We start from the raw sequence: 71,277 nt of genomic DNA, 5'->3' as shown, positions 1-71,277 counted from the left end.
AACCGAGGCTTGGAGAGCTTAATCAGCTTGTCCATGATTTCCCTCTAACGGGACAGCCGGTGGCGGGGGACGGTGCAGAGTAGCTGGGCCAGGACAGAGCCCTTCCCTGGGGCTGGAGGCCTTTGCTTTCCCAGCCTCCCTCGGCCTCTTCTCAGTGCCGCTGGTGTGGGACAGTGACCGGGGCTGTGAGTCCCCTGAGGTTGGGTTTGCACCTGGGTCACAGATGTGTCTCTTGGCACCTAGAGCAGTGCCTGGTCCACTGTGGGGCCACAGGAAATATAATGGGATGAACTTATTGTCACCCACTATGTGCATGTCACTGTGCCATGGGCAGCCTGGCTCCTGGCCAGACCTAGAGCTTCTTTTCTCTACATTTTGTGAAGGGCTTTCTGGTCTCTTGGCGGTGGGGACCACGCCCTCCCTCTGTAGCAGTGCCTCGCGTCATGCCCGTGGGCACAGAGAGGCGCTCCCTGAGTGTTCACAGGGAAGCTGGGACCTCCCTCCATCAAGTCCCACTCTTGTTCCCGACCCCCTGCCCAGTCCATGCAGACACGGGCCGTGTCCATGGCATCCTGGATGAGCTCCGAGGCCTAACGCTGGGGGTTTTCTGAGAGGGCGGCCAGTGCCTGCTCTGGGTGGTGGAAACAGGGAGAGACTTACAGCTGACTTCGCCCAAGCAGGGCCTGGCGGAAGAGAAGGATTCCACAGCCCTGCCTGCAGGCCTCACTGTTTCTGCTGCTCCTGGGGAAGCCTCACTTCAAAGTGGGGGGAGCTCAGGGGCTTCCCTGGTGGCGCAGGGGTTAAGAATCCGCCTGCCGATGCAGGGGACACGGGTTCGAGCCCTGGTCTGGGAAGATCCCACAGACCGCAGAGCAACTAAGCCCGTGCGTCACGACTGCTGAGCCTGCGCTCTAGAGCCCGTGAGCCACAACTGCTGGGCCCGTGCTCCGCAACAAGAGAAGCCACCGCAATGAGAAGCCCGGGCACCGCCCCGCTCGCCGCAACTAGAGAGAGCCTGCGTGCAGCAAGGAGGACCAAACGCAGCCAAAAATAAATAAATAAATAAAAATTAAAAAAAAGAAATCGAGGACCCATTTTTCATGTGTATTAAGAGTAACTTTGCTTTGTGTGTGTGTGTGTTTTGCTTTCTCTTGCCTTTCTGCCCTGTGTTTGAAGACTTCCTTGGTTTTACTGTCTATATCATTGATTTGGTGTTCGGCTATGCCCGTTTTATCACTCTTCTAGTTGTCTGATTTTTTCGCAGTTATCACTGAATTTCCAAGAAATCTTTCTTTCCTGATTGCTCCTGTTCAACACCTGTTCATGGGCCCAGCTGACTCCTTGTGTGCATAAGTTCAGGAAGCAGAAGTCAATAATATTTTTGTAAAGCCTGAACCCGAAGGACCACAGTGGATAAGTGTGGGATCTTTTCAGTGTCTGAGACAGAGTCTGCATGGAAAGGGCGGGGCTTTGGGCCCGGAGACAACAGCTCAGACTCCCCCCCAGCACCGACCAGCGGTATGAGCTTAACTCTGACAGCGTGCGCTCCCATCCGTAAGTGGGGAAAGCACTTCCTACCTTGCAGGCTTGCAGCGCAGATGAAAGGCCTTCCTGTGGGCCCCCGGCTCTGCACCTTGGTTGTGAATGAGTCTTCATCAATCAATGCAACACGAGGCCTGTACTCTACCCACACCCTTTCACCAGAGTGGAAAATTGCCTTTTGTTACTCTTCACCCCAGAGCTGTTTGGCTTTTTGACTACATATACGTATGCATGTATTTTAGTCATTTCTGGGCAGCTTCTCATGCATATTCAAATCCAAGCAGTTAGGGTTCTGGGAATGATTCAAATGTTTGCTGCTCAGTGTAACTCATCTTAATATAGCAGCATCACCCCGGTCTGCAGTTGTCTCCGGCCTCCTCCGCTCCCGCACAACCTGTTTAGGCCAAAGGAGATCAACAGGCGGATGCACTTCCGCCCTCCAGCCGCACTTCCGCCCTCCAGCCTCACGGGGACTGAGTGGCTGGGTTGTGGGAGCCCTTTCCATCGTCCGGGTTTCTGTTTTTCTTTTAACCCAGTGTCTGGTCCTTGCTAATCATCCTCTCTATAGATGACGGAACATCAGGAGAGGAATATTGGGGAGGCCGGGCGTGTCTCAGATCACGCGTCGTGGGCCACGTGGCTGCCCAGAGCCTGTGCTCCGCAGCATTTGGGGAATGAATGAGCCCGAACTGGAGCCTGGAATGCAGATCGCTGCTCTAGAGAGGCAGAATCCGAAACTGAGAAACAACCTTGTAATTGTAGGGCTGGCGGGGCCTTCGCCGGCATGGGGTCCCACATGCCAAAACGTCATCCTAATTAAAGGCACAGAGTGGGACTCAGACTCAGGAATGGCCTCTGCTGCAGGGGGAGGGGGGGGGGTGCCTACGGAAGTGGGAGGGGCTTGACCGGAAGGCTCCACCCCCTCCACCATTCACCGCCCCCCAGTCCCCCGTCCCTTCCCTCCTCCTCCCACCTCTTCTCCCAGCGGAGCCCCACCCCCACCAAGACTCTCTGGACAGCGGAGCCCCCTCTGGTTTGGGCTGCGCCCTTCTCAGCTCCACAGCCTGGGGATCTGCGTCCAGCCTGTGACACCAGAGCCCAGCAGAGGCAAGTCCGCGGAGAAGGAGCTTTTGCACTTGGACATCGAAGCTCATCCTTCCAGAGGCTCCAAGGAGAGCAAACAACAGATACCCAGCGTGGGGTCTGGGGGACTCCTGTCTGGGAAGGAGCTGAATTGCAAAGGTGCTGTCAGAACACCTGTCTCCCCTGACCTCCGGGGAAAAGCTCTGACCCTTGTCCTGGGGGGACATCCTCTGTTTCCTCCCCCATATCCACAGGCTCCTCATTCACATCCTTCAGGGATCGGCCCAGATCCCACCTTCAGAACCCTGAGTCCCTCTCGCTCTGGGCCCCCAGCCCCCGGGTTCACACTCTCCACAGCACCCGGCACCCAGCTTGGATGAGGGTGGTCCCCTCAGCATCTCTGGGGACAGAGACTGTGCTCTGGCCAGTGTGTAAAGGGGCAGCGCAGGGCAGCGTCCTCACATGTGAGCCTGGATCGCAATCCCCTGAGGGTGTGTTAAAACACAGGCCACTGGTCCCACCCAGAGCTTCTGATTCAGTGGTGTGCGGTGGAGCCTGAGAATCTGCATTTTGAATAGTTTTCCAGGTGATGCTGACACTGCTTTTGGGGGCCACGCTTTCAGAACAACTGGCCTGGGGCGATGGGAGCCTGGACCAGGGCCAGGACTGGGCTCCTGGCCACTCGGCTGTGGGACCCATCAATCCACCGGCCCTGCTGGTCAGCAAACAGTGACTTATAGAACTAAGCCTGGAGGCCAGAGAGCAGCCACTTAGCCCTGTGGACTCTCCTTGAGACGACAGGGCCTCCAAGGAGGACGGAGACTGTGACAAACTAAGAAATGTGTATTGGGTCTCTGCCCTCAGTTTCCGACACAGCGCTCCTAAAACCCTTGTAATTTCTGGAGTGAGGGGGGCTTGGTTTATGCTAATGAAGCACACCTTGGTCAACCCTGCCCTGTTCTGGGGGTTTTGAGGTGAATGAGGCCAGAGCCCCGCCCTTAGGAAGGCGGGAGAGAAACGTCACAGGGGGTGGGGTGCCACTTCATCCCAAGGGAGGATGTCAAAAAAGACCCCTGGGGCTTCCCTGGTGGCGCAGTGGTTGAGAGTCCGCCTGCCGATGCAGGGGACGCGGGTTCGCGCCCCGGTCCGGGAGGATCCCACGTGCCGCGGAGCGGCTGGGCCCGTGAGCCGTGGCCGCTGAGCCTGCACGTCCGGAGCCTGTGCTCCGCAGCGGGAGAGGCCACAGCAGTGAGAGGCCCGCGTACCACAAAAAAAAAAAAAAAAAAGATCCCTGATTCTGATCCCTGCTCAGAGCCCTAAGCTAAAGGGTGGGGCCCTGGGCTGGGGATAAACCTCTGACTTATAAGTGCAGAAGGGAACCCAGAAGCCGTCTGAGCACACAAAGACTGGGATTTCCAAGACACCCTCACAGATTATGAGGACAACGAGACAGATCGTTTGAAATAACGACGGTCCTGGGAGTTGCCAGCTGTCTGATCTGTGTACCCACAAAGCTTCCTGCTAGGAAACAAAGCCGTGCCCTGAGGCCGAGTACCCGGCTCTTCGAGCCAGCATTCTCTGGGTTACTGGATGGAACGCAGTTTGGAGGAAAGCACAAGGCCACCAGAGTCAGCCGGCCTCGGTTCCCACTGTGATTGGTTCTGTTCGGCTGGAGGGATTGCGTGATCTCCCGGATCCGGGAAGTAACACCCCTCTCCCAGTGCTGGTGCGAATTAGAGCTAACAAGGCCTCACGTCCGAGGCAGGGGAGGCGGCCACTCCGTAGACGGTCACTTCGCGCCTGCCTTCTGGCCCCTTCCCTGCCCGCTCCCCTCCTGCACTACGTTGCAGGCCCGATAGAAATGTCTGCGGACTCCGCTTACCCCTGACGAATGAGTCGCTGGTGGAACGGGAGGCCACCCAGCCTCAGGCAGGAAGCTAAGGGCGCTTCGTGGAGCCGAAGACCAGAAGCCAGCGGTGGGAAGAAGCAGAGCTCCAGGCTGGACCTGCAGTGAGACAGAGCAGGGCCACGCAGGGGCCTGGGCCTGGGGCTCTGGTTCTGAGCCGGCGGGGAGGGCACCAGAGACTGAGGTTGCGCGGGTCCCGAGTGGTGCCGAGGGGAAGAAGCCAGGGAGAGCTACCCTCTCTCAGCACATCCTCCGGAGGCGCTGCCTTTCCAGCGTCTTGAAAGGTGAAGTGTTGAGGCGGATCTTAAGCCTCTGATGCAAAGACATTGTGAACAGGACAGGACAGGCAGAGGTGATGCGGAGGTGGGCCTCCTGCAGCCCCGCCCCTGCCCCAGGCCCCTCCCCGGAGGCTAACAGCTAACACCAGTGAGCTCCAGACGGGAGTGTACGTGCATCAAGCCCCCGCCCCCCCGCACCTCCCTCTCCAGCCCCCATCCCTCCTGGTCCTACAACAACCCCCGAGGCAGTGTTATTTTGACCCCCTCCTTGCTTTGCAGATGGGAACCTGGACGCACAATGTGGTCCTATAGCTTATTAGAGGCCAGCAGTTCTCCAACCTTATAGGTCTGTACCTGGAGCCACACGGAAACCATCACGCCCCTACCTTCCCTGCTTAGGGTCCGTGCGTGTCTGCCCACCAGGTCTCTCGGCTGACCAGGGCTGACCAGTGACTTTCCCCACAGCCGTGGTTGCTCGGGCTCCGGGCAAGGGGTGGGCAGAGAGCTCTTTCTGCTCACTGCTTTTCTTGCATCTGGGGACACTGAGGTCCAGAGGACAAGGGACCCTCCCAGGCCACCCAGAGCAGAGGGCGCATGGCCCCAGAGTCTGGCCCGTCTGCAGCTCTGAGCCCCGTGGGAGACAAAGCTGGACAGGAAGACGGTTGACCTTTCTTCTGTCAGGGGAGCTTTGGGGACATAGAAATATTTCCAAGTCTTTGAAAAAAAACCCTTAAATACATATTTACGATTTGCACTAGCAACTAAAAAAGAATATTTACACCAACTGTTTGAAACAGATCAATGGAACTGATTTGGGGGAAGAAATAGGAACATATTACAAAAAGTAAGTCATCTCCATTTGGTTCTGAGCATTTGACAAGAAAAACATGATGGCTGCACCAACTGCCGGTGACCAACGATGCAGAAGGCACAACCCATCAGCCCGACGTTCAGTTCTGAATACTCTTATGTACCAAGGAGAGCAGAACGTGTTTTAATAAAAATGATAGAAGCTGGTTGCCCACAGGCAGCTGGGAAACATCACCTTCTGGACACCTGCACGTGTGTCTTTTTTCTCCACCTCTTGAGCTGTCGGGTGGAGCGCCAGCCTACCCTGGTGACTTTCTCCAGCCCAGGGTAGACTGTGACGGGCCCCTCGGCACAAAAAAGCAGGGGCGCTGGGAGAAGGCTCTGGGTAGCTCACTCAAAAAGAAATTTCTGAGCTTTTCTTTTATTATAAATATGATATATGCTTATTATAAAAACTTAAAATAATTCATAAAGGTACAAGGTAAAAGTATAAAGTCCAACCACACAGAGACAGTTAGCTGTGGTTCACGTTGCAGTGAACTACCTTCCAGACCCTTCTTCAGGCACGTACAGTTTTACACACAGGGGAGCATACAGTTCTCTCCACCTGTGAGCTGAGAAAAGAAGCGGGCACAGCTGAGCTGCTGTCTCCCAAATGAAGGGGGATGGGGGGAGTTGTATTAGTCAGCTAGAGCTTCCACAACAACATAACATAGACTGAGTGGCTTAAACAACAAATTTAGTTTTCTCCCAGCTCTAGAGGCTGGAAGTCTGAGATAAGGTGCCAGCAGGCTTGGTGTCTGGTGTCAGGCTCTTTTCATGGGTTGTAGATGGCCACCTTCCCACCATGTGCTCTCATGGTCTTTCCTGCATGTGTGCAAGTGGGGAAAGAGAGAGTGGGCTCTCTCATGTCTCTTCTGATAAGGGCACTAACCCCATCATGAGGGCCCCACCCTCATGACCTCATCTAACCCTAATTACCTCCCAAAGGCCCCTGTCTCCACATACCATCACTTTGGGGTTAGGGTTTCAACACAGGAAGTAGCAGGGGTGGGATGCAAATATTCAGTCCATGACAGGGGGAAACCCTTATTGGGAGCCTACTGTGTGCCCAGCACGGTGCCAACTACTTTGCATCCACAGGCTTATTTGTTCTCACACAGCCTCAAAGGCATGGATTACTGTCCTCATCTTACCTATCAAGAAGTTAAGGTTTGTGGCAGATGCGGGAATTAAACCAGGATGCCTCTTTTGCTACTAGGTGAAGGGTTCATGAAAAAGAAAATTCAGAAACAGCCCCAAAGGGAGGAAAACTGCCCTGTTAGAGGTGATGGTGGTGGCTCTGGCCACTTTCATGCCCCCCCTCAGCCCTCTCTGGCCATGTAGGCCCCCCAGGGAGGAATGGACCGCAGGAGGCTGCTTGACAGGCGCAAAGAGGCTTGCCCAGCCCAGGAGGCACCCTGCACTGACCCTCTGCATCTCAGAATGGTTTTCTCAGAACGCTAGCTTGTGACATCAAGCCGCAAATTGGGCAGAATAAGTCCCTAAAGACAGTTCTCTCTAGCGATTACCCTAGCCGTTGAGCAAACCTTATTAGTAATTAGTTTTCCAAAGACAGCAGCCCCTCAGAGAGCAGAAGAAATGGTAATTACTGGAGCCAGCGCTTCCAGCTATTTTCTGCAAAAAGAGACACCAGCCCCCTGGCATTTCTCTGGACGCTGTAAATCCTGGAGCCGATGGCGCAGGGCTCCGCTGCTCACCAAGGACGTCAGTCTCTCTCTTTGAGACTCGTCTTCCTCATCCATCAGGTAGCAATCCCATTTGCACCTTGGTCACCCCACTTCCTGTCCAGCTGTGCATGGTTGCACCCTTGCCAGTAGCTGGGGGTGGGGGAGGGGATATCGGAGTGCTTCACGGATAAGGGATGGTTGAGATGAACAGCGAGGGCTCTGCAAGCAGAAGACAGCCCGGACACGGGGAGCATGTGTGGGGAAGGCGCCTGAGATGGGGCTGCACCAGCAGGGACCGTGTCGTGAAGGACCTGGGGTCTCCTGCCAGGATGAACTCCATCCCCAAGGCCATAGGGAGTGACTGGGGAGTCTAAACCAAGGATGTGGCAAGATTGGATTGTTGGTTAGAAGAAGAATTTTCGAGATAGGGTGACAATGCCCTGGAAAGTGGCAGAGATGCAGGTAGGGAGACCATTTAGGAGGCCATGCCAGTGATGGGGGGGAGGGACTGTCCGAGGTCTGCCAGGGGGACAGACAAGTCACGGACCTCTGCTGACCTTCCCGGTGGTGCTCAGCAGAACAATGGATGACGGAGAGCTGTTTGGGTTTAGTTTCCATGTGATTTGGGGTGACCTGACATCTCTGTCCCCCACCCCCCAGAACTCACTCCATCTTGCGGGGACCGGGGATGGTAAGTGGAGCCCCAGCGATGGATGGCCTTCCCGGAAAGAGTTGGGAGACTGAGCAGAGGGGATTCCTGGGACCGGAAGGAGAGGGGCACAGGCCACGGAGACCAGGAGGAGCCATCAGAGCTGTGTGAGCAGGACCAGGAGGGCCAGGTCATGGGAAGTGTCAAGTGCAGAAGGGACACGAGATACACGAAGACTTTGAGGACTTCTTGGGGTGCCTGTGGCGGGGCTGGGGATGGGGATTGAGTGGAGGGTTGAAAAGTGGAGGCAGGTAACCGGAGGGAATGCACCCTCCCCGGGGTTGGGGGGCTTCTCGTGCGTTGTCAAAGGAGGGAGGGCCCTGGGCAAGGGGGGCTGTGGGGAAGAGGCAGTCCTGACCACACAGCAGGTGGGGAGAGGTGGTGGGGTCCGTCCTGGCCGGAGGAGTCGGGAGGGCCGGAGAAGTGATGCGGGACCTTGTCTCAGGTGAACCTGGACAGAGGCAGGGAGGAGGGAGACGCAGGGAGCACACGGTCTGCTCCCCGTCCTGGCATCAACTCACTATTGGACTTCGGGCGACTTGCATCTGCTCCCTGGGCCCCAGCTTCCAGGGCTGGCTTCCCATGACTCCACGGTCTACAACCCACCCTCAGTGGAATGGTGTCTGAATGCAGAGGGCCTGGGGCAGAGGGGTCCTTGTTGCATCTCATCTAGGAAGGCATAACTGTCCACAGTTCGTAAGTGAGTAAAGTGGGGCTCGGGGAAAACCTGCCCAAGGCCACGCAGTAGTAAGTGGCCATGCCAGGCTTCTAGCCGCACCTGACTGGCCCCAGCCTTGGCTCTTTCCTCTATACACGAGCATCGCTGCAACAGGTGTACCGTGGTCAGAGGGCCACTGGTGGCTGGTTGGCTGGCTCACTGGGCGGATGGATGGATAACTGGATGGGCGGATGGGTACATGGGATACCCTCTGTCTCTTCTTTCTGTCATCTAACTCCATCATCTAATTCTCAGAGGTGCTGCCTCTTCCAGGAAGCCCTTCCTCACTCTCCTGTCCCACAAAAATGTCTCCGCATAGGACGACCCTCTCTTCTACGGCACAGTCCTCTCACAGCAGAGCGGTAGCTGCTCTCATGACACCCCGGCCCAGCTGGAGTCTTCCTTCCCATCAGCACTGTGAGCTCCTGGGGGATGGGTGGGGGAGGTTCCGTCTCCTACCCCTTTGTCCCTGACGGCTCCTGGCAGGCTCTCCTGTGGTGGCTGCTGGGTAAGTGGGGTGTGAAAGGTAGGCCCTGCTGGCAACTGGACTGAACCGGAGAAAGGCCACAGCAGTGAGGGGAGACCTGGGGGACTGGGGAGTGCAGATTGTACAGCACTCAAGCCACCCGCTGTGATCGAACCTTCCTCCTCAGGATCCCCGCCCTGAGGGCAGCAGGAGAAAGAAACTGGAATTTGCCAATAAACAGTTCTCACCTCTTCCAGCCTGACTTCTTCATTTGTTCTCTTTGGGTGAATTCTCAGATTTCCAGTTATCCTCTCTCAGCCTGCTCCTCCTCTGAGACGTGGGGGCACAGGTGCAATTGTGTGTGTGTGAGTCTGCGAGTGTGTGAGTTGCGAGTATGTGCCTGTGTTTGGGTGTGTGTGTGTGTGTGTGTGTGTGTATGTCTTCAAGTGTGTGTCTGCAAGTTTGTGTCTGTGAGTGAGGGGTGTGTGTCTGAGAGTGTGTGTGCCTGAGAGTGTGTGTGTCTGCGAGTGTGTGCCTGTGTTTGGGGGGGTGTGTTGTGTGTCTGCAAGTGTGAGTGTGTGTGTGTGCGAGCGAGCATGCGAGTGTGTGTCTGCCTGTGTTTGGGTGTGTGTGTTGTGTGTCTGCAAGTGTGTGTGTGTGTGTGTGTGCAAGTGAGCGTGTGAGTGTGTGCCTGTGTTTGGGTGCGTGTGTGTCTGCGAGCGAGTGCCTGTGAGTGGGGGGTGAGCGTGCGCAGGCTCGCGTGGCCTCGTGGGGGTGGGGACGGCTCCCTTGCTCCTCCGGGTGTTGGTGCCCCGGGAGCTCTTGCTAGGCCCTGGCTTTGTGTCGGACCGCTTGACCTTGCAGTGTGGCCGATGCTGACCTCTGGATTCTGGCCACACAGTCTTGCCCCAGCAGCCTCTCCATTCTGGCCTTCTCTGATCCACCGGCCTCCTTGGCGCCGGGGTGTCCCCTCCCCAGGGAGCCCGGGAGCTTCCAGATCGTCTGCAGAGCTCACGGTGTCAGTCAGCTCCATCGTCGTTAACCTGGACCCCTCCGTCCCCAGGTCACTCTCGAGCTCCTGCACACCAAGAGGAAGGTGGCTCCTCTCCCAGGCCAGGGCTGTGGGCCAGGGGACTCTGCTGGGCACAGGTTTCCCCAGGGCTTCCTGCGTGTCTGCATACCTCCCTCACTTGAGCTACGTGTGGGGGGAGGGCCGGGGGGCATACCTCACCCCTCTCCCTCCTCCCTCCTCTAGCGCACGATGCTCCAGGCCGGAGGGGAACGTGTCTGTTCCCAGGACCCCAGCACAGTAACTTCCTAGTTACCACTTCTCTTCCCACATCATCGGCCAGGTCTAGCTCTTGATGTGTTTGTTGGTAAGAGCCTTGGGTTGAGAAAGTCTTTCTTTCTGGACAAATCCAGGGTTTCGGGGGTGCTGTCTCGCTGCTGACTCAGAATCCTACACTGGGTATCAGAGCTGGATATTGCCTTCCTGCCTCTGCGTTTCCGTCTCAATAACCCAAAATCTTCCCAAAGGAAAAGCGTGGGATCCCACTGTCACACACAGAAAGTGGAAAGAGAAAAACCACTGCTTCAGGAAGTCCTTCTCACAGCTATGTGAGTTTAGGGATGGCAGGGTCACAGATGCCTGCTTCAGAGCTAGAGGTTTGAAGGAAAAAGGCGGGGAGAATCGCTCTTAATCAACAGCCCCGGGGGCAGGTGCATTCCCGCCACCTCCTGAGCTGCCCAGCCCCTCTGCAGGGTGGGGATTTTACACACAGGGAAATGAGGAGGAGGCTCAGGGGTGGAAGGTAGCTTAGCCCAGACCAGAGCGAGTGAAAGAAGCCCGGCGGGACCCCAGGACACGTGATTCCAGCCCTGGGCTCTTGCTAAGAGCTGGCAGCTGCCGGGAGCTGGCCACCAACACAGAGCATATGGGTTGGCAGCACGGGGCACGGGCGCCACAGCCCGACAAGCCCACTTGCCTGCTGTTTGGAAGGGAGTTGGGGACACACCCTCCAGTCCCCACCCTCCAAGGTACAGAATCTGGTTCAGAGGAGCAAGCAACATACGCAAGAGAAGGAGACCCGGGTGGGGAGAGAAGGGAGGGTGGAGGACGTCTCCAGGGTGGGGTCCACCTCCGGAAAGTGAGGGCACACAAACAAGGTAGAATTGCAGCTGGCTTCTGTGCTGGGAAAGTCCCCAGGTCCTGTGCCTCCCCCTGGTCCCTGCTCTAGGCCTCCTAGCTGCCCTGCAGCCCCGGGAGGAGGTGAGCGCTCTGTCCGCTCCAGCCCTCCCCTTTCGGAGCACCTCCAGGCAGGAGGTGGGCGACCATGCTGAGAAGGTGCCTGGAGCCCGCGGCTCACTGGGCTGGGGGCTTTCTCTCTCTACAGCGGCGCAGGCAGCAGAGAAAGGTTTGCACGGCAGAGCGGCAGACCAGTCTGTACTTTCATGGACAGTCAGGAAATGTCTGTCTGGTGCATATACATGTGATTATATGTGTGTTGGGTGGATATAAATCCAGATGGTCACTGACTATTGCTCAGTTATGTAAAGACTCCTCCAGGCATGGTATAGATGGGCCACCCACGTTGCTGGAAGGACTTAGGGACCCTCTCAGCGGGGGGCCCCTCCTTTCCTGGAGTCTTGACAAGGGAGTTCACACATGCGCCCTGACTCCGGTCTCCTGCTCCCAGCCTGGCCCTCTCCCGTCTCCCGGCCCTGCCCCTGTGTGCCATCTGGAGAACCACCGAGAAAATATATTTTTAAAACCTATTTTTCTGATTATAAAAGTAATTCACATTTAATAAAAGAAAAATACAAGGAAGAAAAGTAGGGCCAACTAGACAATTGCTGTTCACATGTGGCTTTGAACCTTATCAATATCGATACAATATTCTTGTATATATTTTGCATAAACACAGAATATGTATATAATATATCCCTATGCATAAAAACATCCGTAAATGACATATTAGAGGCCTTATTTTGAACTCTGTATTTTCCTGGGTCATATAGAAAATTCCTCAGGAGCATTACTTTTAGTGATGGCCTGACAATAGTCTATCATATGACATAACCATTCTGCACCTCAGGGTTCTAGAAACCAAGTCAGCGGTCCTTCTGATACCCACGATGGCTGGCCACTCGGTGCTGGTCGGGACACACAGCTTTCGGCAGCAGCGTAGCCTCCAGAAAGGGTCGGGGGGAACTGCGTGGGTGTGGTGTGCCAGGGGCCGAAGGAGAAGCCACAGGCAGGAGGACGCAAGTTCCATCTCAGTCGCCTTGGACTTGAGATATTGGTGGTACATCTGGGCTGCGCCTCCTACAGCCCTGGAGCACAGGAGAGAGGGAGAAGCCGGAGACAGAGGTGTGGGAGTATCTGCTGAATGTTCATGAAGTTCCCACCCAGTGCCCAGCACTACAAACTCTAGGGGTGGCGAGAAGGAAGTCTAAGGAAGCAAGACGGGTGGTCCTCACCCCACAGGAGTCTCCTATTGAGGAAGACAAAACACGTGAGGATGTACGTGTGTGCGTGTTCCACGTGCCACGCGACGCTTAGGGCTTCACCTACATCACCTGTCATCCTTGCAACAATCATGCAAATCGGGTAAGATTGTCCCCATTTCACAGGAGAGGAAACTGAGACTCTAAGTGGATGAGTAACTTAATTGAGCAGCTAAAAGGGGGTGGAGCCAGTATTCATAACTAAAGCTGGTTGACTGGCTGCCTATACTCTCTCTCTTGCTCCTCCATGTCTTTAAAAAAAAAATAAGTTTATTTATTTATTATTTATTTATCTAGGCTGCGTTGGGCGTGCAGGCTTCACAGCGCGCGGGCTCTAGACTGTGCGGGCTCAGTAGTTGCAGCACGCGGGCTTAGTTGAGGTATGTGGGATCTTAGTTCCCCGACCAGGGATCGAACCCAGGCCCCCTGCATCTGGAGCGTGGAGTCTTAACCACTGGACCACCAGGGAAGTCCCTCAATGTCTGTCTTTTAATTAAATAACAAGACAAAACAGGTTACAAAAAGTACTATGTCAGTTCAAAGGCAGGACAGATTATAGTGGGTTTCCTGGGGGTGAGGGTAGTTGGATCTGGTCCAGAGGGAGGGGGACCACTCAGCGGGAACCGGGGCTTGTCGACAGAAATATCACCCCACAGCCCGTGAGTGGCGCCTCTTCTTGGCGCTCCCCCCACGTCTCCCCCGTAGGCTTCGGGGCTCAGGTGCCCAAGGCACCCTGCCAACACCTGCCCCTCTTGGCCTCGGGCTCTCTCTGCCCGTCGGGGTGCACTTACCCCTCAGAGGGAAGGTCGCAGCTTCCAGGAATTAACCCTCCGTTCCTGGGTGTACTTGTGCCTCAGCTCCCTTGCCCTTGGACCAGAGGCCTCTGCTGCTTGAGGGTTTTCCCAGGGGGCTTAGGGTCCAGCCTCTCCCCTCCCTCCCCGTCTCACCCCACTTTCTTACGAGTGTTCCCTTCGCCGTCCCAATAGGCTACTGCATTTTAGTCCGTGTTTCTGGGCCTGCTGGGGGGACCCGGATTAAGACAGAGGGCCTGGAACGCCTAATGACTCTTATTTGAGGTCGAATAAGAGAGTCCCTGAAGGATTTGCACAGCAGGAGCGACATCGCCAAAACAGCATTTCCTGAGCCGCAGCAGCCAGGGCTCGGCAGTCAACGGGTGACCTCGGAACCCTGACTCTCTTTGAGGTCAAGCAGCCAGGGGTGGTGGAGAGAAGGCCTGGGCAGATGGGTCCTGAGGCTGCACTCAGGTGGCAGAAAAGCCCTACTCCGCATCCTGCACCCTCACGATACCCCCGTCACCCGCCTCTGCCACCTGCCAATCAGAGCTCTGCTAAGCTACTCTCTGCTTGTTGCCCAGGGAGCAGCCTCCGTGGGCTTATCTCAGAGCCGGCAGGGCAGAGATGGCTGTGGTTGTCCTTCCTCTCCTGCCACCTGTAATTTCCAAAAGGATCCCTGTTGCACGACACATTCTCCCTCCCACCGACAGGCAGGGATGTACTGTCATCCTAGCTCTAACCGCCAGACTTCTTGTCTCCTCCCATCTGTGCTCAGAATCTCCCCGGAAAATCTGTTAGCAAGAGAGCTCTAGTCCTGTTCGCAGCCCCCCTGCACCTCCGCCTTCAGCGGCTCACCTGGGGAGAACAGGTAGCCAGGGTCTCCGGCCCTGCCCAGTGGGACCGCCGTCTCTTAGCCCCTCCCAACCTCCACCAGCCACGGACCATGAAAACGTTACGTTCTGGGCTTCAGTCTCCCCAGGGCGAATCCCTACCTGTCCTCTCAGCTGTGGAGCCATTGCCAACAGGTTGGCAAGCAAGGCTGCCCAGGACCTGCCCCCTCGCCGGCTGGCTGGCTGCCCCTCAGGTCCTGGACGTGGGCTCAGAGGACACCCTCTGATCCCCAGCTCGCCGGGTTCCCGTGCGCCTCTAGGTCTGCAGCTTCTCCTGCCTGGGCTGCCTGCCACTCCTCTTTTTCACCAGGGAAATTCTAATTCATTATTTAAGGCCCTGGCTAAGTGTCTTCTGAAAGATGAGTGATCAGCTCCCCGCGAATGGCTCCTGCACCGACTCCAACCCGCCACTTCCTCCGCTGACCCGGGTGCGTTCCGTAGAGTCCTCCACGGTGCCACGGACACGTGCGCTTCTCTGCCTCCACGTTTAGGCCAGGAACTTCCCAAGCGCACAGCCTGTGTCTGTTTTACTGCCGGTGTCAAGCTCTTGCGGGTGTTTACTCAACAATAGTCAAGTAAGTGACTTGGAGAGCGTCGAGGGGACATGGGAGGTGATACCTCTCCCTCCTCTGCATATGTGATCTTTCTAAAGGTGTGAAAAGCCTGCTTACCACCCTTGAACTAGCAGAGCTTTGGGGGGTGGGGAGGAGGGGCCGCCCCACATGGAGGGAGCAGGGAGGGTGCAGACAGGGTTACAGGAAAGGCCTGGTGAGCAGGATGGCTAGGGATTCAGGCCGAGGAGTCACCCTGAGACCCTCCAAGCCTCCTGGGAGTCCGAGGACGTCCTTGCGGAGACACCCACTGCCCTGGGATGGAGGCGGGGCCCATTTCATCGGGGTGCTGGGGAAAAGGCAGGGGGAGTGGTGGGGCCGGCCACTGTCACTAGGGTTATCATCTGGGCTCTCTCAATGTCCCCACGGCCACCTCCTTCCCTCAGGAGCTGGCCAGACCTGCTTCTTGCTGTCAGGCATCCTCCCACCCCCCCAGCCCCTCCCAAGGCCCTCTCTCCGCTGGGCACCTTCGATTTTCCCCACTGTGCTCCGATGCACGTGGCCTCAGTCCCGTCTGAGGGTCGCCCCCAGGGACCAGACGAGCCTCGCCTCCACCGCTCCCTCTCTTGGCCCCGGGCTCCGGCCCCACGGATCCAGGCTGCTCTCGGGCTCACCACACCCTCGCCACTGGCCTCCTCGCTCCTATGCACAGGGCTCTCCGCCCACCCTGCCCACCCTTCCTCCTCTTTCTGGGCCTTTCCTTGGTCGGGCCCAATGCACAGTTACTGGGGGGACCCCTATAGGCCACCTCTTGAGAAAGCCTTCCCTGATCGCTGGCCATCTCCCCAGGCTGGCTCGGGTGCCCTCTGCCACCCACCCCTAGTCCCCCCTGCTTACCTGTCCCCTGGCCTTTGGCAGCACCTCTGTGTACACGAGTAACCGGCCTGTGAGCTCCTTGAGGACAAAAGTCATGTTTATTTGTCTCTGGCCACAGCCGGGTCCAGAGTAGAGGTTGATAGGTGTTTGTTGACTGACTGAATGACCCACAAGCCCCCTTTTGTTTTGAGAAGGACATTTCTTTATTCATAGGGATTCTCGGTCATCTTCACTGTGGAAACATGGAAACGTGCAGCGGTGCTGCACAGACGGCTCTGAGGGCAACCTTTCACGAACGGTTAGGATGCTCCTGCATCTCACCTGTTTCCATCCCCTCTGCTCACCCTCCCAGTGCAAGGGGACACTGTGGTGTGCTCCACTTCGGGGACAAGGAAGGACCACTGTGAAATCAGAGATAATCAAAGCAGCTAATCGCCGGGTCCACGGAGATGTGCAGACACTTCACATTAGGAATGTGTCCTTGGTAGGATTCGCCAAGAAGATTGCAAAGTGAATGTAGAAACTTTCTGACTCCGGGAGAATGAAACAGATACAAAATCACCAAGCAGATGGCCTCCCCGATCCTTTCTCACTTCCCTGCTGGAGTGCCATTTCTCGCTGTCACCTTGCAATGATACAGAATTTATAGACATCTTCCTTTCCTGCAGAGGAAAATCAGGTCTGAGGAACAAACTGCATCCTTCGTATGACATTTCCTTCTTCTGCGGGGCCGTCTCTGTCTTGAGGAGCACTCAGCCCATGTCAGTTTCTGGGGTCAGATGGGCCCCTTCTTCCTGGCAGGAAGGAGCCTTCCGGGGGTCTCCCCTCCAGGTGAAGACTCTGCCTGCTCCCCTCCCCCTGAGGGCACTGGGTGGGCTGTGAAGTGGTGGGTTTCAGAGCGAGGAGGACTGGATTTGAACTTCAGTTCTGCCCTTTACATGAAGTGCTGTGGTGAGTTATGGGATCTTGCAGAGTCCAATGCTTCCTCTTCACAAAATGGAATAATAACAATTTTCTGGGCTGTCTGAGGATTGAAACCCCAAAATGACCCAAAGCACTGGGGCTAACCCATAGATGGTATGCAATAAACCGTGCAGTTTCTCCCCTTTCGTGCCCATCTGGGTGTAGCTCCAAACATGGGCCGTGGTTCACATCAGGACTGGAGCAGGGGCCAGGAGGTTGCTGAGGAAGGGGCTTCAGCTGCATAAACCACAGTTGATTTTCAAACAATAACAGAAAATTGGATATGCAGTCAGAGCAGAAGATACCTGACAGCCAGGGGGTGAAAAAGACACATAACCCCAAATACGCTATTTTTGTTTCAAATAAGTGGTAGAACAAAGTAAACTCATACCATAGAGCTAAATAAATTCAAGTTGGGTTAAACATTAAGTGTTAAAAAAAGCACTTAAAGTACTAGGAGAAAGCATCGTTTATGATCTATATATCGTGAAGGTGAAAAAAGACCTTTAAAACATGAAGCCAATGTAGAAACTATCACAAGTAAAAAGAAAGTGGCCAAGATGGCAGAGTAAAAAGACCCTGAGCTTACCTCCTCTCACGAGCACACCAAAATCACGACTATCTTCAAAACAACCATCGATGAAAAGGACTGGAACCTACCAAAGTAGAAACTATCAAAATTAAATAAATAATTGATAGATAAAATTGATGTATTCGATCATAAATTAAAATATAAATTGATAGATTTGACCATAAAAAGAGAACAACTCTACTTCCCAAACCAAAGGCAATCGACAACCTTGGAAAATATGTCCTATATATGCCTGGTAAGAGTTTCAACAACCATAATATGTAAGTAGCTGTTAAAAATCAATAGAAAAGAGAAAAATACTCCAGTAAAAAATGGTAAAAGAACATGGAAAGTTATCACAAAAAAGAAAGGTAACTGGTCAATATGTGAATAAATGTTCAGTTGCATATTAGTCAGATATATGCTAAATGAAGCCTTATTTTGCCTTATTCTTCAGTTGGTAATAATTGACGAGCAAAGGTGCAGATAAACCGGCATTCTCATATACTACTCTTGAGTCTATAAATGGGTATAACTTTTATGGAAGCATTTTGGTGACACATTTCAAAAACCTTAATTTTTTCATACTCTTTGACCCAGTAATTCCATCTTCAGGAATTTATTCCAAGGAAATAATCATGAATATATACAGAGACTTAGTTACATGGACATTCATAGCAGCATTGTTCATCAAAGCGAAAAAGTAGATAACATAGAGGATTGCTTTAATACTATCTTGAATATTGTATGATTATTAAAAAGTATAGTAGAGAGATAATATATAGGAGAATACATGTATATCTATATGAGTCATATAGCTGTATTTATTCTATATGAGTCATATAGCTGAATAAATATATATTCATACATTCATAATATGTGAATAATATATAGGTGAATATTCAGTGACATAGAAGTTATTGTATATTGTTAGCTTAAAAAGCAGGTTACAAATTAGCAATGAATTCATTATAAGCCTTGATTCATTTTTTTTTTTTAGTACATATATGCATAGAAAGAAACACCATATGTATGTTGAGAGCAGTAATCTCAAGTGGATCATTTTTATTTTCTACTGTTTGGTTCTCAGCATTTTCTATTTTTTTCTCTGAAATGAATATTTATTACTTTGCAACAAGACAAAATTTCTATTTTAAGAAATGTTTATTTAAAGAAAAGAATGCTCCACTTTGACAACTGCTGATTCTACCGCCCTAAGGTTATCTCCAAAATGTTGGTTCATAAAGGTGATAGATACAAAGGGAATGCCACTTTATGGATGAAAGTACCTCCTACGGAAGTTACTAAAGCAAAGCATCAGTAACAAAATCTCCACTCTGGAAAAAATGAGTGAAACAGGGGGACATATTTCATAGTAAAGGGCCGGATGGTCTTCAAAGTCTCATTGAGGTGTAAAATCTCAGGTTCTCTGCCTTCTCCCAAGCTGTGGCTTGGTTGGCTGTGGTCAACGTCCAGATGGGCAGTCACAGAGTGCAAGTGTCTGGTGGCCACGGTCCAGGCTTGGTGGGTCGGGTGGGAGCTGACAGGGGGGCAGCAATGGCGAAGAAAGGGAAGCCAGCCCAGGAAGAGCTACTGGTCTCAGAGGAAAGGGAAGAGTCACAGGGAGGGCCTGGGCTCTGTTCACTGCATCCTGCAGCCTCTTCAGGGAAGGCGGATGGCTTGGCTTCCTCCCCAGGGCCCCCAGAGATCACTTAATCCTGCTGGATCCCCTCGGAGAGACCATAGACTCAGCCCCACAGCAACACCGAGAGAGAGCTGGATGGGAGAAGAGATGCTTTGCACTGGAGATGGAAAAGGGTTGGGGAGCTGGTCATTGAGCACCAGGTCCAGGGAGGGAGCAGCTCTGATGGCGATTCTCCTGCCATCCACTGGGGAGATGACTGGATTTCCAGACTGAACCACAGCAAAGAGCTGCTTGGAATACAAGAGAAGGGGGGGTCTTTTCTTAGGGGGCTAAAACTAAACATGAGAGTGCTGACTTGGGAACAGCAGACATTTCCAATGGAGTCCCTGTCTCACCCGTGGGATATGGTCCCACTCCACCCTCTGCTGCAGGCGCCTCAGGCTTTGGACCGTACCATCCCCATGTCAGCCACAGGTGAGAAAGGTAGGAGCGACGTATGACACAGTCCCTGGGAACATTGCCACACACAGGTGAGCTGGCCCATTAGATCCCTCTCTTAGGAATGTGCATGTGGTCGTGTAAAGAGAGTCCGCAGTTAGCAGTGGGAAGTGATGGTGAAGGGAACCAAGGGGAGACACGCCCTGGGACAGAGCTGGGGTCATAACAGCAGCAGGAGGGGCCCCCAGAAGGGCAGACCTGCACCACCCGGTAGCCGTGTCCTGAGGAGCTGGGATCCTGGCTCCCGTGCAGAGGCCCCAGGGGGACCCAGGACGGGTGCCCGCTCCTGCCTCTGCAGGCGTGACCTGTGTAGTCACACGGGGCCCCACGCTCGGATTCCCGCTCTGCTGCGGCCATCTTGAAATCCGTCCTCGTTTTTTCATTTTGCACTGGGCCCTATAAATGATAAATCATGAAGACAGTCCCTGTTTTTCAATTATTATTATTGAGGTAAAATTCTTATAACATAACATTCACTGTTTCAACTGTTTTAAAGTATACAATTCTGTGGCTTTTAGTACAATCACCATATTATGCCACCGTGATTACTATCCAATTCCAGAACATCTTCTTCACCTCAGAAAGAAACCCGCTCCATTAAGTATTTGCTCCATATTCCTCCCTCCCCTGAGGCCCTCGTCTATTTTCTGGATTTGCCTATTCTGAGCATTTCGTATACATGGCATCATACGATATGTGGTCTTTTGTGTGGCTTTTTTCAATTTGTTTTCTTTTTCTTTTTTTTCGGACTCAGTAACAATTACTTTTTTGCATTTACTATTCATTTTTTTCACTTTTGTTTTCAAGATTCATCCTTGTTGTAGCTTATGTCAGGACTTTATTCCTTTTTACAGCTGAATAATATTCCGCCGCATGGATCCACCACATTTTGTTAATTCATGCATCTGCTGATGTACGTTTTGATTGCTTTTACTTTTTGGCTATTATGAAGAACACGGCTACAAACCTTTGTATACAAGTTTTTGTCTGGACATATGTTTTCATTTCTCTTAAGTTTATGCCAATGAGTGGAATTGCTGGGTCACATGGAAACTGTGTGCTTAACTTTTTGTGGACCCTCTATGCTGTTTTCTGCACCGTTTTAATTCCCACCGGCAATACACGAGGGTTCCCATTTCTCCACATCCTCACCAACACTTATTTTCCATTGTTTTGATTACAGCACACATCCTAGTGCTTTGCTTTACATTTCCCCGATGACTAATGACGTTAAGCATTTTTTCACGTGCTTATTGGCCATTTGTAGATCTTCTTTGGAGAAACATCTATCAGACTCTTTGTCCATTTGTTAACTGACTGTCTGTCTTTTTTGGTTGAGTTGTACCCCCGACTTTGGATGTCTGCAAGGTTTCGTCCCCCTTATTCCCTCATCCAGAACCTCCACAGGCTGCCCCTCAGCCAGCATGAGCAAGTCTTCTTGTCTTTCACCCCCAAAAGGACACAGATATTAAGCCTTTTACCATTTCCATCTCTTTCTTTCTAACCCTCTCCAAAGGTGCTAGTTTCTGCTTTGGGCTTTTATTTTGGGTAACATCACCCCATCCACATACTTCCCTTTAGGAAGCACTGTTCTGGCTCATTTGATATTTGAGACTATTTTTTAATTTATCCGTTAAACCTTAGACAGCATAATTCTGAGACTTCCTCCCCATTCGGGAGGAAAGCAAGCCATTTGCCTCACTCAGCCATGGATTCATTAAGAACCTCATCAGTGAGGGGCCGTTGATGGGGCGGCCCTTCCTGTCTGAGGCAAAGTCACAGAAGAAAACAGGACACTAGACCCGAAGAAGTAAGTCCCTTTCTTCCTAAGCCTAACACAGTGAATTTTTGCACTTTGGCGGCTTTCAGCATCTCAAAAAAACAAAGCAAAACAAAAAACACAACATTCAGATTGTGGTCCAGACAACATTGTGTTTCTGGCAAACATGGAGAACACGTGATTTCTTCTGACAAAATATTGCAAAGAAGGCTTTTCAGCACGACCCCCCAAGATCCTGCAGGTGCTGCAAGACCACCAACCCTCTCCCTCTGCTGGGGCCGGCAGCATCTTCCAGTGAAATGGAATGCAACAAATTGCTTATTAACTCATTCGTTCTGTCTTTTTGCTGGTGTAAAAATAAATAAAAACATGAGTGTATCTCCCAGCTATGGTAGATTTGGGAAAAGAAGAAATAAAATCTAGAAGCTTCCATGGCAGTTCAGATCAGGACTAAGCCCCAAAGTCCTGAGATGGTGGGAATATGCCACATGACTGGTTTGTCCTGGATTTCCATCGGGCTCAGCTTCTGCTTCCTCTGCCTGGAGGGCCCGACATGGAGCCCAGAGGAAGGGGAAACTTACAGGTGCTGTGGCTTGACTATCAGAGATGAGCACATGGGAGTTGAGGCTCTACAGGTGGACATGCTGTGTGACTTTGGGCTGGTCACTCAGCCTCTTGTGCCTGAGTGTCCTCAACCGTGAAAATGGGGCAATTTTTGTACCCACCTCATAGAGCTGTATGTGCTGATATTTGCTATATTCTTATTCTTATTAGAAGAGGATACCCAACAGCAGGAATGGTGTCTAAACGTGCAAGAAGGGATAAAAAGAGGGCAGAGGAGGACGATCACATCCGGGGAGTGGATGTTGGGGAATGGAGGCGGGGCTTACCTTACTCTTGAGAGTCAGAATGTACCTGTCTGGCTCCCCTGGTGGCGCAGTGGTTGAGAGCCCGCCTGCCGATGCAGGGGACGCGGGTTCGTGCCCCGGCCCGGGAGGATCCCACGTGCCGCGGAGCGGCTGGGCCCGTGAGCCGTGGCCGCTGAGCCTGCGCGTCCGGAGCCTGTGCTCCGCGGCGGGAGGGGCCACAACAGTGAGAGAGGCCCGCGTACCGCAAAAAAAAAAAAAAAAAAAAAAAAAAAAAAGAATGTACCTGTCTTGAGAATCAGGACGGGAGAGACCCGGACACCTCCACAAAGCCTGCTGTAGCGGGAACAGTTCTAGCCCCTGGGAGCTCACTCCCTCACAGCCACCCTAAGGGCTTCGACAGTCCTATTCACAGAGGACCCGGAGCAGATGCTAGCGGTCTCCGGTCCCGTCCCCGGCCCGCAGGTCTTACCAGGGGACTGCACTCTGCGGACTCCCATGGCTAGCTTCCAGGAATGCAGGCAAATTAACACCCCAGTCCCCCTGGGCCCCAACCAATGACTGATAGGAGTGGGATAAATACCCCCACTCCCTCCCCGGATGGGAGAGCTCAGACGTGTGTTCTGCAAGGCTCGGGGGTCCAGGATGCCCATCGCCACCCACAGTGGTGCTGCACCGGGTAACACGCCTCCCTTCTCCAGTCCACGCTGGCTTTCCGTTTCCTTGGATCGCTTCCCTAACGAGTCACTCAAATTGAGCCTTGTCTCAGGGTCACTTCTGAAGATTCCAGACAAGGACAAAAGCCCAAACCTGCCCGAGACTTCTTCCCACTGGGCCTGGCCGCCCCTCCAACATCCAGGAATAGAAAGCCTTCAAGTGTTGGGGGAAAGGCCTCTTGGATCCCCTGCAGTCTAGGCCTTGGAAGCCCCTTCAGTTGCCCCCTTTGGGGATTGGCTTCCTTAGACGAACTCCAGCCCCCATCACTCTCCTGAGACATTGCCCAGGAGCCAACTCAGAGTCCTGAGATACATCGTGCTTGACACTGAATTTGGTTAAAAAAAAAAATGTAAGGAGGTAAAAGCTGCAAATCTCATGGCTGTTTTACGGGAGAGAGGAAGAGAAGAAGGAAACAGCCGTCATGCCTCACTGAACATCAGGCGCTGTGCTTAGCGGTCCCGTATAGCGATTTCACTAGACCCTAGAGACACGGACACCTTCTTTATGTGTCAGGTACTCAGACACCTAACTCCTTGGAGCCCAGATGTCTGCAGCTGCAATCTGCCCTGTCCGGTTCAGCCTGGCTCGTTTCTACCCTCTGGGCTGCCCGCTGGGGCTGCCCGCTCTGTGCCAGGCACTGGGGGATAAGCTTTGGTCCAGCCTTCAGGAAGCTCTGTCTGAGGGTGTCAGATTCACCAAAATAACCGAGGACCAGCCAGATGGTGATGAGGCAAAAATAGAGGCTCACAGACCGTGGGATCCAAGAGAGGGAGACAAACCATGGTCGGGAGCCTGGCCAGGGCATCTGTAAAGGTGTTTTGGAGGAGGTGGGATTCGGGCTGATCCTTGAAGAAGAAGAACCATGGTAACAGTTGTCGAGACTAATAGCAACAGCAATAGCTCACGTTTGGGCCCAGAACTGTTCCAAGCACGTAACACTTTTTACGTCATTTAACCCCCATCACCCTATTAGGTGGATGCTGATATTAGCTATCATTTGACAGATGAGGAACTGGGGCACAGAATGTGACACCATGTGACAAAGGTCACATGACCTGGAAGTGGAAAAACAGGGTTTTGATTCCGGCCCCCTCGTTCCAGAATGAGCGGAAGGGCCTCCTAAACCAGAGGGACGGTCAGAGCCGAGGGGAGGGGCCTGCAGACCACGCAGAAGACCCTAGGATGCAGGAGGATGTGCTGTGAGCTGACACCAGCCAGACAGAGAAGGGCCTGGAACACTCAGGTGAACGATTCGGACAATATCACGTGGCGGGATGGGGCACCCCAGAGACGTCCTGCTCAGATTTGAGGTTTCTGAAGATCACCGCAGGTTGGGGAGACTGCGAGATAGACACGACGTGAGAGAGGGAAAGAGGCCGGCTCACCAAGTCACAGAGTCCAGGAGTGTTGTCTGAGGTGTGGCGTGTCTAGACATGGAAAATCAACAGACGCGTAAACATGACACAGCCGCCCTCGGAGCACATTTCACTGGACGCCCAGAGTTAACCACTGCGTGACCACAGCCCAGCTGTCTGCCCACACTCAGACGCCCTCAAGCCCGGGAGCTGCCTGGGGCAGCTCTTCCCAAAAGACAGCTCTCATGATGATTATTTTAGTTTTACTCTGATCTCGATCGGAGTTTTCAGGAGGAAGGTCCTGTGGCCACAGCAGGGTGTGATGACACTACCCACAGGTCTCCCAGGGCGGTACCCCTGATTGGTCAGCAGGGATCTGGCAGTTGGCGGCAGGGAGAGAGCTAAGTTCAATCCAGGTAAAACGCAGGAGAAAGCCAGATTCTGACCATAGCCAGACAGGTTCTGACCTCAGCCTGGGCCAAAATCTCCTTCGGTCCTTCAATGGTCAATTAATATCCACGAACGTGGGGATAGAAAGCGGAGGTGTGGAGGGCTTCTTCTTAGGACAGCTGCATGAGAAAAGGAAGACAGGACCCCAGACAGGTGAGTTTGCCCTGACTTCCCATCCGGCTGTCCGCACTATGACGTAGTGGGGGCCCTCCTCCGGGCCACCCCGACCCAGGCTTGAGGATGTCACCTCCTGACATTTCTGCTCGGTCCGCAAGAGCCTGACGCACACCCTGGCCTCCGTTTGATCTGATGTCCTCAGTTGACAGTGAGGTCCCGAGGCCAGGAGAGCTGTGGCCTGCCGCGGTCAGCGAGGACCCTCTCCGCTCTGGTGGACCTTTGGCTGCTGAGATGACCTGCCCACTGTCACCCGACACGCTGCCTACAGGGAGGGGCCTGAGACGGTGGGGGAAAGGGAGCCACCGGGAGAAGGAGGCCGTGACCTCCTCATGGGAGTCGTGGCCCTGACGCCACGTGCGCCCATAATACTATCATCCTCAGAAGCAGAAGGTGCGAGTGGAGGCGGCGGCGCGAGCGGAAGCGTGAGGGTGCCCGGGTTACACGCGCCACGCGCGTCGCTGCACCTTTTCCCGCAGCATCTGATTGAAGCCTCACGAGAGCACAGGTAGGTACTGTCCTACTCAATTCTACACAGAAACCGAGGCGCAGAGAGACTGAACGCTTGCTCTAAGCGGTGTTGCTCATCGGTGAAGGGCCCGGGTCGGACCGGGATGAGCGGGAAGCCGGAGCCCCGTCCACCTCTGTGCGGCGCGGGCTCCCTGCTGTTCCCCATTGGTCCACGTGTATCATCCCTCAGTCACATGGGTGGCTAGTAGGCATCTGTTACTTTGGTGGAGAGAGAGAGAAAGAGAGAGAGAGAGAGAGGGAGGGAGGGAGAGAAGAGAGAAGGAAGGATGGAGGAAAGAAAAGATAGAGACAGGTGTGTGGGGCGCTTGCTCTGTACCTGCCCTTTCTCAGCACGTGACCTGTGTGAGCCTGGGGTCTGTCTGCCTAGAGCTCACGGCCTGGAGGGGGGCAGACAGGGGAGGACATGCTTGGGTCTTTTTTGTTTGTTTGTTTGCTTTTGTTTTTTGCGGTACGCGAGCCTCTCACCGCTGCGGCCTCTCCCGTTGCGGAGCACAGGCCCCGGACGCGCAGGCTCAGCGGCCACGGCTCACGGGCCCAGCCGCTCCGCGGCACGTGGGATCTTCCCGGACCGGGGCACGAACCCGCGCCCCCGGCATCGGCAGGCGGACTCTCGACCACTGCGCCACCAGGGAAGCCCCTCAGCCTGCTTTTTGAGTCATTCAAACCCACACAGCTCAGTTCCTGGGAGGGGTGGCCGGGCTCGGTGAACGAGGTGCCATAGCAGCAGCTGGAACTTGGGGGGGTGGTTTCTGGGGAGGAAGATCACTTGGGCTCACCAGGGGGAAGTGGGCACCTCCTCACAGGGCTTGTGCCATGGCTGCCCCCCACCCCAAGGCTCACTGGCAGGTGACAAACACCAGGCTGGGACCCCCCGACGAGGGACACCTAAGCCAGAGGGCCCACGGAATGCCAGGTGCCGTGTTCTAGCCTTTCTCCCTATGCACGGTGTTCTTGTCCTCTGCCCCCGTCTCTCTGGTTCAGTCAGGTAAACAGCACCTAAATAATAATAATAGAAACAACGACAGGGCAGGCGTTTACGTGCAGTGTCTCACTGAACCCTCACAGCAACTGTTTCTTCCTTCTGTGGCTGAGGCTTGCCCTCGGCCCGGAGCTGCTGGGTGAAGCCGGCACCCTCTCCCTGGATGTCTGGCTCTAAAGCTCCTGCTGTTCCTGAAATGAATCGATTCCGAGCTGTAATTGATCGCTGCAGCTTCAGGTGAGTCCTTGTCCCTGGCTGGGGTGGGGACGGAGCGGGCTTAGAACCGAGGGTTGAAGCAGGAAGGTGGAATTTCTGGAAGCAGGAGTGGGGCAGGGGCAGCCTTCCCAAGGCGCCTCTGAAACCACCTCGCATGGGCTGTTTCCTGTTCACAGCTGCGTGGGACCAGCCCTTGGAATAGATTTCCAGCTGGTCCTGTTCTAGACTGAAGTCAATTTACACTGAGTTAAAATATCAAGGAGGATATGTCTGAAGAATTGCATCCTCCTTCCTGCCCCCCAGGATTTGAAGTTTGAAGTGAGAGGGGACAATCAGGAAAAGACTGAGTATTCAGAGGCCCCTGTTTCCTTGCAGAGACCCCAGTATGCTTCCTCTACTTTCCGTGGAGACCCTCGTCCCCACCGGGCCCTGGCGTGATTCATCATAACTGCATGGCATCCCATCTTCTGGATGAAGAAACTGAGGCTCAGGGAGATTACAGGACTCAGCTAAGGTCACTTGGCTGATTAATGGCAGAATCAGGGTTCAAATCCAAGTTTCTTGGACTTGGGGTCCACTGGCTGTTACACTGCAGGTTTCCATTATGGCGGCATTAGGGGCAGCATGTTTAAGCACAAAAAAAAAGTGTTTTAAAAAGTAACTTGGGGGCTTCCCTGGCGGCGCAGTGGTTGGGAGTCCGCCTGCCGATGCGGGGGACGCGGGTTCGCGCCCCGGTCCGGGAAGATCCCACGTGCCGCGGAGCGGCTGGGCCCGTGAGCCGTGGCCGCTGCGCCTGCGCGTCCGGAGCCTGTGCTCCGCAACGGGAGGGGCCACAACGGTGAGAGGCCCGCGTACCGCAAAAAAAAAAAAAAAAAGTAACTTGGACGGGACTTCCCTGGCTGTCCAGCTCCACACTTCCACTTCAGGGGGCACGGGTTCCATCCCTGGTTGGGGAACTAAGATCCCCGCATGCCACGTGGCCAAAAAAAGAAAAAAAAGGTAACTTGGAAACATGAACCACTTGGTGTCTTTATAAGGGGAAAAGATGAACCTTCTTAAAGATTCACAATTGCTCTAAGAATAACAGGATGGTAAGAGCCTGGCAGTGTTCCTCTTGTTTTCCTCATAGTAGCTTTCATTCTTTAATTTTATATGTAAACGCTGGTATAAATGATCAGTTGTCAATAAAACCCCCCGTGGTTACATCCAGGGCAGGGCAGTTGTGCTGGCTGTGGTCTGTCCCGGCTGGGAATTCCTCTCACCCAGGAATTCTGGTCCTCAGGAGAGGGGTCTGTCCTTCAGGCACAGCTAGAGGATGGACTTCATCGTGCTTCTGCAGAGCTGCTGGGGGTGCACTTCTGAGACCTTTGCCCTCAGGACATCAGTGACCACCTTGCCCTTGGCTGTGAGCTCCCTCCTCAAACTTGTCAGTCACCAGGTTATGAATTCCCAGACTCTGAGTGAGTTTTGCCCCTTCAATGCCAGCGGAAGCACCCCTTCTCCTCGTCCTTTCCTTATGTGGCGGGACCTGGGTTTGCTTCCTTTGCCTATTACTTTCAAGCAGCTCAAGGTGGATTTTTAAAACACCACCTGGCTGCTTAAATCAGCCTCTCGGTGTGAGAGCGATATCAACAAGCCCCCTTTTGTGCAGTGGATTGAAACCCAACTGTAAGTCAGTTAGATGAGAATCGAGTTGATGGTGAGACTCAGGCAGTCAGCGAAGTGGGGCTACAGCCAGAGCTCCCAGATGCCAGGAGCCTCCAAAATTTTCTCTCTCTCATCTCTGACTCTCCTGAAATGCCGGTTTTATCTCCTTCTAACTGCAGATTGACTTCTGCCTCAGCGCAATATGGGAACCAACATTCCCAAATTCCAGTTGGTCCTGCTTGGTTTTGTCAAAGGATTAGTATTTTTTAAGAGTAAAATTGTGACTCTCCTAGAAACATGAAATCAATACAGGCCAAATATTTTATTTAACTAATTAATTAATGAAAGATCAGTAAGATGAAAAAAAAACCCCAAATTTTGAAAAGAATCCAAGGCTTCCTGGTGGCACAGTGGTTAAGAATCCGCCTGCCAATGCGGGGACACGGGTTCGAGCCCTGGTCCAGGAAGATCCCACATGTCGCGGAGCAACTAAGCCTGTGCGCCACAACTACTGAGCCTGCGCTCTAGAGCCCGCGAGCCACAACTACTGAAGCCCGTGTGCCTAGAGCCCGTGCTCCTCAACAAGAGAAGCTGCCGCCATGAGAAGCCCACACACCGCAACAAAGAGTAGCCCCCACTCGACACAACTAAAGAAAGCCTGCGCGCAGCAACGAAGACCCAACGCAGCCAAACATAAATAAATAAATTTTTAAAAAAATCCAAAGAAGATATATCTGTGTATATGTGTGTGTGTATGCAATCAGGAAGGCAGAAATGAATTTGCTAATAGATGTAAAACTGTCTTCTTCCACGGGGGGTGGTAATCAATTGCAACTTGACAGAACAAAATTACTTGCATTTCTATGAACAGAAATAACAGGCATCAACGTTATCTCTCCACAGTGAGCTTTACTCTTTAAAAAGCTGAATAATAATCAAAGACAGTGAGAGACACAGACCCGTGTAGAATGAGATAACCCCAAAAATGTTCCCCAGGCCACATCGAGCAGCCCACTGAAAGGATATCCAATCGGTTTTTGCCCATTTCAGAGTTTCACAATTTTCTTGGTGGGCCACATGCCCCGGGACCAATGAATTACCCGTGGCCTAGGGGCAGGTGCTGTGAGTGGTCCAGCTTGGGACAGGTGTACATCCCTGGGCCTGCCGTTCTGTCTGGAAGGCGGGGGCGTACACCTTCACCATATCGCTACCGGGAGCCCATCTGAGGATGCTGGGGTCTTTCTCAGAGAAGGTGAAATAGTGGTCATTGGGATGCCACCCCCTTCTTGTCCTCAGGTTGTGCATCATGCAATGAATGAATGAATGCAATGAATGAGAAGTGCAATGAAATGTTCTTTTTCCCACACTCCTTATTTTGAGTGTGAGAATAAAACCTGTTTTAAGCGGTTTACATTTGCCTGTAAGTTTCTCATGTTTTTATCTGGACTCGTCTTCCGTGTACCTAGCAATGTCTAAGGTCTTTGTACCACTGACTGTATGTCATTCATTCATTCATTTGTTCAACACATGTTTACAAGTACTAGCCAGGCCCCGTCTTTGCTGCTGGGTGTTCAGCTCCCAGTCCATGTTCCTTGCTCTTTCCTTCTAGTGGAGAAGGCAGACAGCAAACAGCTAAACAAACACATACATGATTATTATTTCCAACAGTTCTAAGAAGAAAAGAAGTGAGGTCACTGGACCAAAGATGATGGGGTGAGGTAGGGTGGGCTGATCAGGGTGAGGCCTCAAGATGAGGGGGACCTAGCCCAGAAAAGACCACGAGACAGAATCGCAGGCAGAGGGCCGAGCATGTATGCGGGGCTCCAGGGAGAATGGGTTCTCACCGCATCAACAGCCAGACACACAGAATATTAAATTCTGACATCTTCCTGTTGTATCAAATTCCAGGTGTGTAAGCTGTACACCTATTTTTTCATTTTGATAGTATAAAGGTATTGGTCAAGGTAATGGAATGGGGTGTATTTTATCTAAGAATTTGTTAGCTCGGTAATATTTAGACACATGGTAAGAGGGCCCCCCCAATCTGAAGGGTGGACCTGCACCACAGACACGTTTGGCAGTGCTGCGTGGGCCCCCCCGGCTGCCCCCGTCCCGGCTCCTCTGTGACTTTGGATTGAGAGTGAGAAGCTGAGGGAGGTGAGCGCCCGATGACAGGGCCAGGCTCCCAGGCAGCCAGAGCAGTTCTGACCGTTCTTTCCGGACCCCAGCGGCACAGGAGTCCGGCCCAGCGGCCCTCGCGCGCCCAGCTCTGCTCCCGTCCACGTGAGCTCCTCTGGCCCACGGAGGCTTTGCCCCAGTTGGAATCCCCAGGCCCAGACGAGCCAGCCTTATTCCTTATCCTTCTTGTTGCTCAAGGCTGTGCCTATGCTTTTCTGCATGGGGAGCGGAAGGGGAGGCCCCATCTCAAGTGGTGAGTCCAGAGGGCCAAGACAACCTGTCCAGAAGGCTTCAAATCCACTGGGAGGGCTCGGCAATGGGAAGAAAGCACGCTCTCCCTCCATCCCTCTCCCTCAGACTCCAGGGTGGGCTTCCTGGGATGCCGGTGGGACTGGGTACTGGAGGCTGCAGGGGCAACCCTGGTGACTGAGCCAAGCAGCTTGTACAGAGACTCTGAAAGTCACGTAAAAGACACAGCGAGAGTCCCTCACCTCCCGCAGGGGGACCTCAGTAATGAGCCACTATCAGTTGCTTCAAATTCGCATGTAATTTGATACAACTGCTATTCCCTGGACAATTCGCTGTCCAGCTGTTCCTTAATAATACTTAGATCATCCAAACCCGATTCAGTCTGGGTGGGTGTTCTTTCCCTGCATCTCCACGTCTCTAATTAGCACCTTCTCCTGGAAGCAGACGAGGTCATTACCTGCAGCGCACGGGCCCGGGCCCCACGGTTCCTGCTTCAGACGTGAGCTGACCGCCCGCTGCGCTCAGAGCGCTAGGCCAGGCAGGGGAGGGCAGCTCACGCCCTCCACGGGGAGAAACACACGCACGAAAGGGTCAGTGCTTCATAAGGCGATGACCGTGCCGCGTGCCGTGGTCGCGGGCGACACTGGAGCTCGGGATGCGAGGTCGCCTCCGGCTGGGCCATCAAGGGGACCTCAGGGGAGGTGGACGGGGTGCTTTTAGGTTGAAGGATCAGTGTTCTCCTGGTTGACCCTCATCTCTGTGTTCAGTCACCGTGCTCTGAGGTACCGGCCACCCGTATCTGTGAACTGGCTCCTGCCTGGGGTGGGACCCTGGCTTCCCAGCTCCCAGTGTGGTCCAGGAGGCCCAGCGCTGAGCAGACGCCGGGCACCGGTCTTGCCTCCACGCTCCCAGGGTGCGATCGTGGGACAAAGCTTCCCTGAGATCCACAGGAGTACTTGCTGACTCTCTGCTCAGCTTAGCTATCAGGAGGGGCTAAAGGTACAAGGGCAACAGTAAGGTTAATGGCACAGAATTCAGACTTGTCCTCAGGTGACTAGGTTCCCCTTTCTAGCACAGCACTGCTGCATAGCTCTGTTTTTTTGAAAACGACTTATATTCTTTTAAAATTGTTTTGGAATATTCTGCTGCACTAGATCACAAATTCCCAACACGAGTGATATGACCCCCAAGAGGGCCAAAATTGGCTCTCAGGGTGAACATTTTTTACTCTTTTTATGTATAAAGCACAGAGTGAAGCCATACAGAGCATAAACAGATATGCGGTATATCTGTGGTATTAAGGTTTCATGGCGGTTGGTGCAAATAGGAAAATCTAAAAAGTCTAAAAAGCCCTTGGGGGACGATAACGAAGATGATTCTAAGAAATGCTGGGCTCAAGAGAGAGGGGCCTGATGACCACACCTTCCCCCTCCTTTCTTCTTAAAGAAAAAAGATTGGGGGGCTTCCCTGGTGGCACAGTGGTCGAGAGTCCGCCTGCCGATGCAGGGGACGCGGGTTCGTGCCCCGGTCCGGGAGGATCCCACGTGCCGCGGAGCGGCTGGGCCCGTGAGCCGTGGCCGCTGAGCCTGCGCGTCCGGAGCCTGTGCTCCGCAACGGGAGAGGCCACGACAGTGAGAGGCCCGCGTACCGCAAATAAATAAATAAATAGTAAAATTGCAAGGAGGAGTTGAGGTAAGGAGGTGGAGGGTAGTGAAAGTAATCCAGACTTATTAGCCTTTGTGTATGCGAGTCAATTAATATTGCTTCAAACTAGTATAGCAAAAGAGCAGCCTAAATGTATTATTAAGATAAAACAAAACAAAAACAGGCAATTTTTTGTTTTTACTTCTGAAATGTATACTATTATGTACTGCTTGAAACTGCATTTCCTTGTACATTTATTGCTTTTTAAAATGATAGGTATTTTATCATCTCTCTCTGGCTTTAGAAAGCCAGAATTTGAAGAATCTGAGCTAGAGTTAAAAGACACGGAGAAAAAAGTCCAGTTCTCCCAGTGCATAGAGGGACTGAGAATTTAGGCTGAATGTTATGATCTGATGGATAATATTCATAATAGCAGATACCTCATCGGATTATTGTGCAAATTAAATACAATATTTAATGTAAAGCATTAAACAGTGTCTGACACACAGTAAGCACCGAATAAATGTTCATTGTTGATCTCACTATTGTTAGAATTATAGTACTATTAAAACAATTAATAAGATATTGTTAGAGTGGGAAAGGATATTGAGCCGTATTGAAGTAACAAATTTGTATGTATTCATTTATTAGTTCAAGAAACATACTGCCTCGAAACCAACAGCTATACCTGCACCAATGGAATGCTATGAGGCCATTAAAAATGATTTTGAAAGAGGTTGTTTACTCTTATGGAAGGATGTTAAGTGAAAATATTATGTTTCACAACACTATGTTCCATGCAGGTTTTGTTAATAGGTTAAGCATATGATAAATGTGTCCTAATAAATACTTATCAAATGAATAGATGACCTAATGGCTAATATGTGTATATTCACAGACACACAGACACACACACACACACACACACACACAAAGCATCCACCAAAATATTAATACCACTTATCCGTAGGTAGAAAGATTTGCAGCTATTTCTATTTTCTTCCTTTTTAAATTTGCATTTGCTAAACAATCCTTAAAACATGATATTACCTTTGTAGTACAAAGCAAACAAACAGAGAAAGAAACAATAGGAAGTTATTTAAAGATATATCAGAAACTCTAAAAATTGTTCATGGTATGACTTGTCATTTTAGTGCAAAGAGTATTTGGGTAGAAAGTACATGATTGTCAGAGAAAGTTAGCTGTGTGCTAAATGACCATTAGAAAGCTGGTTTGGGGCCAGAAGCCCCATCTTTTTCCATCATCCCCAAGTGACAAGGACAAGAATTGTTGACGTGGTGCCCGCAAGCAAATAAGCAAAGCTTTGAAGGGTTTTGGCCCTAAACCTAAAACTGATGGCGAAACAAAACATACCCAGAGGAGGAGAATCCAACACTGCCTTTCCTCCCCACGGAAGGAAGCCAAGAGCCACCATCCATATCAAGTGACAGAAAACAAAAAATCTCTCCTGCTCACTGACGGGCCTGATCTTTCTATCGTTCTGGACCTAATTCATCCATTTAGGCAAATCTGATCCTCACTCAAGGTTGAGAGAAATTCCTTAAAATATTCAATGTGGGCTAAAGTATTCTTTTCCTGTGATTCACTGAAAAGCTTGAAGTTTAACTTCATGATTATGTTCACAAATGACAACTATTCCCAAACCGATCCCTTGTTTGCTGAAAACAGCCAATGCTTTCACAACAGGCGATTACCGTCTATCTTTTGAAAATCGGAGGTTTCCACTTTTGCTCTTTGCATGGTATTAAGTGCAGGTCATTTCAAAAGAGAATCTGCTATTCCAAGGGCTTTAGAACATTCCTAAGAAGGAGACATGCTATTTTAATATTATGTTTTCCCTAAAAGAGAAAGAAAGGGGTTCTCAGTTGTCCCCAAAGGTAGACGAGAAGGGGAAAGCAAGCCGCGTTTCTGGGCATTTCTCTGTCTTTCAGGCTCTTCTGCCTGCCCTCCCCCACCCAAGCCTATTCCAGCCAGATAGGAAATCTCTTTTGAATGTGAATCAGAGCTGCGCCCCATTACCTGCCAATTTTCTATAATTTTCAAATAACATTTCTTCTTTTTAATTTTCTTGAGATATTACATGGCTGCCAAGGTTGCATTCGCTTGTGTGAAATTCTTTGAAAGGAAGAGACACAGTAGCAATAACAGGAAATGACTTTTTTTTCTAATTCAATTGAATTCAAAGCAAAAATCTTGAAAGTGGCTTTTTCCAAGAGAAAAGCTGGGAAGTAGAAAGCCCTAGGGGACTTTTCTCAGCACTCGTGGAGATGAGAAAGTTAAATGGCAGGAAGGATGATGAAGTGAATAACAGTCTCCACTGAGAACTAGCATGTTCCAGAGCTTTCCACGTGTCATCGCATAGCGCATGCAACAACTCAAGGACACGATTATTAGGTCCATTTGACAAATGAGGGATGGAGAGAACATCTGTGTCTGTCAGAAAGAAAATCCCAAATAGAAAAATAAGATTCATCTTGCTTTGCTCGGCCTCAGATCTCCGGATTTCCGTTCTCAAAAGGCTGCCCTCCTGCATCCTCACTCGATGCAGAGCCGGCGCAGAACATGTGCTAAGGTCAGTTTAATGCTCTCTTCACTGCTCTCCCCTCAGACCCTGGAACGTTTCTTTTCTGGAGGGAAAAGCCAGCGAAAGCCGTGTGCTCCAGACATATTCTGATTCCCGGGAAGACGTTCTGGCCACCCCTCAGCTTGATGGGACTTCACTCATGGAGGGTCAGAGCCAAAAGGGACCAGAGCGACTCCATAGTTTCTTGGGAAAAAACAGAAGTTGAAGGAAAGGAAGTGACTTGTTGGAGTTGCCCAGAGCACTGGCAGAGCCAAGATGGGAGCCCAGGCCCCTCCTCCCAGTTCCGTGTTCTCACTTCATCCCTTGCCATGCCCTCCCCTCTAGAGCGGCCGTCCGCTTGTCTTCCTCCATCCCCCTCCCTCATCTCTTCCCTCCGACCGCAGGATGAGCCCTGGAGACGGGCTGGGGCTCTACCCTCTTTAGAACGGGCTGGGGTTGTATCCTCTTTGGAACCCACGAGAGCATCTTGTCTATGGCAGGTATTCAATCCACCCTCACAATCGACCGCTGTCTCGAGCGGTCAGTGCTCTGTCTTTGCTCATCCTGTGTCACCATTAACACCATTAACCTGGGGCTTCCCTGGTGGCGCAGTGGTTAAGAATCCACCTGCCGATGCGGGGGACACGGGTTCGAGCCCTGGTCCTGGAAGATCCCACATGCCGCGGAGCAACTGAGCCCGTGCGCCACAACTACTGAGCCTGAGCTCTAGAGCCTGCGAGGCACAACTACTGAGCCCACGTGCCACAGCTACTGAAGTCCATGCGCTTAGAGCCCGTGCTCCACAACAAGAGAAGCCACCGCAATGAGAAGCCTGTGCACCGCAACGGAGAACAGCCCCCGCTCGCCGCAACTAGAGAAAGCCTGTGTGCAGCAATGAAGACCCAACGCAGCCAAAAATAAATAATTTTTAAAAACCGAGAAACACCATGAACCCACCCGTGTGGCACTGTTTCCTTCCCAGATGTACTCAAGCAGACTGGGAAGACACACTGGTGAATTATCCCAGACCATACAGCAAACATCGGCAGAGACAAAAGAACTCTTCAATTCTGCCCTGGGGTCCACTTACTATGGAAAGGGAAATGCTTCTCCACACATATTTACCAGCACGTGCTCTATGCCAGGCACTGGACTAGGCTGAGCGAGTTCCCCGGGGTGGGCAACACAGACCCCTGCTACCTTGTCATCTTTCACCCAGGAGAAGAGGAGAGAGAGCTGGACAGAGTGTGCCCCGTGGACACCAGCCTGTACCGTGTGGGAGTTTTCCACTAGAAGGGAGGTGGTTAGAATGACCCAGGGGACAAGGGAGTTGAGAGTCTTGGCAAGAATTTGGGTGAGCGCTGTTCCATGGAGCCATGCTAGTGAGGGAAGGAAGTCAAGATGAGGGTGGAGAGTACAGAAGGGAGAGAGGGGCGAGGTCTCCAAAAGGTCCATGTGCAGGTGGGACAGCAGTGAGAAGGAAGGATCAGGGAGTTAGAGACTGTGGTCCGAGTGGACCCCCAGGCTTCAGGATTTCGGGGGAGGTATGCCTCTGGGTGGTGGTAAGTTCCAGCACTGACCAGACTCCATAACTAGTGACGTTTCCCTGCTGGGGCACTTGGAATCCCAAGAGGGGACACAGGAGAGAGGAAGATAACACAGCAGTCCTACAGCTGGTCCTGAGTCAATCAGAGGTTTCATTATTCATCACTGGATCTTTTCCTGACTCCACTGATTTCTTTAAAGAGCCTCCTTTTTCTTTAAAAGTTCTTCTCTAAGTAACCTGCTTCGGTTTTTCCCTTCCCTCAGCCTTTGGAATACCTGGAGGATGTTCACTCCTTTTTTGGGCAAAACAATTACTGTGCAAACCGACTCATTTTCTCTTGCCAGTTACCTTGGAGTTATCACTTCCACTTAAATAGAATATGAACTAAAAATAGGTGTACTGAAGTGGGTTTCCACCTGTCTCATCTTGCTTCCTGACACCTGCAGTCCTATCCTTTTCAAAGCAAAATAAAGCTGTGTGCAGACACGCGCCAGCGAAGGTAAGCGCGTTTAGGGAACGGACATTGGCTAACAGACACTTTTTTTTTTTTTTTTTGCGGTACGCGGGCCTCTCACTGTTGTGGCCTCTCCCGTTGCGGAGCACAGGCTCCGGACGCGCAGGCTCAGCGGCCACGGCTCACGGGCCCAGCCGCTCCGCGGCACGTGGGATCCTCCCGGACCGGGGCACGAACCCGCGTCCCCTGCATCGACAGGCGGACTCTCAACCACCGCACCACCAGGGAAGCCAGACACTTTTATCTTTCAACCTCCTGTCTCCCCTGTATTTTTCAGAAATCCAGGGAACAGAAGAAGCAGAAATGCCAAACTACTTTTTTGGCTGAGCTCTGAAAAAAGAAGGATCTGAAAAGTGGTCGGCTTTTAAGATAAAGACGTGGGCTGGATGTGCTGCCTTTTTAAATGTCAAGGTTTTTGTTGAATAGGCATTGAGTTGGAATGGAAAGGTCAAAGCTGACAGACTAGACTCATAATCAGAAAAGCAGTTCGAAGTTCCTTTTATTCCTACCACCTCCCCCCGCAGATGGAAGGCTGCTAACGTCACCCTAGCACAGCAATTAATGGCTCATAAGCACAAGCCAAAAAATAAAAAATAAACCAGATTAAGGAACTACTCAGTAAAATGTAATAGCTGCTTAATGTCCTCCTGAAAACTAAAACAGTCTGTGGCAACCAGCAATCCTACTTTTTATTATAGAAAATCTTCCTTTAGGCAAATAATCAGAGAGGGTATCGGGTCCTCTAGGGCCCCAGGCTCCTCTTCTTCTCATGATGAAATCACTTGATTCTTGATAGAGGCTCAGTTTCAGCCCAGGCAGCAGGACCAACACCGCCTCTGTCTAGGGGGATCTAGAAGCATTAGGTTAGCATCAAATAAGTCACCATGATGGTGTCTGCTCCCTTACCAGGGGCTGGGCATGGTGCTTATTACTGGGGATGCTTAGATTTAATAATACATAAATGGCAGCACCTCTGCCTTCTGGAATCTCCTTGCAGCCTGGGGGAGACATAATCAGACAACTACAGTGGGGGGAGGTCAGGGCTCAGACGCCACACGGGGTACTTGGGGAACCCAGAGGATGAAGAAAAATTTCCCTTTAATTTTGGACCAAATCCCAGGAAGTGGGGCGCCTGCCAGTCTTCTCTGGCTAAGGTTTTGTATTCCAGCCTAGAAGCTGGTCTTATTTGTCCTGTGCTCCTCTGGGTGTTCTCACATCTAGATGCTGACATGCTGCCACACCCCCGCCCACGTTTTTATCCCCAGGTGCCCTGCTCTCTGCATCGCTGTCTCACACTGACTACCCATTAGAATCATCTGGAAAACTTTAAAAACTCCGCTACAAAGACCGTACCTCAGACCACTTAAATCATAAGCCTTGGGGGCAGGACCCAGGCAGCAAGAGTTTCGAAAGCCTTCCAGGTGGTTCCAGTGTGAGGCCAAGGCTGAGAACCCCTGCCTGCACTCATCCCCCCGACAAACCCACCGATCTACCCCCAGTTCCTGGCCTTGGGTCCACCTGCAGGCTTCTGCCCCATCTGAGAAGTCACATCCATCACCAGGGCCAGGGCTTCCCACCCTGGCACATCCCCAGACCGGTGGCCCCCAGGACCCGCTGTGACAGCTGGAAGCATCCGGAAAACGTTCAGATGTGTAAGGGTGGTGGAGGGATGCCTCTATACCGGTGCCTAATCGGGGTTTCAGGAGTCTGTCAGGTCTATTTGCTTTGCATTTCTGCATAGATTAGACACAGGGAAGAAACCCAGAGGGACGAACAGACAGCAGCCACCACGCATGTCTCGTGGACACCGAAGAAAGTCCCGGCATCCTTCTCTCAGTGCTGTGGAAGCCGGCTCCTCGAACCTGAACCTCCTCGAGCCTGAACGATACTTCCTTGTACTGAGGGCCTACGAGGCGCTCCTGTTCTCGGCATGTTCTATGCATTATTTCAGGTCTCACATATTAACCCCGTTTTACGAGTGAAAACACTGAGGCCCAGGGAGCATAACTGCATGTTTGAGCTCATCCATCTGGTAAATGGAGAAGCCAAGGTTTGAATCCAGACAAGACACCAAAACTTGAGCTCTTCCCCACTGCGTCTGTCGGAAGCCGGCAGTTACCGCTGCAGCTCACACAGAAGGAACGGCCTGGCCTCCAAGTTGGAGATGCGTCCGCGCATCCCCTGTCCCAACAGTCCCCGAGGACCTCTCGCTGCCCGGTTCTGTAGATCCCGGCTGGGAGGAAGGGGCAGCTTTCACGTGACAACTGCACCAGGGTGTCTGAGGCCAGGAGGGTCACACCATTAGCCAACGCTAAATGCATCCAGTGGTTTGGCTTTTCCAACCCGCCTCCTGTGAGTCTGGGTGTGTGAGTCTGGTGGCCTGCACGTGGGCCCCGGGCCCCTGGGACACCCGGCCAGGCAGGCAGTTTAGTATCCACGGGGAACAGGGTCCTTCCATCAGGAATGACTGCTGAGCCTCGGATCAGGCGACCTCAGTTTCCACTTTAGGGGTTTCTTTTCCTTGCTTTGCTTTTTCCATATGCTGATAAACCTTGCTGCTTTCTCAATAGAATGATGTAAGTGTTTTTCTAAGCCAGGACCCATTTATGGATAAAATAATATGAACAACAAATTTAGAGTCCTGTTTTATTTCTCAGTAGATGCAGAGTAAGGGGACAGCTCAGTGATAAAACGTACATGGTGATTTCACAGTTATTACTGGCCTTATGAGATTTTGCAGCCAAATAATCATTTCACCAATAAAGGACCAAATTCCAGAATATTGCTCTTATCTATGGAGGCTAATGCCTTCTGATGGAAACAATAACCGGAAACAACGCTGGGATTTGCGGTGGGCTCCACTTAAAGGAGTTTATGGCTCAGGGGTACAAACGTCTCAGAGATCCAAGCTGATTTCAAACCCCGGGGTCTTTCTACAATGTGGGCTTCTCACACTGGCTTCCTCTTAAAAACAGACCAGTGTAACCTGGCACTGAGCTCTGACTCGTGCCGCCTGCACCTCCCAGCAGGGGCTCAGCTCGGGGGTGGTGGGGGGTGGATCAAGGCGCTGTCTTCTCACTTCCCCAGGCACCTCTCCCCCTGGCTTCCCACTTGGCTCTGGACTGACATTCGGCACCAGCTGGGAGCTTAGCTGTTTTCTTGCTGGAGACAAGGAGCCAGACTGAAAGATCTCTGGGGGACCTCTCCAGCCGTGGAGGACCAGGAATCCAAGAAACGAGAAGGATTCTCTCCTGAGAGACGAGTCTAGCTGGAGCATCTGCTCGCCTGAGGTCTCGGGGGGAGGACTTGGCGCTCAGGCTGGGAGATGGTCCCCGTCAGCTGCCTCTCTGGACCGTGCTCTTGGGCTCAAACACCGTGAGCGCTCAGCCCCCGAAACAGAGACGTCCACTCAAAGGGCGGCGCGAGCCCGGTGCCAGGCATGTGCCCGGCCCGCTGACATGATCCACCTCCCTGAGAACGCGCTGTGTGGCCCGCTGGCAGGAGGCGAAGCAGCCCTCACGCGGCCACCGAGACAGGCTGATGCCAGGCGCCCGGTGACCGTGCCCGGGGCTGTGTCCATCCGCAGGGGAATAGCATCCCCCCCCCCGGGCTCTGCACATCTTGGCGGGCCAGCCTCAGAAAGGAAGCCGAACTGATGTGTTGTCGGTCCAGGGGCCAGTGCTGGGGGGCTGGGGAGCTGGAGACCCCCAAAGGCCCCCAGGGGCTTGTTCCCACCCCTGCCATGTCGCAGGGAACCGAGAGGCAGGACAGCTGTCCGGGGCCCACTGCACGGAGGCGCCCCCACGTTATCCGGCCGTGGGACAGGGCCTCCCGCCTGCACAAGGTCGGTCAAAGTCTTACAGTCCCTCGTCACTGCCCCGAGCCCTCTGTGGCCCCTTTTGCCCAACAGCGTAAAGGCGGAAGCCTCGAGGCCCTTGTTTGGGGCTCCCCGGCATCTGGCCCGGGCCGTAGCTCCTATCTCCTGTTCAGACTGCACTGGAAGTATTCATTCAACGGTTCATCGTGAGAGACCACCATGGCCCAGGCCCTGTGCCTTTGTATTGGCCCGGGTTCTGTGTCCGCCGAACCTCCCAGACACCCACCCCGTCCGCACGCCTGGCAGTCCCAAACGGCCTTCAGGGCCCAACCGAGCCGCCTCCCGATAGACTAGACGACGGGGCCCCTGTGCTGGCAGGAGCCCTTCCTCCGAGTGCAGAGCCTCTGGCGTTTGACCTCCCCTCTCCTTTGAGACAGGGCTCCCTCTACCTCACCTTCATCCAGTAACCTCTGTAGCCTGTGAGCTTGTCTTGGCAGAATCGGTGTCTAATGATCCTGTGTATTTGCTGAATGAAGACAATAAAGAGGGATTATTCGCTGGGTGGGTGGGAAAGAGGGAAACCTCTTATCTGCAGGCTCCTTTCAAGATTCGAATTCAAACTGCTTTCAGATTTTAAGAACCTTGGAGTTTAACCTCTAATCGTGCATCTCCCATAGCATTTTCTAGAGATTACTACGTCAAGAATTCTTAGACCGAGAAGACCTACAGACGAGAAGCCCATTTATTGGTTAAGTCCAGTGTTGCCCGAACTTGCGACAGCCCAAGACTTCTTTCAAGTAATAACCACTAACATCCAAAATAAAGCGATGCAACGCATAGGATAAGATGGCTCTAGTGGAGAGGGCTGGTGAAAATCCAGCCCAGACTGTGGAAGATCTCAGTTTTTAAAACAAGAATTTTTATTCATTGCAACCCCAGAGGAATTAGCCCTTAAGAATCGGGGGAGGAGCCATTCCTGGACAAGACCGCAGCAGCTGCCCACCTCCACGGTGCTGGGGTATTGCTGACAGCAGGGCAAGCCCACACCCCTGCTGACTCCTCTGCGCCCTCCCCCTTCCCTTCTCCATCTCTTTGGAATTGGGGGTCATTTTAAAGAGAGACCAGGAGACTAGGATCCAGAGTAAGAAATACATTTACACTGCAACCCAGTACACACAAGCATAGGCATATAAATAACTAAATTGAAAGTGTCACAAAACAATACTTAACCTTGCTACATGCAATACAGCTTGATATTTTCTATCCTATTCTCTCTCATTTTAAAAAATAGGGGATGTGGGCTTCCCTGGGGGCGCAGTGGTTGAGAGTCCGCCTGCCGATGCGGGGGACACGGGTTCGTACCCTGGTCTGGGAAGATCCCACGTGCCGCGGAGCGGCTGGGCCCGTGAGCCGTGGCCGCTGAACCTGCGCGTCCGGAGCCTGTGCTCCGCAACGGGAGAGGCCCGCGTACCACAGGAAAAAAAAAAAAAAATAGGGGCAGTGGTCTGCTAAATAGATTTCGTGAGTCTCTAATGGGTCACAACACGCAATGTGAAAAACACTGGACCGGACTGACCTTTTAAAGAATGAAACTTCCTGGGGAGTTATGAAATCCGCCACGATAGAGACTGGGTAGGGGCGGGGACTCGAGAAAATTAAGGTCGCTTAGTGTGAAAGCCCTGGCGAGCCGGATTGCCTCATCAGCTGGTTGTACTGGGAGGCTGTAAAGCAGGCTTTGCGAACTCCGAAGGCTAGCAGAGCCCAGTGGGGTGACTTCCATTCCAGAGCAGGTCTGTGTCTGTGACGGGGAGCGGTGGGCCACTGGAACCAGAGGACGCATGTTCCTTCTAAGGGGGCGGCTCCTTCTAAGGCTCCAGCCGCTCTCCTGGGAAGAAAGGTCGGCCCATCGTTGGCAGAGCCTCTGATTTGTCCAAAGAACCTGGAAATTGGAATATTTATGTGAAAGATCTGGTTTTTTTAACGTTAGCAAATAACATTTTAAAATATGTAAAGCACTGTGAAAGCAGCTTCATAGATCAAAGTCTTGTCTCCAGAACATACTTGACCTGTGGGCCACCTGCTTGAAAGGCTGCAGAGCTGACAATGGGTGACCGAAAGCAAAGTCAGAGAGAAGGGAAAGGAGTAGCAGGTACTGCAGGTGGGACAGGGCAGAGGCCTGAACTAAGGTAGGGGTAGGGGCACCGCAGACCCCAGAGCCACGTGGGAGGTCCAGTCAACAGGTCTTGAGCACCTGTTAGACGTGGGAATCCAGGGACGAAGGCTAAGAGGCAGCAGATTACGATGGGCCAGGAAACGGGGAAGGAAGGAGCTTAAGTTCTGGCTCGCATATCCCACAGAAGCGGCCGGAGAGCACACAGCTGAAGGACAAGGGGTCCTGAGCTGGTGAGACAGCCCAGTTACTCCTCGGAGAGGGGGTGGAGGACTCGTGAAAGACAGACGTCTGCCCCAGGCTGAGCTGGTCATGACTTCTGCCAAAAAGGGGAGAAAATAGCTTGGGATTTTTGCATCCACGAACATTACTGAGCCCTTATCAGGAGTCAGAAAGGGCGTTTCAAAGAGAGATTGTCTTGCCTACAAAGAACTTACTGTTGACATATATACACTAATATGTATAAAATAGATAACTAATGAGAACCTGCGGTATAGTACAGGGAATTCCGCTTCGCTATACGGTAGAAAGTAACACACACTGTAAAACAACTGTACCCCAATTTAAAAAAAAGAATAAAAAAACTTTAAGTAAAAAAAGTAAAATAAAAACAAAACAAAAAACTTACTGTTTATCATGCAGTTGTCTGCCATCATAATAAACTTTCCCCCCAGAATTCTAGAAAATTCCTGAGAAGGCAGAGAGGATGAACAAGTCAGGCAGCAAGCAAGATGAAGAAGGGGAAAGGAACTCACATTTACTGAGTAGCTACAATGTCCCAGTACTGGTTGAGAAAGCTAATTTTAGAACAAGAGAAAACATGACAAGAGTGGGTAACAAGCAAGGGTATCTCTTCCTCGTGTAACTCAGGGTAGGCTATCCAGGGGCAGTGGGCCTGCGCCACAAAGCCAAAAGGGATCTAGTCTCTTCTCTGTATTTCTCCTCCACAATCCTTACAATGGGGGAGGCGGGGAACTTTGCCCTCCTGGTTACAAAATGGCTGCTGCACTTCCAGACATCGTGTTTGTTTCCCACTTAGGAAGATAGCACAATCCGTTCATTCTTTCAAGGCTTTGTCTTTTTCATTTGGAGTGAAAGCCCTCCCCAGTAGTTTTCTACTTATATCTTATTAGCCACAACAGGGTTGTATGGCCACCTCTGACGGGAAGGTGATTAGAAAAATTGTTTTTAGCTTCTCTGGCTCTAGAGAAGAAGAATGCAAAAAAACCACAAACAAACAAAACACAACAAGGAGTTGGGAAGGGCTTTCGTGTGGCCCATCCACAGTGTCTGCCATAGTCTCTTGCTGAGCTAGGAAGTTGAACTTCCTCCCCTGTATTCTGGAAAGTGACAGGTCTATCCCACTAATGCCTGTGGCCACTGTGGAATGGACTGCAGGAGGACGTGACTGGAGGCCGGAGAGATGGATGCTACTGTCCTCCAGGGAAGTGACTGTCAGTGCAGCCAGAGGCTTGGGGTCCGGGGGGAACGAGTTAGAGGAGCTCCAACAATAGGGCTTGCTGAGGTCGGGGGGACGGAAACATCAGGGACCCCTAGATTTCTGACTTGGGAACCTTCATGAAAGGTATCAGCGCCGACCACACTCAGGACTGAGCAAGACAAGCTGACAGAGGACACGAGGCCCTCAGCGAGGCTGGAAGTCAGAAACCAAGGTGTCGGCAGGGCCCCGCACTCTCTCTCTGAGGCTCTAGGAGAGGATGCTGCCTCACCTCTCCCAGCTTCCGGTGCTGCCCCCAATCCTTGGTGGTCCTTGGTTTGCAGATGCATGGCTCCAGTCTCTGTGTCTGTGGTCACATGGCACTGTGTGTGTGTACGTGTGTGTGTGTTTTCGCCTCTTCTTTTGAAGACACCAGTCCTATTGAATTAAGGTCCCACTTGACTCCAGTGACTACTTCTTAACTAATGACATCTGCAAAGACCCTATTTCCAAATAAGGTCACATTCTGAGGTTCTGGGAAGGAGGTGAATTTGGAGGGGACATTATCCAACCCAGTACACTTAAACTTGATTTTTATCTCATCCATTTTTTAATTTATATTGTTGTACATAATATAGTACTAAAGTAAGACTGAATATATAAATATTTCAAGGTAGAACTATATTGCAGGTGCATACCCGAAAGATATTCACCGACTTCTGGAGATCATTGGCCCCTATCCCAGTCGTCCACGTGCAGGCACTAGAGTGTCTCTAGGATGAGACCAAGATGTTTCAGTGGCAGGTGGTCTGGAGCAGGGGGTGAACCAGATGCTCCTGGGGGGCCCTTGGTGGAGAGAAGGACAAAGCTCCCATTCTTCCCACGTTTCAAGGAGCTGCATCCCTGCAGACCGCCTGCAAAAACAGGGAATCTGCTGGGCATCTAAGTGCTGCTTGGTATTTTGCTAAATGCTAGGAAGACATCATCTGCCTGATGCATCTGTTGATTTGTTCTCTTATTTGAAAGCAAACAAGAAAAATAAAACAAAACTCAGAAAGCCTTTTTGTTGATGGACATCCTTCAGAACCGTCTCCAAGCTCACCTGTTGCGTCAATACACCCCTGCCGCTTGACCGCGGCAGTGCTCAAGGAGCGTGGGCTGCAGAAAGGTTAAATATAGCAAAATTGGGGGCAGAGAGAGGGTGCTCACAGCACCCACTCAGAACCGAGTGGGCCTGGCTCTCCGGCTGACCTCCCCGCTGGAAGGCATGGGCCCTTCGCCCAATCTCCTCTCCACGTTCAAGTTCTCAAACTGGTTCCCTTGGGCACAGCAGAGCCTAATGTGGCAGGGGTGGGAGTGGGTCAGGGCACGGAGATGCTCTGGGCTGCAGTCAGAGGGATGGAGCTGGCCCTGAGGCAGGCCTGGCCCAAAGTGAGAGCTCGATCTTAAGGATCTCCGTTTCCAGAACACCTTGCCCAGAGGTAAAGTGGAGTTTTTCCAGCTCAGATCCTGCCATCTCTCCCTCAGGAGAGGGAGCCTTCCTACTTCCTCACAGAGGTTTCTCACTGAAGGTCCAGCCCAGGGCAGTGTCGGCTGATTTCAGCTTCTTACCCCTCTGTCCAGCCTGGATGCCCCGCTGCCTCTCCAAGAAACAGGTCTCCTGTCCTCAGATTCAACTCCGTCTAGCTCTGTCTTCACCTCTCAATTCCTGGTTCCTTCCTCCTTTCTTGATTCCTGAGATCCATGAGCCAAGTTCTTTTGAGAAATTCTGGAGGCTTCTTGTTGCTATACTTCACTAGACAACCTGGCAGCACACTCTATTTTATGAATATAAGAGACAGAAAAATATGCTAAGAAAAAGAAAAAGAAAGTGGTGAAGGCCATGTTTCCGTGTTGTAAGGAAGGCAGAGCATTTCACTCTTTTGTTGGAGAAAATATCCAGAAGTGCGTCTGGGTTTGTGAGGCAGGACATCACTTTTTAAAAATAATTAATTAATTTATTTATTTATTTATTTTTGGCTGCATTGGGTCTTCGTTGCTGCGCACGGGCTTTCTCTAGTTGCGGCGAGCGGGGGCTACTCTTCGTTGTGGTGAGCGGGCTTCTCATCGCGGTGGCTTCTCTTGTTGCAGAGCACGGGCTCTAGGCGCACGGGCTTCAGCAGTTGTGGCTCGTGGGCTCAGTAGTTGTGGCTCACGGGCTCAGTTTCTCTGTGGCATCTTCCTGGACCAGGGCTCGAACCCGTGTCCCCTGCACTGGCAGGCGGATTCTCAACCACTGCGCCACCAGGGAAGCCCTCCCAGACCAGATGAGTGAGGAGTGAGGCAGAGAGAGGGCTAACTTGTTCTGTATTACAAAGTACTAGGAATTTGGGGATTGTCTACTGTCAGCTTCTTAGTGACCAGAGAAGAGACTTGGGCTCCGAATGAGAGATCTGGGGGAAAGAGAGGCCTAGAAACATAAGGGAAGGCAAGGTCCAAAGGGGGACCCAAGCCAGCAAGAAATTCCCCTTGGGAGGGGGTGACTGGTCCATCTTTACAAACAGAGACCCCTGAGCTTCCATTTGAAGTTCTAAATACCTCCCTTCCCCTGAATCTTGAGTGACATCGGCGATAAACAGCCACTGTGTGATCTTAATCCAGCAGGGAGTGAAGGGGAAAGGGTGGCATTCATCTCCCGGATGGGCAGGAAGAGGGCAGTGGTCCCAGAAGGCAAGAGGGCAAGTGAAGACTGGAATAGTCACATGGGTGATGACCCCAGGAATCCTTGGACGTAAGGAGAGGGCACTGGGCTTGGAGGAGGACTCAGGCCATTTTATCTGAATGTTAAATAAAGGGAAACCCCCTAGGATAGAGGCCTTGAGGACATCTGGGCTCCCTAAGCATGGCTGTTTCCCCACGACTGCAGCCCCCTACCACAGATACACCCCTACTAAGTGTGCCCGCCCCCCCCGGCAGGGGATGTGTTGGGGAGCCCTGAGGAGGAGGGGCGGGTGAAGTCCAGGGACTGACTCCCCTGGCCGGACTCCTTCTCCCTGCCCCGTGATGTCAGGGTGGGAGGTAGGAGGGAAAAGCCCACCCCAGGTCCTTTCCGCTTCTACTCACCCCTCCTCCCCTGCCCCAGGCGGCCGCAAGCCCCGCGCTCCCCACTCGCTCCCGCTCGTGTCGCTGCCTCTCCCCCTCCCCTCCCACAGCCATCACGGGCTCTGTGCCCTCCTCCCCACACGGAAGGGAAGGCGCCCCTTACAGCCGCGAGTGGGGAGTCCGGTGCCTCAGGGCTCTCAGCTGGCTTGGGTAGCATCGGGCCGGTGTCTTCTATGGTGTCTGCTGGAGTAGGAGGATTATTGTCTAACATCGTCTGTCCTGCCAGGCTGCCCCTTTCCTTGTCCTTTGGCTCGAAAGAGCAGCTTTTGTTGGGACCTTTGTGGTCTGATTGGCTATAGCTTAAGCGGTCGCCTTATTTAGGAAGGACTCCTTGGCTGTTTGTGACGGGCTGTCCTTACATTTCGATTTCTTGACCGTGAGGCTCAGTTTGGGTTTCTTATGTGGTCTACTAAGGTGATGCAGCCTCTTGCCAAGGTCCTGCTGGTGAAGCCCAAGACCGGCCGTCTTGCTGAGAGCATGACCTCGGGGTGCTGGGCAACTTCCCACTCCCAGGCCCCCCCCCTTACCGTCCAGAACACCAGATCCAGGCTGGTGACTCATCAAGTCAGAGCTATCCCCATCCTCAGCGTCGGCCCTTCCCTACTGATCCCAGTCTAATGGCCTCCTTGTTTAATTCACTCAACACCACAAGCTCTCCTCGGCAGGGTATTTGGCGTCAGTCACCAGCCCAGGAGTCTGTTTCTGGCTCAGCCTCAACCCTCCTCTTCTACAAAAGCCTCAGGAAAACTCTCACTGGGCTTGGAATCAGTCAGAGCCATGCTTTTCCTTGGCAACGGGTTTATTTTTACCTTACAGACACTGAGAGTTAAGGGAACGATCATGTTCTCATGTTTCCCTGTTCCCATTGGCTGCTAGAAAGCTCAGAGCCAGGATGTAGCTTATCCCTAGTAGGTGCTTCGGACGTAGAGGCCTGTATTTTGTGTGACAGCCTCTCTCCCAGCTTCAGCTTACTTTCCTATACTTATTTTACCTTTTCCGTATCTTTCTTATTACCAACTTGACATATCTATCTTCAAGTATTATTTGTATCTTTACAAGGTTTCTCCTCTTTTCTAGAGGGAGGTAAATAATGGAAGGAAGGAAGGGTGGGTGGGTGGGTGGACAGAGAGACTGTTAGAGTCAAGATAATACTGCTCACTGCTTGACAGGCCAATAGATCGGGAGACAAGTTGTTAGGGAAAAGAATAGAGACGTGATTCCGAGAGCCGGCAGACAGAGAGGATGGTGGACTCGTGTCCCAAAGAACCATCTTGCCTGAGGTAGAAGTCAGGCTCTTTTTTACTAAAAAGGAGGCCGGGGGTGGGGGGAGTTAAAGTCAAACATTTCCTGGTTCCAGTCAGCCTCCAGAGGGGATGTGTTCATTTCTTTCTTCCTATAGTCATTCACAGGTGGGGAGGCAGGGTTCCCAAAGGTGGGCCATTATGTATAATTTGAGCTTATGGGCAACATCCCTTTAGTGACTAACTTACAGCAATAGCGATAGAATACAGAGGTGAAAGTAAAAGAAAGAGGTCCAATATGGAGTCAGATTTGTTCTTCCCTATTACAGGACAGCTGTAGAGTGAGTCATCTGCTCTGCTGGGCTCTTGGTCTACTGTTATTTCTGGCATCCTCCTATAGGATCTGATGTATCTCCCAGAAGGTGGTGACCCACCATCCTCCCGAGAGGCCCCTGCCTTGAGGTTATGCATGTGACAGGGAATGTACAGACCTCTCTGAAGACAGCCTCGAAGTCCGGCCGGTCCTGTGTCCACAGGGATCTCTTTCCTCTCTAGTGCATATCCTGCACACGCTCTGCTACGCTTCTCTTTCTATAAATCTTGGATTTCTCTGTCTCATTCTCAGAGAGAGGGGTCATTTCTTTCCCTGCACAGAAAGGAAGAGGGAAAAAGTCTGAGAATGAAATGTGCTACATGAGAAAGGGGAAAGAGAAAGGAGAGCCAAAATTCTGGGATTCTGGGGCTCTAGATGAGATTCTAGCAACCTCAAGCCTCTGGAACACCATCAGAAAGCCAAAAGGAAGCAAAGACGACTCTGGAGAGCTGGAATATCTGTCGTGACGCCCGTTAACTTCACCCCAGAGAGGAGATGCTCCTTCCTACACAGTCTGACCAGCTTGGTTTCACGGTTTCCTAGTTCACAGTAGATTAGCCGCTTCCCATATGAACTGTCTCCTTTGCCCTGATTAAGCACTTTTTTCTCTGGACTCCCATCCCACCTACTTTCTGCATTCTCAATAATTAAGTACCAACTTTCTGTTTTCCTGAACTAGTCTGTAGGATTTCTTATGTATTATTCATGTCCTTCTAAAGAGTCTGTGAAAAAATGGCAAAATAGTACTGTTCCCCCTCTTTGTAATTTTCCTATTTCCTTTGATCATGTTGATAGCTCTTCTTTCTTTTGTAGTTTTCTATAAAAGTGACATGAAAAATTAAAATTGCAAATGTCTCTTTTCATTTCATTCTCCTCTCAGGAAAAGTTGTGGGACTTCAAAGGCGTGAAGCCCAAAGAAAGAAGCTGAATCTATAATTTATTTTTGGAATAATCAGTTCCCGGTTAATTTGCTCATTAATTTCATGACTAAATGTGAGCAGGGAGCACCAGGACGGGCCTGGTGACTCATCCCATCACAGGCGTCACCGTCCTCAGCACCATCGCTTCCCTACTGAGCTCAACTCAGAGGGATCAGGGCAGCCGGAAGGCCGGTGCACAGGTCTGGAGCCAGGATGAGCTCGGTGTGTTCAAGAACCAATGGGATGGGAGTGCAGTCATGGAGGGACTGGGGGGAGAGGAAGGAAGGGGTTAGATCTCAGATGATTAACCAAGGGTGACATTGGGTCTGCTAAACATTAAAAAGATCCCTTTTGCAGCCCTGTGGACAAAGGATCGGGAAGACCGGTGAAGAGGCTCTTGCAGAGACCGGGGGGGGGGGGGTGGTTAAGATACTCCTTAATTAATCAATTACCTTATTTAAGGTAACCGTTAGTAACTAAGGGTAAGCTCATGGCAGTCAATATGGAGAAAAGTCATGTTTTAGAAGGAGAACGGCCTCTCCACAGGGCTTGCTGATGGGTTGGGTGCATGAAAAGAGGGAAAGAGGAACGTAGAGTCATGTCCAGACTCCTACCCGGGGCTCTGGGTGGACGTTGACATCACAAAGGCAAAGGCGACTGGGAGAGGAACGGGCGTGGGAGCTGCTGAGAACCGGAGCAGGGGTGTCAGGCAGGCTGTTGCGAACATAACGCCTGAAGCTTCTAAGAGAGGCTCAGTTACGCCTCTGCTCCCTCCGGGCGGGAAGGAGGGTCAGTCAGAGAGGTGTAGGGTCAGGTAACCTACCACACCCCAATATATGGTAGAGCTTGTGTTTGAACCCATTCCTACTTCTAGTCAACTTAGAAAATGAACAATTTTGCATAATCAAGGTTTTCAAATTAACTGGTTTTCCCTTTTAAGAAGTGAAACCCTTGCTTTAACAATTTCGATGGGAATTTGCACAGAACAAATCACAGAGGGGCTTGACTTTTCCCGTGGCCTCACGGTGACCCGCGCTCTCAGCGGTAATGAACACGGTACAGCCGTGGGGGAAGGACGCATTCCAGGGTCTCCTGAGCGCCGGGGGCGCGGGGGGGGAGGTCTACCCTGTGCTCAGGGACCCCGACTGTCCTGCTTTCTCTGGATCACTTAGAAAAAGGACTTCAAACGCACACACCTGCCTTCCCGCCAGGCTCTCCATTTTATTCCCCCATTGCCATCACCAAGAAACAATAGGCTGTTCTTGCGGTTGCCAATTGTTACCACTTTCTGGGATTTGTTGGCCGCTCATGTAGGTTGCAACAACAGAAATCAAGAGATCAGGCCTGTTAAAAAAATACGAAAGATAAGGTAGTCTAGGAGTGAGGGCCAGGGAGGCTATCCTATGGAACAGTGTCCCAGGGCGTCGAGGCTGGCACGGAGATCTTCGGGCTCCGCGTCCATAATCAGAGGGCTGCAGAGCCAGAGGAGTCTGATTTCTGGGGAAACAAGAGGTTGTGGAACTGAGCACTCGGCCTTCCTGGGTGACCAAACCGTTGTGCAGATACCACGAGTTACCCGCTAGACACAGGATCCCTCATTTTACTTACTTGAAGAATCCCAGTTGGGGGTCATGTCAGTGTGTCTAGCTAAGTAGACTTGATTTTCAGTCTTCTAGGCTTCCTTGCAGCTGGGGGTGGCCACATGACATGGGACTGACTGTGGGTTGAATCGTGTTTCCCCAAAATGTATGCTGAAGTCCTAACCCCAGGTACCTGTGAATATGATCTTATTTAGAAACAGGGTCTTTGCAGGTGTATTAAGATGAGGTCATTGGGAGTAGTATGATTGGCATCCTTATAAGAAAAGAAGAGACACAGAGATCAAAACACACAGGGAGAGCATCACGTGAAGACGGAGACGGAGGCTGGTGCGAGGCATCTACAAGGCAAGGAAGGCAAGGATCTCCAGCAACACCAGAAGCTAAAAGAGACGAGGAAGCGCCCTCCCCTAGAGCCTCCAGAGGGAGAACGGCCCTGCTGACTCCTTGATTTCAGACTTCCAGCAAGAGCTGTGATAGGATAGATTTCTGTCGTATTAAGCTGCTAGGATTGCGGTATTGAACGTTTTGTTGTGACGGTCCTGGGAAACAAGTGCGTATCAAACAATGAAATAGAAGCAAAACTCTCTGTGGCCCTTCCCTTCTGGGAAGGGAAAGCTCCTGCTCCCTCCCCCTTCCCACCTGGTACAGGACATGTGGCCAGAGGTACAGCACGAATGAGGCAAGCATGGGAACCAAACCAATATGCAAAGGACAGCAGGGCAGACAGACATGATGGCTGCCAGTAAAGTGTCTATCCCACCGAGGCACATGGCGGGAGGATTTGCAAAGTCGCACGTCCTGACGTTTCCATCAGACAGGATGGTAAGAATTTAGACAGCTGCCGGCATCTCTTCTCGAAGAAATAAGAGAGGGCATCACTGCAAGTAAATAAGAATAAACCGGGACAATTGTTATTTAAAAGAAAGCCATGCAGTAAAAACCACAATCGAGCAAGTGAAGTCACTTTAGAAAACTTAAGAATAATTGAATTAGAAAAGAAAATCAAGAGTCTAGTTGGGGGGATGATATTGGAAAAACAAGGACTGAGGCTGCAAACAGAGAAGGTTCACAGGGTCTGAGAGGAAATTTACAATCAGAGACAGGACTGTGTCTCATGAAAATTTTAAAAGACAAGGGGAAAGATAGAACTCAGCAATCACCCAAGCAGAAAATGCAGGTTACAGGTTACAACGAAAGGGTATGAATCACAGCTGCCTTTGATTTCTCCAATAATCTAGCTTCCCAACAAAAATAGAAATAGATCTATAAGCCCCAGCTCGGCAGAAAATGATGTGCTCTGAGAATTAGGGACCAAACAAGTTGTCATTCATATCTGAGGCTGCAGAATGACACTCTCAGATCTGCAGAATGTCCTTATATGGCTGTGTGGATCCGCAGATCAGAACCCCCAGAGCCCCCCGTACACATGAGAACCTATTACACACCAGAAGAAGCAACACCAAACACTGGTGAAATAAAAGGCTATTTATTAAATGAAGTTAGGCTAATTGCATAGGGATGTGGAATTTAATTTAGACCTGCATCTGATATCATGTTCCCAAAATAGACTCCAGATGCTTCAAGGAGTTAAATAATTTTAAATATGTAAAATTCGAGGGAAACCTGCTAAAGATAGATTTGAATATTTATCTCAACTTCAGAGAGAGGCTAGCTTCTTCAAAATGGAGTCAATAGAAGACATTTCAACGGAAAAGTGCATTTGACTCTCACTGAAAATTGAAATCCTTAGTACAGCAAAAGCCAACAAAAATCTAAAACCATATCTGGCAATAACGTGTTCAGCACGTATTAAGCATCAGGTCCTGCGCAAGGCACTTACACGCCACCCCGTTTCATCTCTGCGACAGCCCCGTGACGAATGTGGCTACCTTCGCTTAGCCAGCGACGGGGAGGCTGCGTGGTTCCCAGCCTTGAAGACAAGGGCTGATAACAAAGGTGTCGGAGGAGAGGGTGTGACCTAGAGACCAGGGAGCCGCTACCACTTCCAGGTGGAGATGCAGAGCGGGCAGGGGGCGCTACGCAGAGATGAGGAAGACATCAGCACCCTGTGTTGGGGCCACCACCCAACTCACCCCGATGTTGCTGGACCAGGGCTGCTGCTGTCCTAGAGCCGCCACCAGGAGCATGAGGGTTTACACCTTTGCCCACCTTCCGATCTGGCCCCAGGGCCTCCTGTTGGCCAACTCCAGATGGAACCCAGGCGAGGGAGCCCGGGACGTGTGGTCGACAGGCTTCCAGCCCCATCCGTGTGCAGACGGAGTGACGTCCCCAGAGAGAGCTCCATCTTAATCCCCAGAACCTGTGAATACACTAGGTGATGTGGCAAAGAGGAATTGAGGTTGCAGATGAAATGAAGGTTCTAATCAACTGGCTTTAAAATAGGGAGATGATCCTGGATTATCCGAGGGAGTCCAGAGCCCTTACAAATGGGAGAGGGAATCGGAAGAGAAGCAGAGAGAGGGGGCAACGTGAGAAGGGCCCGTTTAGCATCGTTGGCTCTGAAGATGGAGGAAGGGCCGGGAGCCAAGCAGGCTGCAAAGAGCAAGGGGCCAGCTTCCCCCCTGGGCCTCCAGGGAGGGAACGTGTGACTTCCTTTGAGCCCACGGAGACCCACGTTGGACTCCTAATCTACAGAACTGTGACTAGTAAGTTTGTGTCGTTCTAGGCCTCTAGGTCTGTGCTAATTTGTCACAGCAGCTATGGAAATCAAACGCACTTTCCCATCTCGGAGGAACGTTCGAAATCACCAAAAGTGTTTCGGCTTGAAAGGGGAAAGCAGTGGGCCCAGGACTCCGTGAACAGAGCCAGGCCTCCCAGTTCTAGTGACCCAGAGCCTTCAAGAAAGGTGCCATTGTTGTCTCTATAAATTAAGAAATGGCGACACAGAGAGGTTAAGCAACCTACCTAAATTCACACAGCTATTTTGTGGCAGTTCTGGGATTCAAGCCCAGACAGTGTGACCCCAGGGCTGTATTCTCGATATTGTCTTAGGCATGATAATCTGGTTGCAGATACGGTAGCAAAATACTGGAAACCGTCTCCTTGTCTAACAACAGGATTAAGTAAACGATGAGGCAGCAACTCAATAGGCTTTAGGGAGGTTTTCAAAACGATAAGTGCAAGCAACATGGGGAAATATTTACAAACAACCTGAAGCGCAAACAGCAGGATTATACTCACCCCATGACGGCAATATGCCAAAGCCCTGACGAGAATCTAAACAAGAAATAGAGAACTTAATAGCTGGGCGGGATGAGGGGCCAACGTGACCTTTTGTAGCTCCTTAAAATAAGGAGTTCCAAACATGGGACGCTGCAAAAACAGGGGCAACTTGTCAGACTGGCTCCAGCAGACACCGCTTGGCTCTGTCGCCTCTCAGTGCTGTCACGAGTCATCTGTAAAATGGGAAGAAGACACCCCTGGTTCCCAAGCTGCTGTGACTGTCAAATCAGAGCATGTTGGCGAAGCTGTGGCTTTGGAAAGCTCAGGAAACGTGCCTCCCCTTCCTCTCCCTGACTTGTACGTTAATGTAAGTTTTAAAGAATATAACTTTTAGGGCTTCCCTGGGGGCGCAGTGGTTGAGAGTCCGCCTGCCGATGCAGGGGGCGCGGGTTCGTGCCCCGGTCCGGGAGGATCCCACGTGCCGCGGAGCGGCTGGGCCCGTGAGCCGTGGCCGCTGAGCCTGCGCGTCCGGAGCCTGTGCTCCGCAACGGGAGAGGCCACAACAGTGAGAGGCCCGCGTACCGCCAAAAAAAAAAAAAAGAATATAACTTTTAAAACCCTAGAACTCTAGGGTTTATTGGGGTTCACACAATATTTGAAGATAACTTACCGAGGAGCAGCTGTGAAGAAGCCTCAGCCCTCATGACAACTGGCAGGCTGCCTTCAACTCGACAGAAGGAGCATGAAGTTCACGTGCTTGGCACACACACCTGGATGTGTCAGACGTGTGTGATCCTGAGGCCACCCCCCAATCAGGATGACCGGCATCCGTCACCCCAATAGTTTCAGGGCCCCTTTGTCATTCCTCCTCTTCGTCCCTGTCCCCCGGGAGCCACGATCTGCTATCTGTCAAACTGGAGGTTTCTAATCAGTACTTCTGATTTGTTGCCAGAGGTGGCTGCTGTCCGAGTTTATACCCTTGTTTGTAACGAAATAGAAATGAAATGATGTCATGAAGCTCCGATGGGACATGCAATTTCAGCCACCATTTGATTGCATATTTACAGCTCAGCCCTAATTAAATAACTGTCAGGAAAATATCTTTGTAAATCTCTCCTCGGGTGTGATGTGTACTCAACGGGCAAACAGGTGAGCGGGTCTGGAAGCTCTTAACTGTCTCTTGACAGATATTAGACGTCCAGATGGAGCCCGCTGGGTTTATTCAATGCCACCAACACTGGCTTAGATGACAGACGTCCCTGCTGCCTGGTGCAGGAGCCCCGTTTCTGCTTTCTGTCTCTCTCCTTCCTCCTTCCCTCCTGCTGCATCTCCTGCAGTGGAAAATCTGCCCCTTCCCTGTCCCTCTCCCCCAGCTTCCTTTCCTCCATTTAAAGGTGGCTGCAGTTCTCCCTTGCCGGTTCGGTGAGGGTCATCGTCTGAGCCTTCCAACCGCAGGGCTTGTTCCTACCCAGCACACGCAAGGCCGCTTCTCTGGATGTGGCTGCCTTGGCTGGAATGGCTCACAGAGAGGCCTGCTCCATTCTCTTCTTGATTTACTGGAAGCCAGGCAGGCTGGGAGGTGGGGGCTGTAACGCAGGTGGGAAGATACAGGAGCTGTCGAATCTGGGACATCAGCTACCTAATTGTGCCTAACATGACAAGTCAATTTCACTTCCTTAAAACAGTTGTAAAAAAAATGTCAGAAATAATAATGGGCATCTGCCTTGGCCTTGGTTCGCCTACTGATAAGGTACAAAACAATCACAGCCTGTCGTGGGCACGTGGGCCTGGAACCAAGCAGAATCTGGACCTATAACCGAGGCTCAGACAGAACAAGGTGGGTAGAAAGCACAAGGTTTAAATTGTGTGTGTGTAGGGGGCTGGATCCCCTCTCATTACTGTGAGGGTCCTATGGTGCTGGTTTTGGTGAGTTGCGGAAACTCTCAGCCTGGGTTTTCTCACAGGATGTCCCAGCCACTTCCATGACTCCTAAGGATCAAATTAAATGGCACAGGTAAAGCATCTCAGTGTTGAGGAATAGACCAGGTGCTCCATAAATGCCCTGCCCCGCCCCCCCAAATAGCACCCAAACTCTATCTACTCTTCAAAGCTGGAGACTTTTTAAAAATTCATGAAAGCTGATAGATGCGCTCTAGAATAATTCTCGGAGGGTAGACAGGTCCCAGACGTTAGTGAAAGTTACCGACGAATGGCCTGCGATGCCCACTCCAGACCCCAGGAAAGCCGTGACTCCTTGGCTTTCACCGTGGCTGTAGGGCACTAGCTATGAATTTGGAAGGAGGCTTCCGGGCCAGAAATGGGAGAACACAGTGCCCCAGCTTAAACTCACTGTGGTACAAGGCGGGGTGGGTATAAACTCTTTACCAGTTCCAGGGCTGCAGAACAAGAGAAAATTTGCCCAAGTTTCTTTTGTTTCCCCAGACCTGAAAATAAACTAGTCTCCATGGAACAAACATCTAATAAATTAATCACTTGGAATTCTACTTCACTTCAAAGGTTTAGTGAATGTCTTATTAACTTGGATACTCAAAATAATTCCTAAAATAATCAAATAGAAGTCTAAATTATTGTTTTACATTATTTTTACAAGTGTTGGGGAGTACCAAATGGCTTGTAAGAACAATAGATTCTGCAACTACCCTTTTATTATTGTAAAAAAGTGAATTACGAGTATTCATGGCTATTCTGGTTCAGAAACTCAAGCTTTCCAATGATAATTAAAATATGTGATACTGGCACGTGGATGGAAAAATCCATGGAAGGGAATAGCAAATGCAGAAACAGACCTATGTATTATCTATTTAGCATATGATAAAGATGATTATTTCAAATCAGAAGGAAAAAGACAGATAAGTCAACAGATGGTATGGTTACAAAGGGCTATCCATTTAGAAAAAAATTAAGATGGCACCCTACCTCACATCTTGCACATAAATTCTGGGTGCATTAGATATCTAAACGTATGTCTAGATCTGGTAGATCTGGAAGGAAATGTAATAATCTTTAAAAAAAAAAAAAAAAAAGAAACTCCAAGGCACCAGTAAGGTTCAAAATGAGGGTTTTCTGATTTTGAACCCTGTGTCTCCCTGATGTTATGAAAAGGGATTTTTCCCTACAGGGCTCCACATTTTGTGATGACAAGTGAAATCATTTATGCTCTTTCACCCAGGCCCCTCCTCACCACCACCGCCCACTCTTAAGCCAAATACCACGATGGAAGAGAGGAAATAGAAATTACTAAGACCTTTGGCAAGCAAACAACCTCCAGCCCACCTTTTCCTACCTTGTCAATGTCAACTCCTTCTTTGGAACATTTCAGTATATTCTGGATGAAAGGAGGCAGGAGGAAGGAAAACATAGTTGTATCAAAATGAGAAAACATCTCAGATGTGCCTATTAGATTGAGGCTGCTGATAAACGCTGGTTACAGAGAAATAATAGAAACCACGTAATTTACAAAGGCTGCTATAGGAGGAATAAGTCTTGCTTAGCAAGACAGCGGGAAGTAAACAGGGGCAGCAGATGAAATGAAAGGGAAACTTGCAAAGACAGAGGTAGAGGGGGAAGGATGTAAGGGGTTTTTGCCACCTGAGAGAGAGAAACAATAATCAGTACCCCAGAACATCCCCAACAGATAACAAAGACTTGGAATAGAATGAGGAAGAAGAACTTCAAAAGAAAATTCAAAGGAAATCAGATTGTATGAATGAACAAGCATTTAATGGGCTCCAAGGACTGCGCGATGGCCTGCTCAGCCTTTTCGTCTTCCCACAACTCCGCGAAGCTGCCCGGAATCCTTAGAGAGGGCGAGGACAAGCCTCCAAAAAATGAGTAGCTTTGCCCCAGGTCACGTGGTCAGAGAACGAAGGAGCTGGGACACAGATCCGGCCTTTCTGACTTCAGATACGAGACAATGTCTTTGGCTTCACAGATACTCTGTTCAAAATTAAAAGCAGGGAAAAGGTGAAGTCAGGAAGTGAAGGTAGAACCTCAGAGGACCGAGAAGGACTCCGAGAATCTCCAGACGTCGACCAAGGTACAACTGAAGACTAATTCTGGGAATTTAGTACTTTGAAGCAAATATTATATACTTGCTGGCATGCTTCCAATTTTTAAAAGCAACATTTTATGTCGGAAGACTTGTAATTCAAGCCCATATGAGCAAGTATCCATGCGTGTGCTCCGCTCCATCCAGGATCACATCCCCCTCCCCCTCCCCCTCCCAGACGAGCCAGTGCCGCCGAGGCACCACACCCCAGAGTGACAGAGATTTCAAATGAGGGCACTTACAAAAGGAAAGAGCCTCAGCGTTTATTTTTAACAGACTTTCAAGTGGCATTCTTTGGACTAAATGTTTCTTCCTTTTAACCATGCTACTACCCCCAATCCATCTTCAGAAGGCAGGCAGGCAGGAAGGTCCTGCGGAGAGAGCTTGCTTATGGGTGCTGGAGGGTCAGCAGATGTCTGATTGGGTCCAGGCCCTCTTTCTCCAATCATGGCACCCTGTGGTTTCAGACCCAACCCCAACGTTCTGGGGTTAAGAGCAATTTCCAAAATCAGAAAAACAGCTGAGCCTGAAGGTCAAAGCAATCCTGCACTATCGGGATGAGACGGAGGCTTCCAAGCTGGGCAATGCTAAGTAGTCCTGCAGGACTCTGGATGGAGCAGCTGGGAATACTGGGGAAAGAGCTGGATCTGCAGTTAGACCAACTGGGGTGCAAACTGCAGCCTCACACTTGCCTGCACGGTACTCTTGGGTGGTTACCTACCTGTCTGAGACTCAATATCTTTCCTGGTAAAATAAAAGAAGGCTGGCCTCCCAGTTGGGAGAGAACCCAGGAAAAGCAAAAGGTACCTCATAGATGCTTAGTAAATGACATTCCTGGGCGCTGGGCTCTGGAGTCTGACAGCTCTGTGTTTAATCTCCGCTTGGCTCCTTCCACGCTGTGCAGCTCTGGCCAAGGTCCTCACCTCTCTGGACCTCAGTGCTTACCCCTGTGACAATAGGGCCAATAATCTCCAACTCACGAGGCCCCTGGGAGGTCAGTGAGGGGATGCAGCATCTCTGCATTCTGATGAGCAGCGTGCAGCCGCGTGTGGAGAAAGGAATCAACCTGGACTGGTTCTACTTTTCTTCATAATCTCCCACCAATGGTGTTGGGTCAAATCCTCCTTTTCCTGCTTCCTTAATTACAGCCCACCAAATCTCAGAACCTTTCAGCCACTCTCAGTGATTGGAAAAGTCCGCTAAAGGGACCAAATCCCGTCCATTTTTTGTTTTGGTTTTAAATTTATTTTATTTTTTTATTTTTCTCTGCGTTGGGTCTTCGTTGCTGTGCGCAGGCTTTCTCTAGTTGCGGCGAGCAGGGGCTGCTCTTCATCACGGTGTGTGGGCTTCTCATTGCAGTGACTTCTCTTGTTGCGGAGCACGAGCTCTAGGGGCGCGGGCTTCAGTAGTTGTGGCTCGCGGGCTCAGTAGTTGTGGCGCACCGGCTTAGCTGCTCCGCGGCATGTGAGATCTTCCCGGACCAGGCCTCGAACCCGTGTCCTCTGCATTGGCAGGCGGATTCTTCACCACTGCGCCACCAGGGAAGTCCCCTGTCCATTTTTTACCTTGGTCTCTCGCCCGGTCCTCACCCCACCCCAAGGTGGTCCTAGGGTCTCTGGCAGAGACGAGTGGGCAGAGGGTCCCACAGGCTTCCTCCACCACTGACCCAACTCACCTCTCTGGGATGGAAGGGGTGGGGACAGAGGAACAGAGGGACAGAGGGCTGTGGCCTCTCCGCAGTCTCTCTGAATGCCCAGCGTTCTCCTCTGTGCCCCTGCTGTCCAAAGGGCACTGTCGCCAGCACATGCTTGGGTTCCCGCGAAGACCTTCCCACCCCACCCAGTGCTGGGGGCTCCAGCTCAGTCTCCAGCCTCCTTTTCCACCCGCAGGACGGTCTGGCTGGGGGACCCGTGCCCCAGCAGGCAGCTCTCTTGGGCAGGGCACTGGCAGATGGATAGGGGGCAGCCACCTTCCTCCAAGTCTGCTTAGCTCCCAGGAGGCTCAAGCGTCCTTACCCGGTGGTGGGGACACAGGCCGCGACACCCTGTCCCCGTTTCACCCTGCTCTTCTCCCTACTTCCTTGTCTCCTGCTCCCAGCATCGCGCCAGATCGGCAGCCACTGTCCAAGCAGAGCCCCAGCCCGGGTGGCATGCAGGTGCCCCTCGTATTTCCACGTGATTCTCGTAGAGCCCCTGCCCTTGACTGGGGGAAGAATAGCTCTCAGCTCCCCGAGAAGGCAGCTAACTGGCTGCCGTGGGAAACCTCAGGGAGCATAAAGTCTGCACTTACCATCTGCCTGGAGCAGCCCTGCCTCAACCCAGCCAGTGCTGTTCCTCTTCCCGCTGCCTGCCACCCACCTCGGGAAACAACCAGAGGGAGGGGAGAAGCTGGCCAGAAAAGGCTGCCTGTCTGCATCGAGGAGGCTGCGAAGGACTCTCCATCTACCTGGCCCTCCCTTCCCTCTGCAGCCCACCTCTTTCAGTCTCCCTCCTCTCCCGGCCGCCTGGGCTGGGCAAGGAATCGCACCTTCACAGACCCACCTCCGTTTTCTTTCTCAAAAGGAGACACGGCCTTTCCTCAATATGAGGTTTGACCGTGATGCCTCTGAAAAACACAGATGCTCGCCCTGGGCAAGGTGCGCTGCCTTTAGTGCTGACATTTCCTCCTACACGCAGACCTGGAGTCCATCCCCCCACCTGTCACACCTGGGCCTCCAGGTGAGCGGAATTGCTGGAGGCGAGGAGACAGGTCAGAGGTGGGATGAGCTGTATCCAGAGGCGGCTCAACGGGCCGGCGATGGGGACAGCACAGCGTTTGGGCTCTGACCCTCTAATACCCTCTGCGCTTTGCCTCACCCCCTTGGAAAAGAAGAGCACGCCCTCACCTTGCCATCCAGAGGGGCCGGTCTGGTACAGGCTGATGGGGGCGGAGGGCAGGTGACCTCAGGAAGGGGCACCTCCTGTGCATCCTTTGCCAACCTTAACAGAGAACAGACGGGTGGGGCACTGGCCACCACCCCCAGCCCTCTACAGATTGTGTGGGTCACCTTGTGCTACAGGCAGCAGCTGAGGATGCTCCCCCAAGCCCCTGGTTAAAGCCCAGATTCTAGAGATAAAAAGACCAGCATCGTGATTGGCCCACCAAGTCCCTGGGCTCACCCTATGCCACAGGAAGGGGAGTAGGACGGGAAACACCAGGACTGTATGAGCAAGTCAGTGAAATCAACCTTTGCTAGCGCTGAGACAGGAATCTAGCCAGGGACCTAGAGGGCACTCACATCTCCCTGACGGGGTTCCCGAGAATCATCCCCAGAGCTGTGGCTCACAGCTAAATCTACAAAGCTCAGTAGAAGGAGAAGAATATTCTCAACAAAAGGGGCTCCTTAGATCATTCGTTCATTCGTTCACTCAACAAACGCCTCTCTGTGCCTACAAGGCTACCGCGATGGGTTTGCCCCGGCACCGACACCCCCAGGCCTCACAGCCTGGAGCAGAGAGGGTGGGTCAGAGTTATTCAGCACGAAAGGGCATAAGATGGCAGCTCCGTGCAGTGCCCCGGTGCCCCTGGGGGGTTAAGGGACTTCACACTTCCACCTGCCTGGAGAGGTCTAAGTGTTTCTGTTGCCTGGAGGAGACTTGAAGGCTTCCACCCGGAGGGTGAGAACAAGCTTGCAGGCGGTTTGGAAGAGCAAGGAGAGCCTTGAACGCCAAACTGGAGCTCCAAGCATAGCCTGAAGACTTCTCTTTGAAGCGAGGGAGTCGTACTCTCAGACCTGCATGCTAGAGAGATGGCTCGGGCCGTCACCTGAAGGTGGGCCAAAGAGAAACAAGACTAGCTGAGAGGCTGTTAGGACAGGCCGATGGACAGGAGGTGAAGGCATAGAAATCTTCCAAAGGAGCCCGAAGAAACTTGGGATGGGGCAAAAGCAGGAGCCCCCCACCCACAAAAGGCCTCAAGGTTGAGGGATGGTAATAAAGCTGGGCTCAGTGAGGGGACAGAGTTTTGTCCTCGGGGTAACGTGGCCTCAGGGTAGCAAGCAGATGTGAATGTCCCCACGAGAACAGAGCGGGGATGCCCCTTAAATCACGCAGCTCGGACTTCCCTGGTGGTCCAGTGGCTAAGACTCCACACTCCCAATGCAGGGGCCCCGGGTTCGATCCCTGGTCAGGGAACTAGAGCCCGCATACGTGCCGCGACTAAAGATCCCACCACGTGCCGCAACCAAGACCCCACGCAGCCAAATAAATAAATATTTAAAAAGCAAAACTCACACAGCAAGTCAGCATCAGAGCCGGGCTCGACCCCCAGGCTCCAGACTCTCCACCCAGTGTTCTTTCCACAGCTGCCCTTCCCCACCCCAGACCATTCTGTGCCAGAAAGTATCAGAAGGTGGCGGTGACGTGCGTCCCCACAGAGGACATGAGGTCTCAGAGAATCAGTGAAGACGTTTCTCCCCTCGTGGAAGTGGTATCTGCACATTTAAACTGTTATCCTTATAATCAGCTCAAGGGCTTTTTATTTTAATACAGCAGCTGAGAGGCAAAATCAGGTCCCACTTCAAGTGCTACTAAAATCTGCTGTGTGGGCAGCTCTCCGGAGTGGAAATGAGGCACCCTTAGCAGCTACCCACACAGCAGCCTAATTTTCACTCAGCAGTCGTTATTGAAAAAAAAAAAAAAAGAAGAAGAAGAAAAGGTGACTCAAAACCACCAGCAACTTTGAATTTAACTTCTGAAAATCTCCAGGGATGGAGCGGGGACTCATCCAAGAGGTCAGAGCACGGCGCCCAGTGAGGGTGGGGCCGGCGTCCAGCTTTGGACCCGGTCAAGGTCTCGCGCACCCGGTGTGTCCTGCCGCCGCACTACCTCTCGGTCGCTATTCTCTGGACAACGGTGTGCATGGCCGGACACGAGCCCACGTTTACACCTGACCCCGGAACCGCAGTTGTAAACGCGTCTCGCACGGGGCAGCCGTGAGGGTCCGGGAGGAGGTGAAGTCGATGATCCTCCCCGATCCAGGGAAACTCGATTCGCCCTTCGGCCTCATGACAGCTCTGCCTCTGCGGGCCCCATCACCTCCTGCCCGTGTCACTGGGAAGGGGCAAGCTGGTCTTTCCCGCCTCCAGTGGGTCCTGCCAGGCTCTGCTCCCCTGGGATGCTGTGGTCTCTCTCAAGTAGAAATCAGACCTTGTCGCTCCGCTACCCCAGCATCCACTCCCTGAGAAGATGTTCCAGGCTGGCCCTTCTCCCTCCTCCCTCCCCTCAGGCCTCTGGTCACACTGGGACCTCCCAGGGTTGACTTCCTGGCTTCTGGGGCACGGGTGGGGTGAGGCGGGGGGCCCAGGAACAAAGCAAACAACCAGGATGGATCAGAGTGAACCTTTCCCCAAAGCTTTCAGACCCGGGACCGAGGATCCTGCACCCGCTCTGATGGCGGAGCTGGCCTCTGAGTCAGAGCAGGCTATAAGGCATGGGAGAAAGCTCACCGCCAGATGAGCGGTGAGTGACCCCGAGCTGGGACCCCGCCCTCAGCGCTCAGACGGGTGAGACGGGTGCACAGAACCAGAGACGGACGTGATTCCTGACCCAGCTGTCTATCCCACACGCATCCTCAGTAAGAGACATCCTGTAGCCTCCAGCGGGACCACGCCCACCGCCCAGCTGAAGGGTCCTTTGCTTTATCACCTGCTGTGCTGCCTGTCTCCCTGAAGGCTCCATTCACACATCTTCACATTTCAAGAGGCCAAGTTTTGAAAGAGAACAGCTGCTTTTTATGTTTTAACATTCACAGAGTGTTTGGATCTATGAGAGAAAGAAAAAGGGAGAGAGACAGAGCAAGAGAAAAAAAATATTCACACATGGTTAAAAAAATTTAAAAACCAAGCATGATATTTCAAAGATGAAATGTCCCCTATCTCTCCCCATCACCTAGTCTTGGTTCCCCTGACAATATACGAATAGCACTGTTTTGCAATTTGACTCCTGATTCTACAGATGCAATATTTAGCTCACACTATCTTTTACCTCTCGTATCTTCCAGAATTTTCTTAGTTATAACAATAGTTTTTGTTGGATTAATTTAATGCATCTGACTCTAAAAATAAACAGAAACCTCTATCTCTTGTTTCAACAACTATTGACAGTGTTTCTCAGTTTTCTACTATGTAAGGTGAAGGAAATGTCTCTCCGACGCTACTCTCCCCTGCTCCATCTTCCAGGCTCCCTGTTTTGTCAGCACCATCGTTACTTTTAATTTATCAGGCCTGATAATATTACTGTGTTTATTCATTATCTATATCTAGATAATTATGTATCTATAATTAACCCTGTATCAACAACTTAATTGCCTATAGGTTCATTTTAAAAAACTAAAGTCAATGGAATTGATATTATAATTCTACAAATATTATCTTCGGTAAAGAAGGGTGATTCAATACATAGAGAAGGAAACATAATTCCATGTTCTCAGAAGCTTCCTCCCCATGAGATGGTGCTACCTCTGTCGGGTCTGCATCCTTGGGTCCCCCTTGCCGTCCCGCACACCAGGTTCACGGTCGCCCCATGTCTGTCTGTGTGGCCGTCCCTGTCTTCTGAAAGGAAGCAAGGAAGCTTATAACATGGGTCAAATCTGATACGTAAAATGATTAATACTCCACAGCAACCAACAGCAATGGGCACGTTCCCTGTGGATTTCTGAAATTGTAACCGAGCAGGACCCCATGAGACCTTCCCGAAATAGACCCCCACCCGTGTCCTCCACCTGCCTTTTGTCTGTAGAAAAACTTTGCTCAAAGAATAAATTTGATCGGAGAAGTGACAAAATGCAGAAAGAAAGGAAAACAGTCAAGCAAGACCAAATAATACTTTAGCCATTAAACCAAGTCAAGGACCTTTAGTTCCTCCCCAAGGACTATAGATAATACACTGAGCCATGTCCTGTGAGCTGTTTTGCAGATACTGAACCCCCATCAGGTGGGAGGAGTGACCTGGGTGCTGCCCACAAGCCTGTAGACCCCAGACCATTTGGAACCAGAAGGTGGGTGATGCTCACTCGCCATTACCTCATCACCAACCAATCAGAAATGTCCACGAGCTGATCACTCTCCGCCCCTTGACTCCTCCCTACCCTCTCCAGAACGGGACACACTCTTGAGGGCATGAGCCCGCTGTGGCCCCCTTTGCCTGGCAAAGCAGTAAATCTCTTCTTTTCTACTTCACCCAAAACTCTGTCTCCACGTTTCTATTCAGCACCGGTGAACAGAGAGGCCAAGTTTCCACACCAAAACCAGCTGGACTCAGAGCCCACATCTTGGTACCAGGGATGCTATGCTGTCAGCTACAAATGTCAGGGACAATTCTGTTTGTCAGGTAACTCGCCCCGCGCAGCATTTCGGGCTGCTCCCCGCCTCCGGTCACATTCTGGCAGGAAATTCCTCAGCTGTCAACACAAAGCGGGTCATAAAATCCTCATTTTACTTTTAATTCATCTAAGCAAAGAATGTTGACTGTTCTGTACAGCCTAGAATTTGTAAAGCGAACGCGGCAGGATTCATGTCTGTACGCAAGAATTCTTGTGTATAATTTCCCGTGATGGAAGAAGGGAGTATTCTGTGCCCACAGATCAAGTGGATTCTGTATCTGCCACAACTATCTTGTACCGTTTTTTGTTTTTCTTGGGTTTCTAGTTCTTTTTTTTTTTTAATTAATTAATTTATTTTTGGCTGCATCGGGTCTTCGTTGCTGCGGGCGAGCTTTCTTTTTAGTCGCAGAGAGTGGGGGCTACTCTTCGTTGTGGTGCACAGTCCTCTCATTGCAGTGGCTTCTCTTGTTGCAGAGCGTGGGCTCTAGGCACGTGGGCTCAGTAGTTGTGGTGCATGGGCTTATGGGATGTGGGATCTTCCCGGACCAGGGCTCGAACCCGTGTCCCCTACACTGGCAGGTGGATTCTTAACCACTGAGCCACCAGGGAAGCCCTCTAGTTCTTTTTTACTGTTGAGAGAAAAATAACTGTGTTTCTTTATCACTAGGATCTTCCTGGTTCTTTATCAGAGAGCTTGCTGAACAGAAACTACTTTGTTCTTTTTCTTTTAAATTCCGTATTTATTTCTTTGTTTCATGACCAATCTCACCAGGTTCTTCCAAAGGGAGAAAGCACAAATAACCAGTATCAAAAATGATAAAAGGGACATAACCATAGATCCTCCAGTTCTTAAAAGGTTAATGAGAAAAAAGTGTGAACAACTTTATGTCAATAACTTGGAAAATTTAGAAAAATGAAAAACTTTCTATTAAAAAAAGGAACTTATCAAAATAGACAAAAGAAGTTAAAAACATAAATAGTTATTTAATGATGAAAGGAATCGAATCCATAATTAAAGCCGAAGAAAATTCCAAATCATATAGATTCACCAGTGAGTTCTATCTATCATTCCAGAAGAAATAGTTTCAATCTAAAACTCTTCTAGAGATTCAGAAAATATGTCCCCAATTGATTTTATGTCAGAATAACCTTGCTACTACCTACTAACCCATGAAAAAAAATTCACTCATGAAGAGAAATGCAAAATCTTGAACAAAGAAACAGAATTCAGAAGTGTGTTTAAAAGATAGATACATAGTAACAAAGTTGGGTTTAAGCCACTGTTGATTTAACATTTTTATCAGACATGGTTTTGCATTACTTCAGATCCTCTTGGCCCTATGTTTTACTCCAACTGCTGGGAGAGCAGTAGCATATCAGCTTTAACCATCTTTGCACAGCTGCAACCTGACAGTACCTAACCCGGCCATGGACACTTCCTCTGGCTCCCTGCTGGATGATTTGACACCTCAACACGAAACCGCTTTGTTCTCAAAGTCATTTTTTAATCTCTTCCTTTCTTTCCTGTTTTCCAGTCCCACTGCAAAGCTGTGTTCCTGACATTTATTTCCCTCATACATCTGAATTAGACCCAGTTTCCTGGAGCTCCTGATTTGATTTTAGTAGATCTCCTTTTTTTTTTTTTTTTTTTTTGCGGTGCGCGGGCCTCTCACTGCTGTGGCCCCTCCCGTTGCGGAGCACAGGCTCCGGACGCGCAGGCTCAGCGGCCATGGCTCACGGGCCCAGCCGCTCCGCGGCACGTGGGATCCTCCCGGACCGGGGCACGAACCCACGTTCGCTGCTGCATCGGCAGGCGGACTCTCCACCACTGCGCCACCAGGGAAGCCCTAGTAGATCCCTTTTAAGTCTGCTAGAGTTCATCCTTATGTAGCTGTGTGTCTGTATGTATTTCTCTTAATGTACAGGAGATGAATGTTTTTAACGCCTTCCGTGTAGGAAAATGTCTTCATTTTCCCATAAGCTTCATGATCGTTTGGCTGTATATAGAATTCTGGTTTCAGAATTATTTGAAATGGAAGTTTTGACTGAGACCCAAAGGAAACAGATACCGCATTCCAAACGGAGGGGCGAGACCACCGTAGTCTTTTCCTATGGCTGCTGTAACACATCTCCACAAACTAGCAGCTTTGACAAACACAGATTTATTATCTTAAAGTCCTGGGGAGTCAGAATTACCCCAACTCCATTCACTAGATAGTCCATCCTTCCGTCACTGACCGTCAGTACCAGCTCTGTCAACGTCATGTTCCCACACACGGGCAAGACTTTTGGGAACCTCCCTGAGCTCTGCTTGTCCATCTCTGAGTCAACACAAAAGTGCCTTAGTAGCCCTTGCTGTGTGACATGCTTGGAGATCCAGAGGGCAAGCTCCGCCCCACACCCCACTACCCTCGCCCCAATCCGATTTTCCTCCAAGGAGTTCTTGAGTGTTCTTAGTCTATTATTCTTCTATGTAGATTTTAGAATAATCTCATTGAGTTTGACTTCCTGTTGGAGTTTTAAATTTTTTTAATCTAAAAAATGAAAATTATATTTAATCTATGGATCAGTTTTGGGAGAATTCATATCTTTATGATATTGAGTCTTTCTATCCATGAACATGACATATCTCTAGGTTTTCCAAAATGTCACTCAGTAAATAGTACCATTTTCTCCACAAAAATCATGCATATCTTTTTTTAGATTTATTTCTAGGTTGCTGGGTTTACTTTTGTTTGTTTTTATAGCTATCCTAAATGGTATTCTGTTTTAAGTGACGTTTTAGGGCTGTCTGATGTATGGTCTAAGGAAATACAGTTTTTTAATTTAAAAAATAATCCACACATTTAAGGTCAATTAATCTATGACAAAGGAGGCAAGAATATCCAATGGAGAAAAGACAGTCTCTACAATAAGTGGTGTTGGGAAAACTGGACAGCTACATGTGAAAGAATGAACTAGAACATTCTCTAACACCACACAGAAAAATTAACTCAAAATGGAGTAAAGACCTAAATGTAAACTGGATACTCTAAAACTCCTAGAGGAAAACATAGGCAGAATACTCTTCGACATAAATCGAAGCAATATTTTTTTGGATCTTTCTCCTAAAGTAAAGGGAATAAAAGCAAAAATAATCAATAAACAAATGGGACCTAATCAAACTTAAAAGTTTTTGCACAGCAAAGGAAACCATAGACAAAATGAAAAGACAACCTACTGAATAGGAGAAAATGTTTGCAAATAATATGACTGACAAGAGATTCATATCCAAAATATATAAACAGCTCATACAACTCCACATCAAAACAAACAAACAACCCAATTTAAAAATGGACAGAAGAACTGAATGGACACTTTTCCAAAGAGGACATGCAGATGGACAACAGGAACAGGAAAAGATGCTCAACATCACTAATCATCAGGGAAATGCAAATCAAAGCCACACTGACATCACCTCACACCTGTCAAAATGATTATCATCAAAACGAACACAAACAACAAATGTTAGCAAGGATGTGGAGAAAAGGGAACCCTTTTGCCCTATTGGTGGAAGTGTAAATTGGTGCATCCACTGTGGAAAACAGTATGGAGGTTTCCAAAAAACCAAAAATAGAACTACCATATGACCCAGCAATTTCACTCCTGGTTATATACCTGAAAAAAAAAAAAAAACCCAAAAAACTAATTCAAAAAAATACATGCGCCCCAATGTTCGTAGCAGCCTTATTTACAATCGCCAAGATATGGAAGCAACCTAAGTGTCCTTCAACAGATGAATGGATAAAGATGTGAGACAGATAGATAAATGGATCTATAGAGGATAGGTAGATAGATATACAGATATACACGCATACACACACACACACACACACACACACACACACACACACACACACACACAGAATGGAATACTACTGAGCCATAAAAAAAGAATGAGATTTTACCATTTGAAGCAACATGGATGGACTTAGGAGGCATTATGCGAGGTGGAATAAGCCAGACAGAGAAAGACAAATACTATATGATGTCATTTATATGTGGAATCTTAAAAATACAGCAAACTAGTGAATATAACAAACAAGAAGCAGACTCACAGATATAGAGAAGAATCTAGTGATGACCGGGGATGGGAGAGGCACATATACTAGAGGGTGTGAGATAGGCTACAAGGATGTATTGTACCATATGGGGAATGTGGCCAATATTTTGTAATAACTATAAATTGAAAGTGACTTTTTATAATTATATAAAAATTTAAAAAATTTTAATAAGGATATTTTCCAAATAAAGGCTATAAATAAAAACCTGGGGCTTCCCTGGTGGCGCAGTGGTCGAGAGTCCGCCTGCCGATGCAGGGGACGCGGGTTCGTGCCCCGGTCCGGGAGGATCCCACGTGCCGCGGAGCGGCTGGGCCCGTGAGCCGTGGCCGCTGAGCCTGCGTGTCCGGAGCCTGTGCTCCGCAATGGGAGAGGCCGCAACAGTGAGAGGCCCGTGTACCGCAAAAACAAAAACAAAAAACAAACAAACAAAAAAACGCTTTGCTTAAACTCCGTGTGAAGATCAGTTGTTGCCAGAGACTCGGGGGACAGGGGAACAGGGAGTGACCGCGGCTACGGGGTTTCTTTTAGTAGTCATGAAAATGTCTAGAAGTGGGGTTCGTTGCTCATCTTCATAAACATACTAAAAACTTTTGAATTGTTCACTTCAGTGGATATAGATTATAATATGCCAATTATACCTCATTTAAAAAAATCTAAAATCTCTCTCGTTAGATTTCAACCCTTGTGTTGCTGAGGTTGGATCTATTCTATCCCAGCATAGATTCTATTGGTGAGTCCTAACATAATCCACACTTTCTTCTGCAGTTTTCTCCCACAGGAAAAGGGAAAGAATGGCCTTGGTCTGGATCCCCCAGAAGTTCAGCCATCTCCTTTCTGTTCTTTTTCATGGCCTCTGGTTCTTATTTTATGGAAACGGTATTTTTTTACATCACAC

General features: G+C 50.9%; 1 long non-coding RNA gene across 2 annotated transcripts; it reads right to left on the bottom strand.

Annotated features, from left to right (window-relative positions):
- Nucleotides 1–42,263: 42,263 nt before the first annotated feature.
- On the bottom strand, nucleotides 42,264–61,406 carry LOC136792099 (uncharacterized). 2 transcript variants are annotated; one of them, XR_010835266.1, is made up of 3 exons: nucleotides 61,210–61,406; nucleotides 49,266–49,420; nucleotides 42,264–42,723 (listed from the first exon to the last, which is right to left on the bottom strand). It is a non-coding gene; the product is annotated as an uncharacterized lncRNA (long non-coding RNA). The 2 variants fall into 2 exon arrangements; XR_010835265.1 differs by lacking the exons at nucleotides 42,264–42,723; nucleotides 49,266–49,420 and adding an exon at nucleotides 58,571–58,808.
- Between the last annotated feature and the right edge of the window lie 9,871 nt (nucleotides 61,407–71,277).

Source organism: Kogia breviceps, chromosome 11, assembly GCF_026419965.1.
Source record: "Kogia breviceps isolate mKogBre1 chromosome 11, mKogBre1 haplotype 1, whole genome shotgun sequence".
Classification (NCBI taxonomy): domain Eukaryota; kingdom Metazoa; phylum Chordata; class Mammalia; order Artiodactyla; family Physeteridae; genus Kogia; species Kogia breviceps.
Note: the sequence above shows the minus strand (reverse complement) of the source record. Positions and strands in the feature narration are given on the sequence as shown.